This window comes from Diospyros lotus, chromosome 6, assembly GCF_014633365.1.
Source record: "Diospyros lotus cultivar Yz01 chromosome 6, ASM1463336v1, whole genome shotgun sequence".
NCBI classification, from domain to species: domain Eukaryota; kingdom Viridiplantae; phylum Streptophyta; class Magnoliopsida; order Ericales; family Ebenaceae; genus Diospyros; species Diospyros lotus.
In genome coordinates, this window is record NC_068343.1 from 19,933,084 (window position 1) to 20,005,172 (window position 72,089).

Consider the following 72,089-nt stretch of genomic DNA (forward strand, 5'->3'; position numbering starts at 1 on the left):
ATTAAGCATTCCAACAAGAGAGTTTATAAGAAGGCTGTGTGAATTTGATTGATTCAAATCTTCCACAACTCTCTGGTGATTTACTTTTGCAGTACAAATAAGAAGTGCAGTTCCTCCAATTTTGACCCTTTTGTTTGACACACTGATAACTCTTCCAGCAATTGATGCAATACATCCATAAGCACAAGCGATTGTGTTTCCTAGGACATCAGGCTGAGTTTGGCAAAGCCGTGATAATATTTCTATGGCTTTGTCCTGCAGCAAAGGTGACGCATCAGCAATACATGAGACTATTGGGGCTATGCTGTCTGGAAATTCTGCTAGAACTGCCCAAGCCGGTCTGATATGTCCACCAGCACCTTCTGACCTTGACATAAAGGCCAGTGCATCTAGTGCCTCTGACATGGCAGCAGATCCATTAGCAGCAGAATCTAGGAAAGTAACTAATGCCAGAATGGTTCCAGAACGATTCACACAATCAGTCAAGGCAGAATCAACTTGGCGAGAGTGAAGTAGTCGAGCAATTGCTGCTGCAGCATGTGTCTTACCAGCAACTGTGCCTTCACGCAACACCCTTGTAGCAGGTAGAATGATTTCTTCAGGAATAGCTTTTTCTGAAACTTCACTGTCCAAAAGAAGATTTGCCAAAGCACAAGTTGCTTGCTCTGCCACTTGGAGAACTGTGGAGTTAGCTAGCACCACCAATGAAGACAATGCATCTCTAGCAACAGCAGCCACATCCTTGTTCTCTTTGATTGAGAGAAATATTGCTGCAAGGCAACGTGAAGATTCTACTAAGATGTTGTCAGAGTCGATGGTTAAAAGTTTCATGGCAGACCAAAGAGTTTTGACAGCAATGCTACTTTCACGCAAGTCTTTTCTGAGATCAAAAATTCCAGCCAGAGCAGCTGCAGACTTGGCCTGAGTCTCTTCTTTGGTAGAGCTTAAAATTTTTATCATTGTCTCTATTGCATCATTTGCAGCACTTCCTTCGCGCAATAAATCAGTGATAGGGGCAACAGAAAGCATACTTCTCAAAGCATCCAGAATGTAAAATTTAGATTCAGGTAAGTCACTGGTTAGCAATGCAGTAAGTTGGCTAATAGTAGCTGTATCTGATTTGTGGATCAAGTGATTCAATGTCTTTGCAGCAATTTCTTTCCCATTTGAACTACCATTCTTCAGTAGCCACAATAAGGCAGGAACAGCATCAGCACTTTCAACACATGCACGTATATCCTCACTGTGATTGCAGAGATTCCCAAGGATTTTCGCTGAATCTTCCTTCGCTTTTGCAGAACCAGTCTCTAAAATTTGGACTAGTGGAGGTATGCCACCAGCGGCTGTGATGGCCCATTTACTTTCATCATTCTCATTAGATAAAAGACAAAGTAATGCAACAGCACATTCTTGTTGTTGTTCTGATGAAAGCCCAAGAAGAGAAATCAATAGCTGAATCCCCTCACGACCTTGAAGGGCACGCCATAGACTACCTTCATTATTGCAAAGCATTAGCAGAGATCTGATAAGCTCATCCTGAACTTCGTTGGCAGCCATTGTGATCAAACCAACAAGAAGGCGCTTTGCATCAGAATTTGCAAGTTTGTTTGAGAGTGTTGTATTCCCGTACAAACTGGCAAGGGCTTCTATGGTCCGTTCCTGCACAAGAAATGGTAACTGAGGCTTAAATTGCTTAACCAATGTCTGCTCAATATCCACAGGATCAGATGCTCTGGTAGTTTCAGCTTTGCTGTCATATATCATAAGTGCAGAAGCTAAAGCCCCTAAGGTGTCAGCTGTTTGTCCAGGTGAAGCACACGATTCAAGGCTTTGACCAAGGCTGGATATAACATATGACAAACCACCAGAAATATTTGCAAGAGCACACATTGCATTCTCTTGCAAAGCTTGGGCATACTCACCTTGCATGAATTCTTTTGAAGGAGCTATTGTCGCATTTATCAAAGAAGGTATACCATTAGAATTAGCTATTTCCCGCCTTGCTTCTTTGCACTGGGCAGAAAGAGATTTAAGGGCCCCTGCAGCTTCTGCTCTGACAGACGCCTCATTACCAGGCCCTAATAGCTTAAGGAGTTGCTTTGTAGCCTCCCCGGCCAAAACCTTGGAACAAACAGATGCATCCTCCATCATCACACATGCAAGAAGAAAGCATACATTAGCTTGGGTGCTTGACTGTCCAGTTGTAAGCAACTTAACAAGTATATCAACCCCTCCAGCTTGTATTGTTGCAGGCCAGAATCCCTCAGTGCTGGTGGATAGGTTTCTCAAAGCTCCTGTAAGTAAGCCATCAACTAAGTTTCCAGCCTTCAGCCCCTTTTCTAGTTGTTTCCAGAGCACAGGCACAACTCCTTCAGTTGAAAAAATTTTTGATCCAACATGATCCTTTGCTCCGCCTTGGGAAACAGCATAAATAGTCTTAGCAGCTGCAACTTGACCTTCAGCAGAGCTGGATCTAAGGAGACTAAGCAATGGTGGAATGCAGCCCCCAAGCAACACTTTGACTCTTAGTTCATTTTCCTTACATAAAGAGCCTAAAACAGTAGCAGCCTGCACCTTCACCCCATGAGATCCTGATCGAAGAAGAGACACAAGTACAGGAACTGCCTGAGAATGAGATCCAACAGCACTGAAAGCACTTTCACGTGTATCAATAAGCTCAAGCAACTGCTTCAAAGAATGCTCTTTTTCCTGTACGGGTGACGAGTTTTGCCGCAACTGCTCAATACATTGGGCAACACTTGCCAATGTCCCATCTGGATCTTCCATGCTACTACGCTCTCTGCAGGAAATTTTGGGTAATGTGTAAAGATACTTATGCTATGAATTTGACCTTTTCAGAGAATTGATTCTATGCAACAATATTCTCGTAAAAGTGCAGGGTAACCTAGACAAAAAATAAGGTGCAAGTAAAACCTACACAAGGCAGCAGCATGGTTTATTGATAACATATGAATTTACAGGAGAAAGAAATTATTGGACTAGTGACTCCATAATCAAGGAAACTTGAAGGTCAATGGTAAGCTTAATGGCAGCACAACAGGGAGCATGAGGAAATGGATAAAAATCTCTTAAGAGGGCAATAGTTCACATGACATCCCACTTCGAGGAAGCCACAAAAACAACAGAATAGGAAAAAGCCAATGTTAAACACAACTTATTCAGGTAAGGCTTTTAAGACTATATTGTAGTTACATATTCATATCTTTTCCTTTTCTGCAGTGAGGTTTCTTCTGAATAAGACATTCCAATACAGAAAAACTGGAAACTTTGCACTGAAGTAGGTGACACTACATCCAATTAGAGTCGTTCCTCAACATCTCACTCATTTTGTTTCTACTAGTTTTCTGCTTTGAAAGGGAAGAGGAGTTTAGAAATGTGCAAATATAAAGAAGAAAAATTCCAAGAGTTATCACTTTGTAAATCTGAAGCCAGGGTGATTCTGGGGAGTATGCGTATTCTTATGGTTGAATTTGGTATAAACAAGCCAAAAATGCACGTTTCCAAGATTTATCACTTTGTAAATCTGAAGCCAGGATGATTCTGGGGAGTATGCGTATTCTTATGGTTGAATTTGGTATAAAGGAGCCAAAAATGCATGTTTTTAGCCCAATTTTGAAAGAACACTCTTGAAACATATGGCCTATGATCTTAAGCATAGTCACAATCATAAAAAAGAGAATTGTGGTATAGGTTTCTTGAATAAAAATTCTTAATCAGCATTTGCCAATCTCTTAAGTCAGGAGCAGTTCACAACCAAAAAATTGAATTCTTGCTCAAGAACATCACAGCATGCTGCCAAGTTTCTAAAATGGAATAACATAAAAAAAGAAAAGAAAAAGAAAAAGAACTTATTGCAAATTTGGAACCAAAATGGCTCCTAATTCAGCCAATCAGCCAATGCCTTGCAAATTAAATATTGCACTAACCTTGAACCCATCTTTATAAGTGAATGTGGAGTTGGAGGTTCTGAATCTTGGGGCTTACCATCCCCATTTCTCTCCTGCAATTACCAATAGATAAATGGAGAAAACATTGGTCAAGCATACTTATAAATCAGAAAAAGGATCCCAACCACTAGAAGATTCAACTAGTCCAAATATGAATCCAAGAGGGGATCTAAATAGATCCACCACGGACTGAACTACTTGAAATTCAAGTCCCAGAGAAGGTGCACCAAACATTGTTCTAAGAAGAAAGAAACAGGCAGAAAACTACCAGATCATTAGTTGCAAGGCTGCTGCCATTGTTGGCGGAAAACCTCCAGGCCAGTGTTGCCGCCAGCTTTGCTGAGATTGAAGATCTTCAGATCCAGCTCAAGAACACAGTCAAAAAAGATAAGAAGTCTCCTGCAGAACACCAGCACAGGTAAACAATGTTAAATCTAGACCAAGAAACACCGATGAATCTACAATTCCAAAACTTGAATAAATTCAAGAGCAATTGAACTAAAAATCACTTTTAAACAGGAATGGTTAAGTTTATTTACTAGAAGAATATGAACCACCAAACAAAAGGATAAGCCAGAGATTAAACTCAAATTACAAATATGCCAAGAATCTTAATACCCTGTGAAGCACACTCACTGCAAAAAAGAACTATTTTGAACGAATCATCCATTAGAAATATGCCAAGAAAAAGTGATAAAGATCCCAGAGAGTGCCTTAATCAGCTATACACACAATCAAAGCCAAATCCAATTAGTTCCGAGGAGATCCAATTGAATTCCACAAGATTTGTACCTCAAAACACCAGATCGACACTCCTACATGACAAATGCCCAACTATGGCCGAGCTCAATCGAACAGAGAGACTAGAAAAGCACCAAATGCACAAAGAAATGGGAAATGGCAGCAAATTTGAGCCGCTGAAGAACAGAATCCCAAGGGAAAATGAGAGAAATGGAAATGCACGAATTGAACAACTATTTCGAAGAGATCTAACGCAACGAAGGAAGAAGCTTTCCAACCATCGGGTTGTAAGAAACAGCAGGCAGTAACGAAGAAGATTGCAATTGATGCGTGAGAGAGAGAGAGAGAAAACTGACCTTGAAGGGACTGTGGGTGGAGTAGACCGAAGATCTTCAATGCATAAATGGGGCTTTCGTAGCAACGAAGCGAAGAAGATGCAGAAGAATTAGAAGAAGAAAGCGGAGAGATAGATTTAGAGAGAGAGAGAGAGAGAGAGAAATGCGGGTGCGCGAGCAAGAGACGATGACGAAGAGAGTGAGCTATTATCTCCGTGGACCACCGACAGTTCAAGGCCTTGTTTGGCTTGGCTCGGCTCTCTCTCCCGATAAATACATCTCATTTGTTATTTTTGGTGCGGACTCTATCTATCGGTTATAGTCCTTCAAAAAGGCTAATTTAACGTAACCGCATTTGTAAATTTTTATAATTATATCAGAGTTAGATTGAGTTACAATTATATCAGAGTTAGATCGAGAATATTCGTAATCATTGCATCTTACAATCAATTTTATTTAAATTACCGTTATAATTTTAGGTTACGTATAAAATTCTCATAACCGTAATCTTATAACCGTAAACGATTTCATATTTATTCTTCTCGATTTTTAATCATATGACAAATATATTTACATTAATTTCAAAGCATAATTAAGATTTTAATTTTTTTTATTATTTTTAGGTCATTTTTAGTTTTAATTTTTTAAAATAATGAAACTATATTTATTTTTATATATTTTAAAAATAACAAAATTATAAATAAAACTCAAAATAATAAAAAATTATTTTGATTATTTTTATCACAAATACACAAAAAAAATTTAAAATGTAAAAAAATATTATAATAAAAAGAATACGTTTTTAGTAATTTTAAAATAGATATTTAAAATATAAAATTAAAAAAAAATTAAAACTAAAATAGGAAGAGAAAAACTCCTAAGTGTTACTTACTAAAAAGAAAATTCCACTGAGTTGATCACTTATATTGATTTCGAAGCACAACTAAAGGCTGTTGCGTGGCAATGAGTGGGAATGCGGGAGAGAAAAACAAAATAATCTCTTAAGAGGAGCTCATATCAGCGTAGCCGAGCCGATGTCAAGAAACCAACCAAGCTGACTTCAATACCTCTCTTTCTCTCTCTTAGTTGGCAGGAAGAAATAGATATTTACATTTATATATATATATATATATCTGTATTTTGTATATATTGGTGCGAGTCTCAAAAGAGACATTGAGAATGGCACAGCTCATAAGGGTGTGGTTGTAATTCAACAAATCCCTGGGCCCTGGCAAGCCATGTTCTTTCGTACCGAGGCAAGCTTAATTCTCAGACTATTTGTTCCAAACAGGCATTCTTGCAGGCTGTCACTTCTAACATTACACGACTTGTTAATTCATTATGAGTTTCGATGTTCATTTATTCATTCATTTATAAATTAATAATCATCCATACGTCTTGCTTGCAGCTGAACACCTCTTCTCAGTGGCAAATGACACCTTTGTCGCACACACATACAAGGCAAATCCAAAAAAATAGGTGAACGATCAGGTGGGGTGAACAAAAGAGCAAAGAGTTGGAAGGATGGGCTGAAAAGGATAGATCCATAGAGCAAGTGGGACTTCAGCCGTGCCAACCCCCTTTGGATCCACCCATGCACACATGAGATCAACCAAATGACCTAGAGAATTAATGTGCACTATTTTGGGGATAAATCATGTCAAAGGTCACAAATTTTGACGTTCTTTTTAATTTGGTCACTAAACTTTAATTTTTTGCAAAATGATAATAAAACTTTAAAATGTTTTACAATGTGGTCACTAAAGTGATTTTTTGATAATTTCTAATCGAAATTGTTGACGTGACAATGATGTGGCGATGATGTGGCCTTTGCCACATCAACAATTTTGGTGAAAAATTATTCAAAAATTACTTTATTGACCATATTACAAAATATTTTAAAGTTTTGTTATTACTTTATAAGGAATTGAAATTTAGTGACCAAATTAAAAAGGACGTTAAAGTTTTGTGACATTTAGTGTGATTTACCCACTATTTTGTGATTTTGTTAATTAATGTGTACCCCTCCCCCCCAAAATTTGCTTTATTCGAGGTAAATTGAGACGAAATAATTTATCTGATAAAGTGGATACGAGTAGGAGAAACATTATTTTTTACATTGAGGGTGTGTATAAGATTCTTCGATTTGCATATATTTTTTAATAATTTTTATTTTAGAACTCTTAAAAATCGGATTATATATGTATATAAGGAGTTTAAAAAACATATAATCACAAATATATGTTGGGTTTGTTTGTGATATTGATTTCATTATTATTAGTGTTTGATGCGAATGATTGAGACTCCATACCAGCCAGCTGCTACCATAACCTACAATTAGAGTAATAATATAGAAAGGTTAATCACGTCCATAATTGGTTGATTAATAATATGTTCTCTCCCTTAGCCTCCCTCTTTCTGGTTTCCTTAGAAAATGTGTATTGGAAGTTGGCTGGTCAGTGTTTGTTTGGGAATTGGGATTATAAGACGGTGGCCACGCTGTCCTTCCCTCCTGTCTGTCTGTCTGTCTATTGAAATATATAATAATAAAATAAAATGGGAACCTGCGCTTGCGCTTCCGCTTGGGCTTCTGTTCTGTTGGTTGGGAGGTCATATGATATGCCTTCGCTTTCTCTCTGTTGTTTAATGCACTAGAGTTTGAAATGATACTCCAACTTTGTACTATTTAAACTTAATATACACAACATTAATTTTGTTATTTTAATGCCTAAATTACGTTTGGTATTTTTTTTAAGTTTGATAAAAAAATATTTTTTTATTTAAAAATTAATAAATACCTTTTTAACTATTCAACTCTACCCATACTTTTTTTTTTAGTAACGTTCTATCACGAACGTACTCACCTATTGGTTCTAAAGTACGGTGAATGAATTAAATCAAAGAAGATGGTACCCCTTGATTTTGATGCCAGAGCAATACTTTGATCGTGACAAAACAGACTTCAAACGAGATTACTAGAATCACCAAGTTATGCCTTAGAGGCAACTCTACCTATACTTTTTTTCTTTACTATTCTTGTACAGAGGGTAAAAATTTTAATATAATAAAAAAATATTCCTACATTTTGTCTTCCTCTCTATCTCTTCTTCTCATCATATGGTAAATTATTCAGAATTTTTTATTTATTAGTTTCTTTCTATCTTTCTCTCTCTCTCCAATTTGACAATGGTTTACTTATTATTGAATTAGATAGAGAAACCACCCTTGATTTTATATTATCTAAGAATATTTTTATGATATGAATAGTGTAACATACTGTTCCTTCCCGTCCAAAGAATTGCCAAATGGGAGATTTTGGAACGTCAAAACTGATTTCGGTAATCGGAATAAGAGGCGACGACACTTTCAAAATACTCCGATAATGAAATAAGGGATTGAGTTGGCAAGGTATAGATAAGCTGAAAAGAATATACTTTGACTTGTGAGTAGACTCCTTTGTATAGAGGGAAAGAAGGCTTTAACGGTTGGGATTATACATGCGTTGGTCTCAATGAGCTCTGGATTTAATCACTATATAGCCTGTGTTGGTCCTGTGTTCGAATCTCGTTGCTGGATTTCGTGATTTAACCCCCTTGCAGAAATCTTGAGGCTGAGTTGCGAGGGTTCATAGGGTGAGAGATTTCACCTTTTGGTCCCAAGGTCCCAAAAAGGGGTTCCCTGACATGCTTTGGGTGTTGTAGAGGGATGAGATGGTATCTGGTGTCGGTGAGGCTCTCTGACGGAGATATGGTGCCGATAAAACTTTCATTTAATGATGCATTAAATGTCAATAGAACCTGTAATAGGCACGAAAGTGTTACAAATACAAAGGTGATGATGATCACTGCTGACAAGTATGAGACTGAAATTGGGTCGAGAGGCCAATGGAGGTCTCGGGTCTCTATTGGGCCGGGCCCGATTGGGCGAGTACAATCCACATACTTATCTCTGAGTTAAGATACCGTAACATAAGTAATTAAGAATCAATTATTTATTTTAAGATTTTCAATTATAGATTTCAAGTTTTTGGTTAGCAAGATAATACTACAAGAGATCCTGTATTTAATCTTGTCTTCTATTTACTTAATGCAATAACACACACAAGATAATATAAAAATGACCAAAAAAACTCCTATTACAAAATTTAAATATTTATTTATATTGCAAGGCAAAACAATTATTTTGTCCATTATTCTATCCTCTAAATAATATATCAAAACTCTCAAGGATTATATTATCCGGCATATAGGTGACTACTAAACTCATCTCCTTTATTATCCCGCGTCCATAAACATAAACCAAATACAATAATTTTTATCCACCATTTTATCTTATCCTGCCCCTTTAAATCAAACGAACCACTTAGAGATATAGATAAAGTAATGGATCAATACTAAAGTACTACGTGGATAAACAATATTTAAAGGTAATTTTTATTTTTTTATTAAAAGTTTATGTGATGTAAATTAAACATAAAAAAAATAAGTAGTTTTAATGTTAGACTTTTTTTTTTTTTTTTTATGGAAACAAACATGTTTAATGTACTCTTCTTTTCTTGGGTATATTTCTCTATTGGACGATAAAATGTATTATTTGACAAAGTATTAATATCAGGATGAGACAAAATTATTATATTATTCGTGTCGGGTAACATAACGTTTGCTCGACTTAAGCAAAATTAGAGGGAGGGCGCGCCCCCTCTCCCCCTCAACCCCTTCTATATGCTCGCATCGGGTAAATCTCGAAGTAGGAGAACATTGATATGGTTATAAGCAAATATATAATAAAAAATGCATTATTCTACAAGTACAAGTATTAAAAAGAGATAAGACTACGAGTAAGTATGTTGACTACAAGAATGTAATAAAATAGCGTTATTAGCGCATCATTTTAAATACTAGTTTTTGTACAAATTTTAAGAAATAAAAAATTATCATCCAATTTGTAAATGAACGCCCCAAATATCTGATATAGCTCCAATTTGGATATGAAGTACATAAAATGTAAATATGTAATAAAATAAGGAAGTACTATACAAAGAATAGAATAAAATAAGGTAATACTATACAAACAAAAAAATTTAAGTAAAGTAGATAATATATTAAATAAATTTGTACCTTTGGGAAGAAAGATTACAAAATAGCAATTCCTATAAAAATGAGTCAATTTGAAGTAGGGATGAAACAGATGAGCACTAGAATGAATTGATTTAGTGTGAAAATGAGTCAATCACTGATACAATTGGCCTTTCACCATCCAATTTGTTCCAATTCATTCATAAGCCATACAATTCAAGAAGTAGAGAGTCCAACCCATCAGAGACTAGAGATTCGTTAGCTGGCTTTTGTCACAATCTATCAAGCTCAACAACCAAAAGCCTATTTACCTTAGATATATGCAGCCTCGTTTTCACTTGTCATTGTTAGAAAGACAAAGGCTGATTCTAATTGATGGAGGACCTTCTCATCAACCCACTCATTATTATTTGGGCCATAAACAAAAATTATTGTTACTTACAAAAGAAGTCTTCCACAATATATATATATATATAATACTGTTTTTTTATATGTATTTATAAAAGAGAAAATATTATGCAGCAAGTATGTACATGTTATTTATATACGACTAACTAATAACCAATAATAAAGGATCCATGTATTTGTCAGTAATAATAAGAACTTAAGAGTCACCACCATTTGGATGTGTATTATTTAAATGCTAACTAGTTAATGAATTAAGGGGCCTTTTTATCGAGTGTTTGCTTCAGTTCTGGCTTCCATTTGGAGGCTTTCGAGAGTGGATGCAGAAGAAAGATTTAATTTCGAACTCCAATATCTAAAGTGGAACAGCAAAAGCAAAATTTAGGGGGCATTTCCAATTTGAAAACTAATAGAAAATTCAGTGATTTTGGGTTGAGAGCAGATTAGACAGGAGCAGCATCTCACATCCGAACATATGGACATTTACCAGAACGCACAGAATCAAACCATTTGCAATATATACAGAATTCACAGTTCAGGTGCATTATGTAGAGGATCCACAAGTCTGCAGGCAACAACAAACGGAGGCATCACCTCGAGGCCTGAACACATTATTTCAAGGCCAACAAGTAGAAAGTTGATTTGAACTGGCAATCTTCTAGTTCTTGCAGGCAGACACACCTAATATTCTCATTGCTAATTAATCCTAAGATATTTACTCACAGTAAGAAGATCGAGTCCAGTTGGGTTCAAGTTGAGGGTAATATCTCAAATAGGCCCTGTACAACAAAAGTGGAAATGAGGCTATATATGATCGATTTTCTTTTCGAAAGATGCTGAAAGGAAAAAATCTTGTATTACCTGTGGACTTTGGTTTTGCACTGGAAAAGACAGCAACCTTGGGACAGGTAGAAGTCACTAAACAGCTAAACTCCCTTCTCAAGAAAGCCCGTAAATATCTTACAGAAAGAATCACATATATGAATTTGCTCTTACATGAACACAAAGAAAGTCCCAGAAAAGGAAAAATTGCAACGAAATATTCATTACGGCCCATAAAAACTATTTAATCATGCAAGCCACAATCAGGGCCGCTCAAGCATATGGGGCCTAGGCGATCACTAATTTAGTTGTTCTTTAAAAAATAATAAAAATTATTAAAAATTTATTTTTCTTCCTTTTTGAGATACAAAATTAGGAATTAAATTTTTATATTCTAATTTAAAAAGTAAATCTTTTTTAATTAACAATATAGCCAAATTACTTAATTTTTTTGTGACATAGTTGAACATAAATAAGATTTTATTAATTTTAATTTTAAAAAACTTTTTTTGCTGAAACTACAATAACATGAATGGTTAATAATATTTTATAAACTATCCATACATTTGAAAAATAATTTACCTTTTTTTATGAAATTTAGTATCGCAAGTGGTGTTTTAATTTCTATAGTTATAATTTCTTTTAAAACTTTTAATTCTGAAAATAAATTTAAACCATCAATATTAGATAGCATGTCATGTTTTAGAATTTTTTTTAAAATTTAAACAATTTACCTTCAAATTATCATCATCAAATTTCAAATAGCATATCATGTTTTCTACATTATAAAGAAAACCAAAATTATCCTCATAAATTTTAAATTGTTCAAATTTATTTTGAAGAGAGAAAATAGCATGATCAACTAAATATGTTGTTCAATTTTATTTTGGATGGACTCATGTACTTAGATTTTAAGAGTTATGTTTATATACCTATAAATATCCCATTGTATTTGAGTTTGATTAATAAAGAAAAATTCTACAATTCCTCCTCCTAAACACTCATCTCTCTTAAAAAAAAGTCTCTTCCACCTAAATATCCCTCTCCTCTCTAACAAAGTGGTATCAGAGCAAGTTCTTTTGAGAGATGCCAAACAACAGTGGAGTTTATACATTTCAATTTCCTTGCCTCACCAAAGAAAATTATGGAACATGGCGTCTTCACATAAAAGTTGTGCTTGGCTCACAAGATGTATGGGAATCTGTAGAGAAAGGTTATATGCAACCTCAAAATGAAGTCGCTTTGTCTAAAAATGAGAAGGATGCTTTGGCAAAAACAAGGAAGAAGGATCAACATGCCCTCACCCTCATCCATCAATGTTTGGATGATTCAATGTTTGAGAAGATGGTTCATGCAACCACTGCAAAGTTCCTTTCAAAGAGTTGATAAAGTGAAAAAGGTGCCACTTCAATCATTGCGAGGTGATTTTGAAGCTTTCTGCATGAAGGAATATGAGTCAATTTCAGACTATTTTTCAAGGGTGAAGGGCATTGTAAATCAAATAAAGAGGTATGGAGATAAAATTGATGATGCTTGTGTGGTAGAAAAAATTCTTTGTTCCTTGATTCCAAAGTTTGATTTTGTGTTTTGTGTCAATGACGAGCCCAAAGATCTAGACTCCATGACACTTGAATAATTAGAGGGCTCTTTACAAGCCCATGAAGACAAGATCAAGAGGAGGCAAGATGAACCTTGGAGCAAGCTCTTAAAGCGAAGGTTTCTTTAAAATATGATAATGGAGAAAATAAGCAAAGATGACAAGGATGAGAACGTGGTCGAGAAGGAAAAGGTAGAGGCGATCATAACAACTTCAACAATGATGAAAGGAACAATCATCCATATAGAGGTCGAGGAAGAGGTAACAATCCTAGACCAAATGGGATGAGGTATGATAAGTCTAATGTTGAGTGTTACAGCTATCACAAATTTGGGCATTATTCTTGGGAATGTTATTGTGCAGCTAATCATGTTGAGGAGCAAGTCAATGTTGTTGTTGACAAGCAAGAAGCCAAAGAGCCCGCTTTGTTACTGGCACTCAAATATGATGAGAGAAATGAAGAAAGTTCATGGTTCTTGGATAATGGAGTCGGTGATCACATGTGTGGAGATAAAGGAAAATTTGTGAAGCTTGATGAAAAAGAGTAAGGCAATGTTTCTCTCGAAAATTCTTCAAGGATTTAAATTTGTGGGAAATGTTGTACTATTCTAATTTCTTCAATAAATGGAAGTCATATACTTATTACTAATGTATACTATGTGCCTAAATTGAAAAGCAATATTTTGAGTTTGGGGCAACTCCTTGAAAAGGGGTATGAAATTCACATGAAAGATTGTTGTCTTTAGGTTAAAGATCGACATGCTAATTTGATTGCTAAGGTGTTTATGTTGAAAAAAAGAATGTTTTTGTTGAATGGGTGAGAGAGGGCTTCGGTTGAGTTCGGCCAAGAAGTGTTGGGGTTTTCTGGGCTTATGGTTTGGGGCTTCACTGTGGCTTGTGGTTCTTATTCATTGGCGTTACCAAAAGTGATGAATTGTTCTTTCATATCTGAGCTTTGAACGCATTTATACAGGGAGTTTTTACTTCATGTTCATATTCTTGTTGGTATTATCAGTACTTTGTGTATTGTTCTTACCTTCAATTAAATCTGATTCGATGTTATTACACTAACCCATTTGTTTTGTAGAGATTTTTCGCAACAAAGTCTTTTATGCTTATAGTTTGAAAAATCTCAAGAATGCGAACTGGAGAATCTTCGTACACAGGCGCAGGTATAATTTCGGCTAACTATATTCATTTGTTCATTTTTGTAATATATACTTGTTTATTCTGCTGGTTAAATGAACAAGAGGGCGTGTTGATTGTGCATAATGGCCGAGTCTATAATATATTGCGTGGGAAATACTTGGATTCTTGTATGCTCTTGGTATAGATTCATATGTTTTGCTCTAATGTATGCGTTATTTTTATTTTAGATCTTGTTAGTTGCGAAGCTGCTGAAAGCAGTTAGAAGCATTGTCAAGTCTGCATTTGCAGAATGATGTAATCAGAATTGCAAAACTGTTATGCTAATTTTGAAACACTTGAATGCCGGGAGCGAGTGCAAAATCTATTCCCACCCCATGTTTTCATGCATGAATGCATCCATCTTCCTCATGCTGAAAGTTTCTTCTTAATGTATTGAGTAGTTTGCAGTTAGCCTGCAGATGGTAAGTGGCTTTTCGTGCTTCTTCTTAATATGCGAAACTTAGTAAAAGAAGGGAGTTTTTTTCTTGCTCTGATGGACCTTTGCCTCTTTGTTAAATTAATTAGGTTCTCTTATTCTGAACATAAATCTATTAGATTGGAAGGGAATGGACCCTCTTTGCTGCTTTGGATTTGAAAGGTGTGAAGGTTACTCTCGAGGGAGTGTTGTGTGGTTAGGAGTTGCTTATCGGATTAATCAGTTGCCAATGTTAAGCTACTGAACTCCACCCGACAACTAAGAATTCATTAATTAGCCAATAAAATGTGTCACTTTCCCAGCATGATGCTATCTGTGTATTAAATTCAGTTGATTTTTAGGAAGTCGGCAAAATGAGGAAAGAGGCTTGATGGAAAAGGAAAACAAGCTCCTACTCCTAGGAAGACAACTGCAACCATTGTAGCTACCACCTCTTCTGAGCACATTTTGTCTCTAGTTCTGTCGACATATGCAGCTGAACAGGCCAAAAACGGAATAAGCTAATCAATCCCTTTTCAGCATCATCTTCTTCTTCACACCTTCCTATCAACTCAATCGCCAATACTATGCCACCACATCCACCAATTGCTCCACCAAGCCATGCATATCAGTTGCCAGAAATTCACAATCCCAAGCCAAACTCCTGCTGCTTCAGCCCCTTACCATAGGCTTTCGACACTCTCAGGCCAACAATATCTTCAACCACCAGGAGGAGTGGTGAATCCACATGCTTATAGAGGCGTGAAGCTTCCCCTGTCAAGACTAACCCCTTTTCCGGTGGGTCCACCACCTCCACCCCCATCCCATATGCTTAGAGCTTTATTGCCTTTCACTCAACAACTACTGCAAAGGACTCAATAGCAGCCAGTTACCATGCCCTGGCAGCCATCAACTATTCAAGAGCATCCGGTGCCATTAGCTCAACCACCACTGGCACCTCCAAGTTACTACCCCGTTGGCCCTACGCAGCCTGCCGGAATGGTTTACTATCAACGGCCTTGCCAATGAGGGCAATCCAACATGCATATTTTTTAGGGAGGAATTCATATTTGATCTAATTCAAATGTATAAAATCGTTTATGTACTTTTTATAGAAAAAAAACGTTTTTAACTATTCAAACAAACTAATTACACCTTATAGCTACTTTTATGCAAGATATCAAAAATACCCTTAATGAGATTTTAAAATAGAAAACCCACATTGTCCTTAGTTTCTTTTACCAAAATACCATTATCTCTTTCATATCATTTTTCTTCTCTCTCCTCTTTCAACATTCACGTTAGTCTCTTTCTCTCCATTATCAAACTATCAAAACTCAGTAATTCTTCATATATTCAATCTTTTTGCTTGTTGAGTCATTCAATCTTCTTCATCAATCGCAGCGACCTTACTGAAGTCCCATTCAACAAGTTTTTTTTCTCTCCAACAAACAATTTCACTCAATCTCAAGATATCAATTTGATTTGTATTTGTTTTATTTTTTAAAATAACTTTTGTGTTCACATTGCTTATTAAGGCCGTGTAAAATTATTGTAATTGTGAACAGAACATATTTTGATAGATATCATTCTAAATCTGTACTAATTTGGGTGATAAAAAAAATTTTCGGAACTGCACATCGTTATCGGGTTTTGTGGGCCACAAAGTCCCCCATCGGGCCTTGTGGTTCACGAAGCCCGATCGGGTTTTGTCCTATCGGGCTTTGTGGCCCACAAAGTCCCCCATCGGGCTTTCTAGCCCACAAAGCCCAAAAATAAATTTTTTCAATTTTTCTTGACTTTTTTTTATAAATTAATGTGTTCCATTAATACAAAAATGATGTCTTTTTACGTTTATTGGGTTAATTGAATGTATATATCACAACAAACATTATTATCTTTCACTTTGTGTGAGAATGTCCATCCATTATCAACACAACTAATACATGATCAATTGTTCTAACTAATATTGGACAAAACAAATATAATACTATGATAATAAACTTACGCAAGAATAAAAGTGTAATTTCTTAACAATAATTTATATTTTGAGACTATTATTGGACAACTTAAAAAAATCCCATTCTAAAAACAAAAAAAAAAAAAAAAATCTGGCTTTATGGCCTACAAAGTCTCCCATCGGGCTTTGTGACCCATAAAGTCCCCTATCGGGCCTTGTGGTTCACGAAGCCCGATCGGTCTTTGTCCCATCGGGTTTTGTGGCCCACAAAGTCCCCCATCGGGTTTGTGGCCCACAAAGCCCGAAATTAATTTTTTTTAATTTTCTTGATTTTTTCTTTAAATTAGTGTGTTTCATTAACACTAAAATGATGTCTTTTTACGTTTATTGGGTTAATTGAATGTATATATCCCAACAAACATCATTATCTTTCACTTTGTATGAAAATGTCGATCCATTATCAACACAACTAATACATGATCAATTGTTCTAACTAATATTGGACAAAACAAATATAATGCTATGATAATAAACTTACTCAAAAATAAAAGTGTAATTTCTTAACAATAATTTATATTTTAAGACTATTATTGGACAACTTAAAAAAATCCCATTGCAAAAAAAAAAAAAAAAAATGGGCTTTATGGCCTACAAAGTCTCACATCGGGCTTTGCGACCCACAAAGTCCCCTATTGGGCCTTGTGGTTCACAAAGCTCGATCGGGCTTTGTCCCATCGGATTTTGTGGCCCACAAAGTCCCCCATCGGGCTTTGTAGCCCACAAAGCCCGAAATGAATTTTTTTTTTAACTTTCTTGATTTTTTTTCTTCAAATTAATATGTTCCATTAGCACTAAAATGATGTCTTTTTACGTTTATTAGGTTAATTGAATATATATATCCCAACAAACATCATTATCTTTCACTTTGTATGAAAATGTCCATCCATTATCAACACAACTAATACATGATCAATTGTTCTAACTAATATTGGACAAAACAAATATAATGCTATGATAATAAACTTATTCAAGAATAAAAGTGTAATTTCTTAACAATAATTTATTTTTTGAGACTACTAGTGGGCAACTTAAAAAAATCTCATTGCAAAAAAAAAAAAAAAAAAAAAAATCAAGCTTTACGGCCAACAAAGTTTCCCATCGGGCTTTGTGACCCACAAAGTCCCCCATCGGGCCTTGTGGTCCACGAAACCTGATCGGGCTTTGTCTCATCGGGCTTTGTGGCCCACAAAGCCCGAAATTATTTTTTTTTAATTTTCTTGATTTTTTCTTCAAATTAGTGTGTTCCATTAGCACTAAAATGATGTCTTTTTACGTTTATTGGGTTAATTGAATGTATATATCCCAACAAACATCATTATCTTTCACTTTGTGTGAGAATATCCATTCATTATCAACACAACTAATACATGATCAATTGTTCTAACTAATATTGGACAAAACAAATATAATGCTATGATAATAAACTTACTCAAGAATAAAAGTGTAATTTCTTAACAATAATTTATTTTTTGAGACTACTAGTGGGCAACTTAAAAAAATCCCATTGCAAAAAAAAAAAAAAAAATCAAGCTTTACGGCCAACAAAGTTTCCCATCGGGCTTTGTGACCCACAAAGTCCCCCATCGGGCCTTGTGGTCCACGAAGCCCGATCGGGCTTTGTCCCATCGGGCTTTGTGGCCCACAAAGCCCGAAATTAATTTTTTTTAATTTTCTTGATTTTTTCTTCAAATTAGTGTGTTCGATTAGCACTAAAATGATGTCTTTTTACGTTTATTGGGTTAATTGAATGTATATATCCCAACAAACATCATTATTTTTAACTTTGTGTGAGAATGTCCATTTATTATCAACACAACTAATACATGATCAATTGTTCTAACTAATATTGGACAAAACAAATAAAATACTATGATAATAAACTTACTCAAGAATAAAAGTGTAATTTCTTAACAATAATTTATTTTTTGAGACTACTAGTGGGCAATTTAAAAAAATTCCATTGAAAAAAAAAAAAAAATCAAGCTTTACGGCCAACAAAGTTTCCCATCGGGCTTTGTGACCCACAAAGTCCCCCATTGGGCCTTGTGGTCCACGAAGCCCGATCGGTCTTTGTCCCATCGGGCTTTGTAGCCCACAAAGCCCGAAATTAATTTTTTTTAATTTTCTTGATTTTTTCTTCAAATTAGTGTGTTCGATTAGCACTAAAATGATGTTTTTTTACGTTTATTGGGTTAATTGAATGTATATATCCCAACAAACATCATTATCTTTCACTTTGTGTGAGAATGTCCATTCATTATCAACACAACTAATACATGATCAATTGTTCTAACTAATATTGGACAAAACAAATATAATACTATGATAATAAACTTACTCAAGAATAAAAGTGTAATTTCTTAACAATAATTTATTTTTTGAGACTACTAGTGGGCAACTTAAAACAATCCCATTGAAAAAAAAAAAATCAAGCTTTACGGCCAACAAAGTTTCCCATCGGGCTTTGTGACCCACAAAGTCCCCCATCGGGCCTTGTGGTCCGCGAAGCCCGATCAGGCTTTGTCCCATCGAGCTTTGTGGCCCACAAAGCCCGACATTAATTATTTTTAATTTTCTTAATTTTTTTTTCAAATTAGTGTGTTACATTAGCACTAAAATAATGTCTTTTTACGTTTATTGGGTTAATTGAATGTATATATCCCAACAAACATCATTATCTTTTACTTTGTGTGAGAATGTCCATTCATTATCAACACAACTAATACATGATCAATTGTTCTAACTAATATTAGACAAAACAAATATAATACTATGATAATAAACTTACTCAAGAATAAAAGTGTAATTTCTTAACAATAATTTATATTTTAAGACTATTATTGGACAACTTAAAAAGATCCAATTGTAAAAAAAAAAAAAAAAGGCTTTATGGCCTACAAAGTCTCCCATCGGGCCTTGTGGTTCACGAAGCCCGATCGGGCTTTGTCCCATTGGGTTTTGTGGCCCATAAAGCCCGAAATGAATTTTTTTTTTTTAATTTTCTTGATTTTTTCTTCAAATTAGTGTGTTCCATTAGCACTAAAATGATGTATTTTTACGTTTATTTGGTTAATTGAATGTATATATTCTAACAAACATCATTATCTTTCACTTTGTATGAGAATGTCCTTTCATTATCAACACAACTAATACATGATCAATTGTTCTAACTAATATTGGACAAAACAAATATAATGCTATGATAATAAACTTATTCAAGAATAAAAGTGTAATTTCTTAACAATAATTTATTTTTTGAGACTACTAGTGGGCAACTTAAAAAAATCTCATTGCAAAAAAAAAAAAAAAAAAAAAAAAAAAATCAAGCTTTACGGCCAACAAAGTTTCCCATCGGGCTTTGTGACCCATAAAGTCCCCCATCGGGCCTTGTGGTCCACAAAGCCCGATCGGGCTTTGTGGCCCACAAAGTCTTCCATCGGGTTTTGTGGTTCACAAAGCCCGAAATTAATTTTTTTTAATTTTCTTGATTTTTTTTTTCAAATTAGTGTGTTCCATTAGCACTAAAATGACGCTTTTTTACGTTTATTGGGTTAATTGAATGTATATATTCCAACAAACATCATTATTTTTTACTTTGTGTGAGAATGTCCATCCATTATCAACACAACTAATACATGATCAATTGTTCTAACTAATATTGGACAAAACAAATATAATACTATGATAATAAACTTACTCAAGAATAAAAGTGTAATTTCTTAACAATAATTTATATTTTAAGACTATTATTGGACAACTTAAAAAAATCCCATTGTAAAAACAAAAAAAAATAATAATAATCTGGCTTTATGGCCTACAAAGTCTCCCATCGGGCTTTGTGACTCACAAAATCCCCCATCGGACCTTGTGGTTCACGAAGCCCGATCGGGCTTTGTCCCATCGGGTTTTGTGGCCCACAAAGTCCCCCATCGGGCTTTGTGGCCCACAAAGCCCGAAATTAATTTTTTTTAATTTTCTTAATTTTTTCTTCAAATTAGTATTTTCCATTAGTACTAAAATTATGTCTTTTTACGTTTATTGGGTTAATTGAATATATATATTCCAACAAATATCATTATCTTTCACTTTGTGTGAGAATGTCCATTCATTATCAACACAACTAATACATGATCAATTGTTCTAACTAATATTGGACAAAACAAATATAATGCTATGATAATAAACTTACTCAAGAATAAAAGTATAATTTCTTAACAATAAATTATTTTTTTAGACTACTAGTGGACAACTTAAAAAAATCCCATTGCAAAAAAAAAAAAATAAAAAAATCAAGTTTTGCGGCCAACAAAGTTTCCCATCGGGCTTTGTGACCCACAAAGTCCCCCATCGGGCCTTGTGGTCCACGAAGCCCGATCGGGCTTTGTCCCATCGGGCTTTGTGGCCCACAAAGCTCGAAATTAATTTTTTTTAATTTTTTTGATTTTTTTTTTCAAATTAGTATGTTCCATTAGCACTAAAATAATGTTTTTTTATGTTTATTGGGTTAATTGAATGTATATATCATAACAAACATCATTATCTTTCACTTTGTGTGAGAATGTCCATCAACTATCAACACAACCAATACATGATCAATTGTTCTAGATAATATTGGACAAAGCAAAGATAATGCTATGGTAATAAATTTACTCAAGAACAAAAGTGTAATTTCTTAACAATAATTTATTTTTTGAGACTATTATTGGGCAACTTTGAAAATATCTCATTGCAAAAAAAAAAAAAAAAAATCGGGCTTTGTGGCCCACAAAGTTTGTTATCGGTTTTTGTGGGCCACAAAGGCCAAAAATGAAATTTTTTAAATTTTTTTGATTTTTTTCAAATTAGTGTGTTCCATTAGCACTAAAAATTTAAAAAATAATAATTATTAAAAAATGTATTTAGTAGTAAATTATTTTTTTAGGGGGAACCGAACATGTGTTCGAGATCCAACCAGTTATTAAAATATTAAAAAAATAATAATTAAAAAATAATAGTAATTATTAGAAAATAATAATAATTTAATAGTTGAAAATATATTATTATAATTATGATTTGCAATTATTATTACAATTTAAAAATTAAATAATAATCATTGAATAACAATTTTTCAATTATATATTTAATAATACATATATATTTAAATTTTTTTAATTATTATTATTTAATTAATTTTATTTATATGTAATAATACATATATATTTAATAATTAAAAAGGGTGGAGGTTTATCGGGTCTGTTGTGGGGGTTAAATAGAAATTTAACTTTTTTATTTTTTTTTTGTATTGAGGGTAGTTTGGGAATTCATTATCTTTGACTTTATTCTTAATTTTTAATAAAAGTGGATTGTTGAAAAGTCAAAGGTTATGGTTCAAAGCAGTAAAGTGGCTATTTTTTGTAACTATTTGTTTGGAGGGGCTAAAAACGTTTTTTTGTAAAAAAGGGGATAAAAACAAATTTTGTATTTATGGGGGGGTTATTTTTTACAATTTCCACTATTTTTTATATGTCGTTGTACATAATTGTTATAGGCTTTGTTGTAGGTGTAGTTTTCTTTATAGAATTACATGTGCAGATAAGATGTACAATTTTGATAACTGAATCGGACTTCATCCGATAATGAAGTCCGATCGGACTTCATAAATCGGATTTCATCATCAATCATTGAGTTTCATCAATCATGAAGTCCGACCGGACTTCATCCAGAGATGGTAGCGATAAATTAAGTGAGGACATTTTTATATTTTAGCATCTTTGATCATTTTCTCGATAATCCAATTGTTTGTATAAGTAACATTTTCCTTCTCTATAAGTCTCCCTATTCCTTATTTCCCTAAATATATTTTTGTATGTATTGATGATTTTATTGAATGGGAATTGAGTCTGACCAAAATTTAAAAGAATAACCTCTACTATGAAATAAAACCTAGAAAAATTATTGGAAATAAACATTTATATTTTTTTTTCGTACCTAATATGCTTTTAGATATATATATATATATATATTTAATGTTTTGGAAATATTCAAATATTAGTGTATGATTTATGGGATTTATGAAGGACGGGATGGTAATAGGTGTTCCATAATAATATTTTACTGGTAGTGGTGCATCATATAAGTAGTCAAAACATTTTTTAGTGAACTTATTTTAGTTTACAGATGACTATACAAACATTTGATGAAATAGAAAATTTTGGCATTTAGGCATGATGGAAAACACTCCAAAATAAATATTTAGTATTGACTGTTGTGGCGCTTAATCTAAGTACTCCACTAGTATTTCATAATTGCACTGAAATTTTGGTTTATAGCAGCTAACTGAGTTTTAGGTGATAAACTATAGTGCATCAGAGTTCCTTAACTATTATATCTGTCTGGATTTATTTAGTAGCAAATTAGGGTCATCAATTTACTAAAAATAACATAAAAGAGTTAAAAACAACAAATAAATCATCATTTTTTTTAAAATGTTATTAAAAATTAGGAGACATTTCACCAAAGGTTGAGCATTGATCCTCATAAACGTTACCACCAGTGAAACACGTTGGGTTAAAAAACGCAACCCAACACAATTTGAATTTTAATCAAAATAGCACTATTTTTTGAATTTAAAAAAATAATTCAAAATAGTTTCTTTAGAAAAATTTATCAAACTAGCATTGGTGTGCCACACCACCCACCGCACAAGAAAAGTGGCTTGTTTTGAAATGTCTAACCAATAATGCCCACTGCCCAGTATAAAATAGTTAGATCAACCAGTTATTCTGTATCAACACTTTGAAAAAGTTGTCCATGTATTGGCATTTAGAGCGAGTAAAGATTAGCTTGTTAACCCATTTGCCCTATTAACAATAATTGATCAAACTAAATGTTCTTTATTTAAAGAAAACATTCCAATAATCATCTCTTGAATCTCATAAAACAGAAAGTCTCTTATATTTGAGAAGTCCTTTAACCAAGCAGAGGAAATAACACCCCAAACCGCCATTATTTTTATAAGGCTTTAAGCCAGAGAGGAAAATATAGGCGTTTGAATTTTCACACTTGTCTTGTTACATATATTTCTAAAAGGAAAAAGATACATGTATACGAGAAACTTGATATGCAATCTAAAATTTCAACATTTCATTGCTTTCCTCAGAATGAAGTCTTTGACAAACAACGGCAGATGGTACATTATCGCCATTATGGTGGAGTAATTGCCGTAAGAGAACCAAGAGGGTGGGTTCTTTTTCAGCAGGGCTGCTACTGTTTTTTTTGCAAACTCTTCTGCAGGGGTTGATTTCAAGCCCTGCGAGAAGTAGGCTCTGGCTCGGATTGCCTCTTCAAATTGCTTGTACAACTTCCATTCAGGCATGTGATTGTAGCTGGCTATAGCAGAATTTCCAATATTCGACCTAACAGCCCCGGGGACAACATTGATAACATCGATCCCCAAAGGCCTCAGTTCTAATCTACATACAGTGATGGAAGCAAAAAGATTAAAAACCAACTGACAAGACATGGTAGAAGAAAATGCAATGTAGAAAGCAGATGTCAAAATCCCACAAAATCACATTGCCTGCCCCTGTTTGACTAAACTCAATGGCATACTATGTACCTGAATTTACATTGCATATATCAGGGTGGCATCCAGGCTTTATCAAGCTAAGTATGCACATATTCCAAAAATTCAGGTTTACGAAAGAAAGTTAACCAGTTTGCACAATAGAAAGAAATCCTTTCTTGATTCTGGGTTGTTGACAATTTTTTTATTTTTTTTCCAGTGACGTGATAAAAGAAGACTACAAGTGACATGAACATGTATATTTTTTAGGATGGGAGTGGAGGCGAAAGGATCTGAAATGGCAGGATATGGGAAATTCTAGAAACTATTTAACGGCCAAATAGAAGCAGACGATTAAAATGGCATGCACAACTATAATCAACAAACCTCAATGTATCAGTTAGTGCATGTAGTGCGGCTTTAGATGCAGTGTAAACACCTGACCATGGTCCAGGACCCAACGCAGTAACACTTCCCACATTTACAATCTTTCCCTTTTTCCTGGAGGCCATGTGAGGAACTACAGCTTGTATCATCCTAATGGAACCTATATGTAAACAGAAAATTGTGGTGAAATATTAGGATAGGAACCTTGTAAGTATTCAAAAACGCATGCCACAGCCTATGCAATCATTTTCAGGTTAGAAGGCATCATGTAACTCACTTATATATCAGTCAAAGGATGAACATTGCATCAGAGATATGAAGAATGATCTCTTGGAGCTGCAGGAAGCATTATGGAAGACACTATGCCTCTTTCTGTGTGCGCCTAATCAAGTTGACAGCAAATCACATAATTGACATCCAATCTCTCATAGTATCATTTTAATGTTTGACAAAGAGAGATATTAAAGAAGGTCAACTGCAAGACACTTGACTTTGATTTATTAGTCAATATAATATTTTTTTTATTTCTGTTCAAATATTTATCAGCGGTGAAATCATTAGTAGCATCAATTTTCTTGCAATTTTTGAGGGGGGCCGTCAAGGGTGGATATGCATGAGGTCTAAGGTACATTTGTTCTGGTTTGGAATATGAATTTAAGAAGGAAAAATCAGAAACTTATGTCCAACATAAGGAATCATGAGTAGGAAGAGTTTTCCAGTAAAAGATGAGCCAAAAGGATGGGCCAACAACCGTAGAGCAAGAACCAAGAGCTGGGCTGTCAATATAAAATGGGCTATCTTATTGTTTTAGGGCCATTTGAGGGTCAATGATTGATTTTTCTTTTTCCTAAACAAAAATTTTCTGTTGCAAACTAGAATAAAGGAAATAAAATTTAGATACAAAAAATTGGGTCAATCTAATGCAGTCACGGAGCTTTACAAGATGACCAATATTGACAAACCTGGATGCGATTGTCTAGAAAATTGCAGGACGGTCAGCTTCAAAAAATCACCATAAATAATCTACAACTCTAAGAAAATCTGAATTTTATATAGATGGAATTCCTAGGAGTATCTAGTTTCCAACCTCACAAATGATGGTTAATTGGAGTTTTTTTTAAGAGATACAGCCATTTTTATGAGACTTGTTCTGCAGTATGCAGGGGAATGAGAATTGTTCTCAGTAAATTTTCACCAAGCAAATTTTGGAATTTTTGCACCAAAAATTTATAGTACATATCCATCCAAGGGAGCCAAATGTAGACATGAAATGGAGGTCAGTTTGGTATTTGGAACTATGTGATAAAAATTTCCAAAGTTGACCCTTGTGCTTGTGAACATGGTTAATGATATGTTTTAAGGGGAAAATCATAGAGATTAAGTATTAAACCAACTTTTGAGCCCATTTTGGACAAGGGACAAGCTAGCATAACTGGACACATGAGGCTAGTTAAGACAAGACTAGACCTAATGGAATTCAAAATGGTAGTGGGAGTAGGAGAGAAAAAATGCCAAGACTTGACTAGGCTTTGTGACGGAACCCCATCATTTATTTTTAACTGAAGAAAATGTCAACTTTTTTCCATTTATAGAGCGCAGTGTATGACAAGTTTTAATGGCAAAATAGAATGACCTATGTGAAAAAATGGAATGACCAATGCATAGAGGGATTTGAGATTTTGGAATTGACATAAAGGTGAAATTAATGCTTTGAAATGAGCAATAAGGCAAAAGGAAAGGGAGAGGTCATGAGGTCACCGGCCATATGCTCTCTCATCAGGCTCTCTATAAATCGTTTGTCTTCTCACATTAAGGAACTTTGGCCAAGTGAAAGAGTGAAAGAAGTAGAGAGAAAAGGAGGGGAAAAAGACTTTGGTGGACCTGGAAGAAGTGTTGCATAAGGCATCCCTTTAGTGGAAGCTTAAAACCTTTTGGGTAAAGGAAAGTTTACCTTTCATGTGTGAATTTCTTGTTCTTGTTGGTTCAGGTGGCATAATGACATGTTCTACAGTATGTTTTTACATAGCAAGCATAACACATGAAAGTACTTGGTTGCAGCATGGTTTGTCCGTAAGGTTGTGTACGGTTATGTAGCTTCTCTTGATGCCTGAAATATTGCACAGGTTTCATACATTGAACAAGCCTAAGTAGAGGACTTATGGCTATCATTTAGCTGAGGGGTTATGAAGCCAAATAAGGGGTCAAGAAGTGTCCAAAGCATAGGCCGTAAAATATTGAGGACCTTGTGTCATATAGAGGCCATATCATGATGATCCTCTCTCTCTCTCTCTCTCTCTCTTGTTTTCTTTTCCTTGCTAAGTCACCTGATGATCCTTTCATTGATTCTTATTGGACCTCCTTAATACAAACTAGACATCATTACCCAAACCTACATTGCATTACCTTTACCAGTAAATTCAGTGCACAAGGAAAAAATTAATGCTATTTGCTGATTATTTTACCAGGGATGGAGAGGTTTGAAGGTTCTTAGTCCATTGGAAAGATCATCCTGATTATGATTCTACTTGGATCACTAGAGCCAAATTACAACAGCTACCCTGATTTGCCGAAGTTAAAAGAGCTGGCAGGATACAGACATGATTAGCAGTGTGCTCTTCCTCCCATAGGCAAGTCGGCCTTGATGATAGTGCACGACATCCAGTGGCACAGGTATAAAGTAGATGGCCACAACAGAAGGCCACCTGGCCACTTTCTCTATAGTTGAGTGATTGAGCAGTGAGGATCAACAAACCTTGATGATGAGTATTTCTCCCCCCGCCGGGGGGGGGGGGCGGGATGGTAGGATATTGCTAATTTTGATTTATCATATTTATTTGATTTTAGAGTCATTTTGTTTTGGTTTTAGATGCTTAGACTTTACCTCTTAGTTAGTTTTATCTTTATTTTTGGTGAGATGATAGTTACATAAATTATGTTTTAGTTAGGATTTGATTTTAGCCTATAAATACAGTTGTGATTTTCTCTCCTTGCTTTCTGTCTTGGTTCTTACTTCCTCTTCAATTTCTTCTTTTTCTTGTTCTTCTTCAGTCTTTCTCACTTTTGGGATGTTCTGTATGTGAGAGAGAGAGAGAGATAGACAGACAGACATAGAAGTTTTAGGAGGAGAAGATTTCAACAATTGTACTCTAATTCAATAAAACTTGACTTCCGATTACAAAACTAAAGCGTATTTATAGGTTGGGGTTGAAATTTACAATTATCCAAACAAATAACAGGAAAATACACTCCAAGGTATAATTGTCTTTAAAAAGAATCAAAATCTGAAAATTTGGATTCTTAGAAATACGGGCTTCTTCTTTAGGTACTAGAATTAAGAGAGATAAAACTAAAACTCAGAAGTATAAAGAACAATATATTCAAGCAACAAGTTCAGCATGTGATCTATTTTCTGTTGGTGAGTGTATACATGCGTTCGACACACTCGATAATTTTTTTATGCTTCAATAAAGCTCTTGAGACATTCAAAAATGCAGGTTAGAAGAAGATATTCATAAAGATACCCATTAATAGATGGAAGTCTTGGTTAAAAAGCTTGGGGTGATTATATTTTTAAGTTTTTAATATAACTATATTAACTTTTTTATTTAACTTATTATTATTATTATTATTTTTAAATTGGTTGTGAACAAGTACATCTTGACTTTGAATACTTATGTGTTACTTGGGGTTACAACACACCAATCCATCATAAACCAATGTCATGTTTAAGATTTTCCCCTAAATTTTTCTCCAGTCTTAATCTTTTTTGCTACAAACTTATTTTTTTCCACACAAAAACGTCCCATGTATCTTATCTTTAATGGGCACTTTGCAACTTTATTATGACAACCTTATCTAACTTTAGTGATGCGCTGTATTTGCCCAAATGTAGCAACAAATGAGCCAGGATTGTTGCATCAGTACTCAGATGTAGTGTTAAATCTGCAAGGGGTCTCACATTTTCACAGATCAATGCAACAGAATGATTAGATCATGGAACATCAGACTTTGACAGGACAACCTACAGAAGTAGTGGACATAATGATCAGGAGAAAAAATAATACTGCATGCCTTTAAGAGACGAGATGGTTTGGATGGAAGGATAAAATATTGACAAAGTTTAGATGTAAACTTGGTACCCATGGAAGGATTGTACAAGGGAGCAGGGATTATTATTGACAAGGTAGTTAAAATCGGGATTTTAAGTAGGATCGAAAAAGGGTTCATAAAATCGGATCGTAAAATCAAATCGTAAAATCGTAAGATTTTAGAGACAATTAAAAATACCCTTTAATTTTTATAAATATATGTTTATAATAACATAATTTTATAAAAAATAAATTAATATCATTTAATAACTTGATTATTCCTTATTATAACTCAAAAGATGATACTTCAAAAATATAACTCAAAACTAACATGTTGGTATAGGCAATTTAGAGGCAAAATATAGCTTAAAATTCTTTAGAGGATGATTCCAATATTCTCTATTAGATTTAAGTTGCAATTTATACTTGAAGCGTAAAATCGTTTGGGGTCTTTGAAGCATAAAATCGTAAAATTGTACACCTAAAATCGGGATTTTATAGGATTTTACCCCAAATAAGATTTTACATCGGATTTGAATCATTTAGGGGTCTCCGAAACGTAAAATCAGGATTTTAACAACAATGATTATTGATCACACTTTAAAGGATAAGATAGTGGATAAGAAGACAACAAAAGATATGATTGTTGAAACTGAAATTGTTCTAGGTGAAGAGACTATGAATATTGTCACTACATATGCATTAAAAGTTAGGTTAGGGGAAGAGATATAGACAAAGTTTTGAGAGAATTTCAAAGGGCTAGTGCAAGGAATACTTAAAGGAGACAAGATCATTGTAGGAGGTGACTTAAATCATCATGTGGGTAGAGAAGTGAAAGGATATAAAAATGGAGGTTATGGATTTGGAGAAAGAAATAATGAGGGCAAAAGTTATTTTTGATTTTGCCACAACATATGAGTTTGTCACAGCTAACACTAGCTTCAAGAAATAGAATGAACACTTAGCCACATATAAAAATGGCTTATCAACTGTTCAAACAGATTTTCTTATGAGACAAGGGGTTTGTGTATATTGCAATTGTAAAGTTATATTGGGGGTATGAAGCCCATGAATCAGATGGTGGGATTTAAAAGGTGGGAAACACATTACTTTCAACGAAAAAGTATGTGGTAAAAGAGATTTGACTGTAGAAGGCTACTGATATGAAATACTGCAAAAATAGTTCTAGGAGAGTCAATGAGAAGCTCCAAACCAAAAAAGAGTCCTGGTGATGGAACAAAGAGATACACAAAAAAAATAAAAATAAGAATCAAGAGAGTTTGCTACAATACTATAGAAACGTGTTGTAAGAAAAACAATTGGAAGAGGTTTATTTTGACAAAAAAAAAAAAGCAAAGAAAGTAATTAACGAAGCGAAGTCAAAATCTTATAAACATTTATATCAGCTACTTGACATGAAAGATGAATACATTTACATATACACACACACTAGACACACTAGTTACAACAAGAGAGCGAGAGAGATGTATAAAGATAACATTCAAAAGGTATTAGTAAACAGAGGGCAATCAAGGAGATGGAAAGAGTAATTCTCGAAGTTATTTAATGAAGGTGAAGAAACAAGTGTTATATTGGGGCATCTTAGTAATTTTGAAGAAGATAGGAATTATATGTTCTATAGATTTATAATGTATTTGATTAAATAAAATAAAGAAAGCATTGAGAAAGATGAAGAATAGCAAAGCAATTAGACCAGGTGATATCCCAAAGAATGGAAATATATGGGAGAAGAGGGCATTTTGTTGTAAACAGAATTGGTTGATGCGTTATAAATCAAAAAGAATGTTGACCGAGTGGAGAAGAGCACTTTACTGCCAATTGATAAGGATAAAGTAGATATTCAAAGTTATGAAAATTTAAAGGGATCAAGCTAAGGGCCGCAGTATGAAACTCTGAGAGAGGTGAATCAAAAAGGTTGAGAAGAGAGACTTAAGGGTTCTAAAACCCAATTTAGTTTACGCCAAGCAGGTTAACAATGTAAGTTTCTAGTTACTAAGAAGCCTGATGGAGAGGTCCAGAGATAAACAAAATATTTGCATTGGTATTATAGACTTGAAAAAGGCCTATGACAAAGTCCCTAGAGAAGTATTGTGGACGGTGTTGGAAAAGAAATGAGTTTGAATTGCTTATATTCAGATTATTAAGAACATGTATCATCTAGCAGAAATGTGTATTAGAACAAGTGGAGGACGTATTGAGGTTTTTCAATTACAATTGTTGGATTACATCAAAGATCGGTATTCAGCCCTTACCTCTTTGCTCTTATGATGGATGAACTCGCAAAGCACATCCACGAAGAAGTGCCTTAGTATATGTTATTTGCTGACACCACTATTCGTGAATAATAAACTTTTAATCAGGGAGAAACACCTTCGAATTCAAAGATTTTAAATTAAGTTGTTAAAAACTATGTAGAACGCAAGTTCTGCAAAAATAAAAGTGTGAATGATGTAATAATCAGGCTTTGAGATAGAAATTACCACCCAAAAAGATCAATTCTGATTTCTCAAAAGGGGGGGGGGGGGGGGGGGGGGGGGGGGGGAAGGGGGGAGAGCGAGAGAGAGAAGGAAATACCATAAAGGATGTTATTCATAGAATCAAGACAGAAGGTTAAACTAAAATAAGATGAATCAAGAGGCACCGCCAAAGTAACATAATTTAGCTAAACCAGGCAAAGACAAGACGTCGAACAGTAGCAGGGCAAATTCACAAACAGCACAAAACGCGGACAGTGTGGCGAAGAACTCACCGTAAACATTGGTATTGAAAGTCTGTTGAAAAGCAGAGAGAGGGACCTCGGCAAGAGGGCCTATGCATTGGACTCCAGCATTGTTGACGACGATGTCGATGCGGCCGAACCTCTGGAGGACAGTGGACAGAACATGTTGCACGCTCTCATCGGATGACACGTCGAGCTCTTGGAGGAAGAACCTGGGATCGAGGTCCAGGTCCGCCATGGACGAAAGCGAGCGGCTCGTCGCCACCACAAGGCAGTTCTCGGCGGCGAAAGCGCGTGCCAGAGCGTGGCCGATGCCACCTGTGGTGCAGCCCGTGATGAGCACTACCTGTTTGTCGCAAGTATCCATGGATATGGGAAACTGGCATATTGAGAGCTTATAAGAAGTCGATTGCAACGAAAAAGACGGAAATGCTATTTAAATATTTAAATTAAATATTTTTTATTAATATTTTATATATGTATACTAGTATACTATATAATATATAATATATATTATTGAGATTTTGGTTGGTATATATGCTTTTAAAAGCAACTTTTTACCTAAATAAACCAAACACTCTCAACACTTTTTATAAGCAGACTTAAAAAATATTAATAAAAATCAGCCTATAGGCCTCACCATATAAGTCATACCTTGGCTAAGCTTTAAGATTGCAGATTTAAAGATATTAATCAATTTTTTATTTCTAATAATTGTGTTTCGATAATTAAATCACTACCCAACTATAAAATTATGAGACTAATAGTTAATTATTGCATGATCAATAGTATGAGTTATGATAGAATTTAAGTTTAACCTTATAAATGTTTTTTAATAATTCATTTGGTGTTGCTTAAAGTGGAGCTTAAGCTTAAATCTATGAAGGCTTTTGGTATGCAAAGCATTTGATACAATAATACAAAAAGTTTCTTATTAATGAGTTCTTAGCTTTAATCTTGGACATTTAGCAAATTTCAACATTAGAATTTGAATAAAAAACTCATACCAAATAAATTATATATTTCATGCTTTTTAACTATTGCATTTGATATTATTCTTTATTATAAAACATAAGATGTGTGGTAAATATATTTTAATTTTAAAAATGTGTACTTTTTATATTTTTTTTTGACATGTCATATACTTTTACTCATTATGATAACTATATTCGTATTCTCAACCATTTTATTATTCAACTTAGTTTAGGGCCTAAAAATGAAGACAGGGCATGGAGAATAGACAAACCCTTGCATGTACAAATTATTTGTGTTTATATATCATTATTTATTTGCTTGCCTTTTCATTTAGTACTTTCTTTCTTTGGTTTCCCAAAATTCTTTTCCCTAATTTGTGACTATCAATGAGCAATATATTTTATATGAAAATTGTATGACTTCTTAATATTATTTTTTGTTACATTATTCTATGTATGTCTATATTATTGTTCTCTTCTCATTGGCTCTAAAGATTTTGATTAATTGTTGAGATGTTGACAAACTTCATAAATGCTAGACGTTGATTTATGGCTCTTGGGATGGTGTTAGATATTGTTATAATTATGTTATGAATAGATATTTAATAACACAACCTACCCATGTTGTAACGTACGTTTTGAATAGATATGTAATTTGACATCACAACTTAACCATGTTGTCAAAATTAATATATAATGAAAAAGGAGTGCGATTTTGTGCACCTCCTTCAATAGAGGTGAATGTCACTCCGTCAATTTTATGGTGGTTTCGTCTCTCTTTTCTTCTCTTCCATCTCCTCTCTTCTTTCTCTTCTCTCTCCCATTTCCTTTTCTTTTCCAACAAACCTTTTGTCGCCTTACTATCGTTGTAACGACCGATTGAGTGAGTTATAGATGTTAATTATATTTTTATATAGTATGTTACATACGGACCTAATTTGATGAATGCCGAAGAGAATTTAGGGGGGGGGGGGGGGTTGTTTAAAGTCCAATAGAAGTGGTGAGTTTAAAATAATTCTATGGGTTTAATATGACTTGGGATTTTAAATGGGCTTGAGTCACGTATAAATATGGGTTTTATGTAATGAGATATATGTGTATGTGTGTATATCTATATAATAAGGGAGAATGGTTTTTGAAAATGTGTAAAATGTATCAGAGATACATTTCATTTGTATGGCTAAGATTAATGGCAAATGTATTGTATGGTTGAGATGAAAGGGAGAAAAGTTTTTGAATGTGTAATTTTGTGTGATTGATGGAAGTGAAAAGATAGAGATAGCTCTGCAGGAGATTTCCCTATCTCCCACTCTCTCACTTACTCACTCACTCTCTCTCTCTCTCTCTCTCAGACCCACCCACCCACACAGTCTCATTTTTCCTTTTGTCCCACTCCCTCACTCACTGCCTCTCTCTTTTCTTCTTTTTTTCTCTCTTTCACAGACCCACCCACCCACACCGTCACCAGCCCCCCTTGTCACCCTACCGGCCATTGTCGCCCCTCCTTCCACTGCACCCCTTCTCGCATGTTGTCGCCATTCACTGCACTCTCTCTCAGCTGTCGTCACCCTTCTCTCCACCGTTCAATGCTGTGTTTCCTTTGATTTCTTCACTTAACGGTACTTTGTTTCTTCATTCTCTTTTCTCTATGAGTACTAGCGTTTAATATATAAATTCGATGATGTTTGTCAATTTGGGGATATATGTAAATATATGTAGTTTTTTGTTTCTAAATCTCTTTTACCTTAATTCTTCTATGTTGTTTGTGGATTTTATCATTTGTGCATATATATATATGTATCTATATGTGTTTGCGTGTTTCTAAATCGTATTGAGTTTTTGGTTTCTTTGTTTATATGTAAAATAATTTAACATAAAAAATTAATTAAATATTAAATGTTAATTAATATCTCTGTTAAAAATAGTTAATTTTTAATATTTAGAGTATTAGTAATAATACTCTAAATATTAAATGTTATTACAAAAATATTATTTCTTAAGAATTTTTAGAGTTAACAAGTGTCGCAAAATATTCAAATTACTGTATAAAGATATCAATTTTAATAGTAGATAAATTATCATTTATATATAATTAGTTTACCTGATTTTTGGTACCGAGACTAACATAATATATCGAGGAATCAAGTCTTGCCCTTACAAGTTGAGGAAATTTTGAGCAGGCCCAAGGTTGAGGACTGCCATCCACTCGATTTTAGATATAATAATTAACTCCAATCATGGGTGTAAAATTACCTAAATGATATTAGAGATGAAAATTAAATTTATAACATTTAAAAACTTACAAATAATATTTTAAAAATTTTCAACTACTAAGATATCATAAACAACAAGATTTTTTTTTAGTACAATTCCGTTAATTAATTGCAACCTACATTTCTTGACTTTTGACCTTTTGATAAACTCTTTAAATTTTAAAATTTGATCGATTAATCCTTAAAATTATCCATCACACCTTACCGTGTTAAGAAAATTAAAAATAAATTTAAAATTAAAAATTAAAATATAAAGAGAACGCAATCTTTTAACTTCTTAAATTTTGGGCTTTTGACTCTTAACACTTCTTAAATTTTATTTTTTGTCAAACTAATCTCAAGCCATTCTTGGAAAAGCCATGATATTCCATGTTTAAAAAAGAAAGTCAATTAAACTAAATTAAGTAGATATTAAGAACAATTTGAACTCATTTTAGTTTATAATTAAAGTCTTTTCTATGGATGGGGTGTTATTTAAAGAAAGAAAATTTCAAATGTAAGTTAAAAATTTAATATTTAAGGAGTGTACGTTTAATTTATATTCATGAAAAATAAAAATGATATCATAATTAATTTGAGAAAGTTAAAAGATTGATTTGTTTATTTATAAAATATTAAGAATAATGGTGTATTGTAATTAGATAAATTAAACAATAATACATATTATAATATGTAAGTAATTAATAAATTGATGATGCACTGTGATTAGATGGTTGATTTTCAGATATTTTTTAGGCAAGGCAACCTCCAGTAAGCTTCGCAGTGATTGAACGGCAATCTCTTCCAAGAACAAAAAGGCTGGCCCCACCTCACAATAATTCACGTAAATTATTTGAAATTATTTGGAATTGGGATTGGGATTTGCACTTTCTTTTTTCCATTCTCTTCTTAACTTTGTGGCTATCTTCACAGCGATTGGAATCAGATCAAACTGGAAGCAAGTTTTTGTAAGTTTGTTTTAGTTTTATTTATTTTCTTAAATATTGTGAAACATATGCTCATCATTAAATTATTATGATTGATTGATGATGAGCTATAGCTTGGGTTTCATATAATAGTAAAAATTTAAAATTTTTTGACCAATCAAACTCTTTGGCGATTATGAAACTCAAAAAGATAGATCTAACTTGCATATATATATATATATATATAATTTATTATGAATATAAATTAAAGAATGAAAAATTAACATTTGGTTATTCAACACGTTAAAAGTTGAATATTTATTCTACGAGGCGTCATCTACTTTCTATAAGTGGTCAACTTTCTATAAGTGGTGTCTTAAAATTGGTTAAGATAGTCAATAGTTGGTTTGGCAACTGTCGACCATTGGGTAGAGCCAATCAACAAATAGAAATGATCTATCAACCGACAAAATTAGCTTTGCAGTTAGAGACTGCAACTCTAACGTCCAAACCAACTGATCTATTTCTATCCATTATATTCAACCTAGTTATTAATGAATGTCCTATAAATAGAATTAAAATAGGCATGAATCAATACGAATAAGCTATTGTATCCAATTTTCTCTAAGTGTTGAGTGTTGGGATAAAGAGAAAAGATTGAGAACTGTGACTGTTGGGATTGCTCAGGGAAAAGCTTATACTTTGTTATGTTCTTGTGAGATATTGTTTCTCCTTACATTTCTTTGTGAAATGATGTTGAACCTTAATGGGATATAATCCAGATGATTGTCCTTGGGTGGTGTTGTACTTCAATTTGTTGTTATTTTGCATTGCATGATGATGTTGGGCCATAGGTTACATTCATTGGGGGTCATGTTTTGTATGTGTTGGAAGCCTGAACATTAGCATGACACAATTGGCCTATAAGTACTGACTTGTGTATGATAGGTGAGCATATGCATGTAGATCATTTGCATGCATGAATTACTATGTGGACGTAGCATGGTCTGATGCTTGGCTTATGGGGGCATTGACATCACGTTAATGCTGCAAAAGCCATTGCATTCTTTATGTATTGCATTGCATGGTGGTAATGGTGCTAAAAATTGGCTTGTGATTGTGATGCGTAAAGTATAAACATGGCAAAGATAGGTCCACAAAGCAATATTATGATTAAAATGTTAATGCCAACAACCAAGCTTCACTCCCCAGAATACACATGGCAGAGATAGGTCCACAAAGCAAACCGTCCCCCAGAGTAGATTGTCCATGCTGACTCCACCTCATCGAGCCATTAGCAACCTCGGCGGCAGAGCTTACCACTTAGCCCAGATCATATAACGTGAACAGCTTGCGGAAATACTATAGCTAAGTAACTGCTTTCTTGTATCATTCAATTAAAAATACGCTTTATTTAATCAAGACACTTGTTTCCACTTATTATGTCCTCACATGGCAGACCTCGAACTCCCTTAGTATAGCCCTGGCTTCACATCACCCCAGTCTCAACCTACCTTGTATCAAATAGGCACAAAACATAAACAAACATTGGATCACCTCAATCTCGCTCGAAGGACTCAATACAAGGTACCCAAGAATTCCTTATTTTATCACTCAATAGTTTATCCCAATGTTAACAGACTAGGAGCTACCTTGGCCTCGCCAAAGCCACTCCCTAGGTCGGACAAACCCAGCAACCTCATCTCACCTAGCACTTAGGCTGACGAGGATAAATATCCAAACGCGACACTGAAAAAATCAACGAAAGCCACAAGGTACTCAAAAATCCCTCATTTTTACTACTCATAATTCATTTAATGCGAGTATTAGCAACACAAGACCTCGATCTAGACTCGGTCCTTCTTTAAACCATGCTCGGGACCCAAACCGACATGGTCAGTCCGCCCCGTGCGTACCTCGGGCACAACCCCTTCATTGTTCTAGGGCCTTGAGCCTGCCTCAGCCCTATCGAGCCACACCTTGTATCAGACAAGCGCATAGGACCTTGAGCCAGACTCAGTCCTCCTTTAAATCGTGCTTGGGAATCAGGGTAAGTAAGCTTCGATTTTTTGTAAGGATCAACCCTGAAGTGGTTTCGAAACGAAACAAAGGTCCGGTGAGGGCATAGGGGTAAAATTGTCCTTATCGAGTAAGTCTTGAATAATTAATTTTGGATTTCTGGTATCGTAATGCAAATTAATTTGATGTTCGAGGGTATAATTGCAAATAGAGGATTGCCCAAGTGAAATAGAGATAGAATTTGAGATTTAAAAGTATAATTTCTCTATTAATATAGTGTAACATATATACTTATATATATGTGTATGCGCGTAGCAGTGTGTGTGCGTGGAGGCCATGCCTCTGCAAAATCTCATGGTCGTACCTCTGCAAATTTTTTACAGGTAGGTGCATAAGGTGATGGTTGGGGAGGCATACAATGATGGCCAAGGTAGTGAGGAGAGGGGTGCTAAGGCTATAAATTGGGAAGGGAGATGAGAAGGAAAAGTAGCAGCAAGCAATGGCAGAGAGTTGAGCGAGAGAGTGGACGAGAGCTTTGAAGGATCGAGGGAGAGCTTGGCAGCAAGGGAGGCATCGTTCGGCCGGTGGTTAACGGCTGGAGGCAGCCAGAATAGGCCGTCATAGCTCGCTGCAGCCATGGCCGCAAGCTTTCAGTGGCATGGCAGTGTGGCAGCGGGTTGGACGACAAGCAGGGGCGACTGTGGGGGTGCGACGATGGTCCGGCAAGGCCAGTGGAGGTCGGTGGTGGGGCGCGGTGAGAAGCAATGGCAAAGGTGGCCAGCGACAGTCACGTGTAAAGGGTGGCTAGTGGCTGTTTGTGTGCTGGAAGAGGAGCAGGGGAGGAAGAAGAAGGAGAAAAAGAAAGGAGAAAGAAGAAAAAAAAAAAGAAAGGAAAGGAAAAATAAAGAAAGAAAAAGAAGAAAAATAGGATAAATTATAAAAAAATCTTCAAAAATTATAGGAATTAATTTGGGACTTGAGGAGTATGCCCGGAGCAAGGAAATTTATTGAGCACATGTTTCGAGGTCAAGGCACGAATACCAAGGAAGCTTGAGAGGCTAAGTTAAGGTGAGTAAAATTTTTTAAAAAATTTTAAAAAATTAGAAAAGTTATTTTATGAAATGTTATAAAGAAATATTTGAGAAATATTTACTTTTGATTTATTGAGGAAAAATAGAAAGAAATAGAGGAAAGTTATGAGAAAATTAGGAAAATTAGAATATTGATATTCTTAAATAAATATGATGGCCAGGGTATGTTGAGGTTCCAAACTGAGTACGTCAGAAGTATGGCACGCTAATCAAGACATTCTAAGATTCATTTGAGGTAAGTGGTTCGACCCAAAATTGATTTTATATAAATGGTTTTATCATGTTGTCATGCCTTGATGTGAATATGTCATGTATATTGCATTTACATGCTATGATGAAATGTGCATATGTACACGATGATATTATTGGTCATGCATTGCACAGGATTTGGGATTATGGATTGGCACCGCTACTCTATCAAGGGTGCACTCATACACCTCAACCTGGTTAGGAGACTATAAAAATGGGGAGCAACAATTGGGTGCCGTTAACTCAAACTAAAAAATTGATGACATTTTGCATTTTGCATTCATGCATGAAATATGATTTTATATCCTTAGATAATTCATCATCTAACCTGGGTTTTGCCCTTAGAATATTCAAACGTTCTAGATGGAGAACGTAATAGAAATGAGAATGAATGAGGCACGAAATGACACTTAGTAAAGTGCATGATGAATTGATTGTATATTATGTAGGCCATGTATTTAAGTTCTGCTATTTTGAATTGTGAACGTTTTGAGGAATGATGATATATTACCTTATTATTGGTTAATGTTAAAGTTAAGGTTCAATTATAGCTTCTGCATTTCATATTTATGATTATTCTTTTTCGAGATAAATGAATGAAAATTTTGGGATAGATATGAGAAATGATATGATTTAGTAGTAGTTTTGAATATAAAAAATTTATTATCCTAGAATTGTTCTAAATTATAACACGCCTAAAAAGTGGGGTATTATAACATGTATACTTCACTAGGGTCATATGAGGTCATGACATTTAACTCTTCTTGTTCTTTTAATTTTTCCTTTTGTTTGCCTTTCTCAACATAACAATCTTTAATGTAGTGTCCAAAATTTTCACAATCGAAACACTTACCCTTACCCTTACCTTTGGCCTTGGATTTAGACCTACTTCTACCTTTCTTCTTATCACCTCCCTCATGTCCTCTTAATTGAGATCTACCTCTCATCATATGGACCTCTCCATGCCTTTTCTCTCTTTTTAGCTCCATTTCTTTGCTCCTAAGGGAATCTATGACGATTTCAGGTGTCAAGGTATCCCTACCATACTTAATGGTATTTTTAACTTCCTTATATGCATCTGGAATTACATTTAAAAGAATTATGGCTTTGTATTCTTCGGTCACCTTTTCACCGCAATTTATTATATCTTGTACTAGCTTATTGAAGATATCTAGGTTGTTATCTAGATCCCTATAGGAGTCTATTTTAAAACTAAAGAAGCTTTCAAGCAAGAAAAGTTTGTCGGGTGTGGATTTTTTTACATAGAGTTTTTCTAATTTTTCCCATAACTCTTTTGTAAAATCAAGTTTCCTTACTTTCCTTAAAACAAAATCAGAAATGTGTAAAATAATAGAGGTATAAGCCAATTCATCAACCTCAATTTTTTGTTCAACTGTATATGATTCAGGGTATTTACCATCTAAGGCTTTAGAGACTTTTTGTTGGACCAAAATTCCTTTCATTTTTTGTTGCCAAATTGAGAAATTCCCCTTCCCATTGAAAACCCCTAATTCAAAGTGATGTGCAGACATGTTCACACATAAATATGCTTAACACACACAAATAGAATAATCTGATAGAATTTTAGGGTTTCAATTGCAACCTAACAGATAAGATCAACTAAGGCAGATTTCAACACACAAAACAATATCACTGATTTTCTAAGCAAGACTTAACAATACCAAAACAAGTTATGCTAGCATAAGAAAATCACAGATAATCCTAGTTCTACCAACAAGCAATGGTTACCACTACAAGGTAACCCCTACACATAATGGCCACCCCCACATGATGACCTGCTAGTTACTAGAAATGGAAATCACAGAATCTGGAATTTAAACCATAGAGGTTACCAGGACAAATCTCAGGACTGAGATCTGTGAATGATGAAGGATTGGATCTAGAGCAGAAGAAGGGCACCATCGGCCTCCACGCACTATCGCCTGCAAGTCCACGTGCAGCTCGGGAAGATGACCCGCGACTTGCCGGATCCAGATCTGGGGTCCTTTCGACCCAACTCACAACATGCAAAGAGTAATTGAACCAAGATCAGATCTGATATGGAAACCACTTATCATGAAATCGGATCTAAAAAAAATGTTGGGGCTTTTCAAATCTGGTTTGAAACAAGCACTACCTAGGAGCCATGCAAGGCTTTGATACCAATTGTTAACGGAAGATAACTGCAAAACAGAGGGTTAGTGCAAACCAGATTCGATAACTAGATTAAACCAAAAAATAAGAACACGAAGAACAGTAAGTAAAACTTCCTGTTGAATCGTTCAAGGCTCAGATCTGGTATGTTTGTTCACCACTTTGGTAATGCCAACGAATAGAGGCCATAAAGCCGCAAAGAAGCCCCCAAACTGACAGCCTAGAAAACCTCTAACACCTCTCAATCGAAACAGAACGAAGGCCTCTCTACCCAATCGATCAAAGCCACACAAAGTAGGTCACCACAAAGGTAGATTAGTCACAAAGATGGTGGGTTAAAAGCACAAAGCCAAGAGAGAAACCTTTCCCGTAAAAGAGTCCTAAGTCTGAAATATGTATAGCTTGAGATCGGCATCGAAGGATTGCCCCTCACACATAAGGAAATGCGACCGCGAGAATGGAAGGATAGATCAACTCACAAAAGACAAGAAGTCCCAGTCATAATTGGTCGAACATGGAAGGTGAGAGAAAGCAATCAGCCAAGGAAAGAAACATGAGAGGGTAGGGTTTCGGCTACAAAAGGAGAGACACACAAGAAAGGGCCAAAATGCCCTTTTATATGAGGGCTTTAGGGCTAAGGACAATGGGCTTCTCCTACTTGAGCAAATGGGCTGAGGCCCATTTCTCCTCTAAAGTGGGATTAGGGCTTGTGGCTCGACTTTTAAAATGGGCTTCCTAAAAGTGGTGATAGACACAGGTCTTCAATCTTGTGTCGAAGCCTATGAAGAAAAATACTCACCCAAAAAATCGTCATAGTCTTAGGCCTTATTAGGAAACATAAACCAACAAATTTACACCTTGATTCCTAATAAGGATGGCACACACAGGCAACAAGAAACATGCAACAAACACATAATATATATATATATATATTTTTTTTTTACTTGTCCAATAAACTAGTCAAAATTTGATAATTGGTCAATCTTTTATTTTACTAACAAACAGTCAAATTTTAATTAGTTGGTGAGGTAAAAAAAAGAAAAAGAGTTGTAAAATTAAAAGAAATTTTTATCATTTCTCAAATATTAAATGTGTATTTATCAATTTATGAAATTTTTAAAAAAATTAAATATAATTTACCCTAAAAGTTGTTAGGATAAAATTTCAAATTTGGAGTAAATTTGAAGAACAACCAATTCTTTTAGTGAAAAATAATTTTTCTTTTACACAAACAATTTTGTTTAATTTTTTTAAAGCCACCTTCTCATGGAAATATGATGTTTTTCTGTTATTATATATTATAAAATTTTTGTTAGTATGTGAAATTATTTTCTTAAAATTATTTATGTAATAATTATTTTAAAAATTTAATATTTGCTCAAGTTATTTACAAAATATTATTGCTGAACGGCGATGGGTGAAGCATGAGGTGGCCGATGAGTGAAACAACACTGACTGAAGCAATCGGAAGAGGAGGCGACAACAAAGTATAGTGGGTGGAGAAGCAAAAGCGTTGATGGTGGCAGCATCAAAGGAAGCGGCCAACGGTGATGGAGGTTGTGGCTGCGTCGATGATGATCGACGACCAGAAAGGGAGGGCAACAGTCTCGGGTAAGAAGGAAGAAAGAAAGAGGGGAGGAGGAGATGGGGATTTGGGGTTTTGACACGTGAAGCATTTTTATTGGTTTTTTTTTTTTTTGTACAGTCAACACTCTTGTGATTGTTTGTCATGTCATTAACACATTAATGCCACATCATCAAAATGGCAATAACTCCGATGAGAACATGTTGGAAAGTCTTAAATATGATCACATTACAAAATATTTCAAAATTTTGTGATCACTTTATAAACAATTGAAATTTAGTGACCAAATTACAAAAGATATTAAAGTTTTGTGACTTTTGGTGTGAATTATCCATACTATGATAGTTCATATATTAATAGTTAATTAAGAAAGATATATAATAAATTTTATTTTTTATATTTTTTAACTAAATATATAATATTAATCAAACATTTTCATGTAAACTATAACATCATTATTATTTATCTTTATTAAAATTAAATAATAATATATATTTTTTAATATATCAATTGGTCCCATGTGTCGTGGAGCACCCTTTGCCGGCACTTTTCCTTTTTCTTTTTTCTATGCATGAAGTGGTCTCATGTGTAGTGGAGAACACTATCTCTTTCTCTTTTCTTCTTTGTACATAAATGATCAAGTCTTAAAAGAGCATTATTTTTTAATCTAAAGCATTTGTATTAATTTCACTACAAGAAAAACGGGTTTTAACGACAGAAAAATCAATCGTTGAAAATTAATTTTTGGTCGTTAAAAAGTTGTAACGGGAATTTTTCTGTCGTCGGTCGTCGTTATTGCCTCTGAGGATAAAAGTCTTTAACGACGGAATGATAAACCCATCGTTATTGTATTAACGACCGTATGATTTCCGTCGTTAAAAATAATTATTAACTACCAAATTATAACCCAATAACGATAATATTTTTCGTCGTTAATAGTCTAAACAATTAGTGACAATATAATTCATGTCGTTAAAAATAACTTTTTAGTTATTAAAACACAAACCAATAACGATAATATTTCATTTTGTTAATAATGTGAACAATTAGCGACGGTATGATTCCTATCGTTAAAAAAAATATTTTTTTATTTATTTTTATTTTTTTAATAGTATGAAAACAATTGCTAGTCATCAATGACAAAAACATCATGTTTTGATATAAACCACCAAACCTATATATCATTATCTATATCAAATTGGAATAAAACTCATAAAATTAAACATGTCATTCCAATAACACCAAAGTAATCATTATCTATTAGCATTTACACACCAAAAGTAGTATATATATATATGTGTTAATTGCCAACAAATTACACCAAAAAATATGTTCAACTAAAAATAACCCTTTGACAATTGTATATACTATTCAAAAATGTACACCAAAAAAGATATTGAACTAAAAGTAATACTTTAACAATCATATATACAATTCAAAAATGTGTAACAAAACACTATATATAGTCATAAAACTGTTCATGTACTCCAAGACAACAGTTGTTTCCTCTAGAGTCTTGTTGTCTCATTGACCTACAAAAAAAAAAAAAAAAAAAAACACGAAATTAGAGTCAAAGAAGTGTTCAAATGGTAGGTAGGACGGTAAGCCACTTCTCTTTTGCGCCACAACTATTGCACTTAAGAAGCCCAGTTACATATGCAATCACTTGAACAAAGTAGATATTAGAATTTCATATCTTTGGGTTAGATGTAACTACGAAAAATGCCCTGGTATATCATATTACATTTCGACAGAAATGAAAGGGGACAGATTGTAAGGGATCACTTTGATACCACTTGTTAGGGAATAAATCAAACACAAACAAATTTTGTAACATGCACATAATCAAAATCAGATGCGCAAAGATTTAACATGACTAGGCAATGTGCCTACATCCTGGGTAAAAGAGCACAAATTCACCATGCGAATAATAGGTTACAAAAGAGTAAAACTATCTCACTCAACCCCAATTTACCCAAACTCAAAATCTCATTAAGATTCTACAATACTCACCACTTAATGTCTCCCACCCCCATCCGAGAATAAGATAGATCAGAATTGGACATAAAAATCCTCTTTGTTTTACTTTTGTTGGATCATCTAAATTTTAAATTGAAGGCAACCTCAACACGGATAATTAGATATATTTCCAATAAAAAGGTGAAGGTGCACCTCACTTTAGTTATTTTGTACAGTTTCTCATAATTCTTTCCACTTTCCTCATTCTCCTCTGAAAAAATGTTCTATTATCATCTACCATGATTTCCACTTTATGATCTTACTAATGAAAATAGCAAGGAGAAAGAGAAGAAGAATCAGATAGAGAAAAAGGTGTAGAAAATCCCTGAGAAGAACGGGAGAAGCACATCTGAATACTTTGTATAATCAATATTAATAAAATGTAAAAAAATTCTGATTATACTCCTATTTATTCAAGAAAATTGATAATCCTAATAGGAGTTAGAAAAATAAAACTCTGCTAGGGAATATTCCTATCCTAAATTGACTTGGCTTCTAGCTTCCTAATCTTATTTTTTTCTCCTAAAATGGGTTCAAATTCATGGTTCCTTATTACTACAATATCAAAATCTTAACTATCTGTGTTATTTTGAAACATATCCATTACACTGTTCAAGTCTTAACTTAGTTCATACCCCCTAGTTTTTTCTTTTCTTTCCTTTTTAGAGAGAGAGAGAGAGAGACAGAGAGAGAGAGATAGCGCACCTGGTGAGGATTGCAGTCTATGATAGATTGTTCTTTGAATTTTTGCTTACAAGAGAAGTTACGGTTCCCCTGTATACGCATGGTGCCATAGTGATCACAGTACAGTTTTCCTAATATTAGATTGTATATGGAAGTCGTTACCTGAAAAGAGAAACTCAAACTTCATACTAGGTGAGAAAAATGAAAATATAATGATCCAGAGCCAAATTTGCATGTTCTTTTGGGCCATACCTTACTCCATTGGAAAACTTCTCCATTATCAAATTCCAAGGTCAACACACCAAGAGGATCAAGCTGATTTGAGCAACCCCAAAACTTGCTTTTAAGATTGTTATCTCCCCAGAATTTCCATCCTGTACCCTCACAATGGCATGCTACAATCATTGGATGGTGACTAACCTGAAAAAAGTAAAAGCATCTTTAGAATAGCATTCCCATTGGGAAGAAGCTCTAATGCATTTTCATGTTAAATACATATAATAACTCAATATGAAGATGTCATCTTTTAATAATAAGAAATTAAATGCAAAACTTGTATGGTGTTAACCATTATAGGTACATAAACAATTTTTGTTATGAAGTTATCAAAAGCTTCTTTAGTTATGGCTAGAAACCCCATTATTTTCTTTCTTCTGTTGTTCTTACTATTTGTCTTCACCACTATTGTTCAATACCCTATTTACCACCAATTTTTACATTTCAAGAGCACTTTTCCACCTAATCCTATGCTATTGTGCACTTCTCATCATCCTACAGGTTCTGATTTCTGAGCAAGTAAGAAAGAAATTAAAGTTCTAATTCATAACATCTCCTTCAGCATTATCTTATTCTAGTTGTCTGGCAGTCTCAATTTAAAGCAGTCACACCTATTTTGTCTGGCAGCTCCTTTTTCATTTTTCTTTTTGATCGGGACTTTTGATCCTTTATTAGAAGAACATGTTGGCCTTGGAGTTGACAAACCCCTTACCTTTCCTCTAAGTAAAGTACCTGGAGGTATGAAGACATGTTTACCAGTCTTTGAGCCTTCCTTGCCTTTTGTCTCTTTCATATTACTACAAAGCACAACCAAAATAAATTAGTAACATATAACAAAATAAACATGCATGCACAATAAAAACTAAGTATGCACAATATATGCATGCACATATAAAAGTAAATGCAAAAAGAGTTCAAATTCAATACTTAGTTTCTTTCCTTTCTTTTCTTTGAATAAATAGTTGTGTTAACTACCATTGGGTCCATGTCTATCCTTGTCCAATGCACATTATCACCTATATCCATTGAGTTGGAAGCTTGAAATTCAGGTGGGATTGATGCATTTTGAGGACTGATTTCAAATGTTTGATTTGCATCATCAATGTCATCATCCTTTTGAAATGGCAAATTATATAAATCACGAGGCTGTGTTTTTGTAACTACATGCCATCCTTTGATGTAGTTGTCATCCATATAAAATACTTGGGATGCTTGATTGGCTAATACAAAGTGATCATTACCTTTCAAAAATTGGCATGGGTTAATGGATACGAATCCATATTTATCGACCTTGATGCCGTTATTTGTATCATGAACATCAAACCATTTGCATCGAAATAGTACTACTCTATTGTTATCAAGATATTGTAATTTGTAACTCAATTACTTCGGTCAAAATGCCATAGTAGTCTATTTCATCCTTCCCATTTCCCACATCACCAAGTACAACTACTCTACTATTTTGTGCCGTTAATTTTTTATCATAGTCTTCCACATGAAACCTATACCCGTTGACAATGACAACATGCTCTCATCTATGTTGCTCCGATCTTGACTATGTAATCTTTTGCAACCTACAAATCAATTATTTTAAGTGAATTCACATATAATAAAATAAAGCATAAAAAGAATCACAATACACTTACCCTAAACTTGAACCATTTAGTAAAATTTATATTTCACTTTTGCTTGGATAGTTGTAAGGCTATGACTGATTGAATTCTAGAATACTCTCTATAGATATAAAATAGTTATTATTGAGTATAACAAAATTAAAAGAAAGTGACATTAAGATTAAAGTGTATTGTTTGGGACAGCTAGTTGAACACAAATCTAAACACACTAGTTGAAGACACGCTCGCTGCTGCCTCCTAATGTCAAAAGACAATGCTACCCCTCGCTCCCTTTCTTTCTTTCTTTCTCTGTTTCCCTAACGCTGTGCTTGTTTGGGAGGAGGAAAGGGATGGCACAAAGATATATAATTTAAACTACAATGGGAAAATATTTTTAAAAGAAATAAAATAATAAAAATATTTTAAAATATTTTTCAATCTCTTTATTTACATTATTAAGTGAAAGAGTTTCCTTTTCCTTATGTCTTGTCTTTTCTCTGTTACTTAATATAATTAGAAGTTGTATTATTTATTTATGCATGTGTGTAGGCAGTAAGTAAACAACCAACATCAACAAGACCTCAGTTCAAGATTATGTTCCTTTCTCAAGAAGTCTCAGATAATCATTGAAAGACATGCAACTAAATTAGATGCAAAATTTCTGCTCCAATATTCAAAACCTATAATTAACTATTAATATTAATTTCAAGCTTCATTAATTATTGCTAGATGTCTGTCATTGCTGTCCACCTTATGGATATGGATGAGAGAAATATCAAAAGCCTGGCAGTTCCATAAACTAATTGCCATACATATATAATTAACTATTAATTCAGACTTATCTCCATTGAGATTCAAAAATTACATACATTTTAAGGTAATTTTTATTAATGAAGATGTGGGTCGTTGAAAAAGTGAGATTCAATTAAACACTATGAAACTACAACATAATTTAATATATTTGCATGCTAAGGTTTTAAATATATATTAATTAGTCCCCTAAGTTTAAACGTTGATATCACTTTTGATGGATACCCTAGGATGCAATTAATTAAATCTCTAGTTTAACATGATCAACGAGGAGAAGAAAGCAACTTTGGTGTATAGATTTAATTAGGATAACTATATATATATATATATGTCCCAGTTATGTTCTATTCTCCATTAGTAGAAGACTGGAAAAAGCATCAAACAGAGATTGAATGAAGACAAAAGACATGAACATTGCAGAAGGCCATCACCGCCCCCCCCCCCCCCCCCCCCACCATTGCAGTTGGCCGCCATATTTATATACATAGACACACACACACATCCCAGTGACCCTGTATTCCCCCTTACTGCACTTTCTACTTTGTTTATTCATTCATTTGTTGAAAAACATACTGAACTTCAATTAAATGCCACAACCCACAAACGCCCTTCAGCTTTAGTGGGGATGATGCGGAGAGATGGGGTGATGTTCTAGGAGGTGGATGGCCGCAACCAAAGTTTGTTGTGTATGTATGTATATATATGCAGAATAGAAACTAAGTGACATACCGAGTTGATGTAGTGATAGAGCTGGAGGCGATGGATGAGAGACGGCGGCGAGGAGGCGGTGATGGAGCTAGAGGTGGCGGCGGCGTTGAGGCGTTAGATGAGAGATGGTCAGATTCAGCAAGGAGGTTTGGGAATTAGGGGATTTGGGAGGGATTTGGGAATTAGGGCATTTGGGAATTGAGGGGAAAGAGGCGGGGACACCCGCCTTTAGTTTTATTATTTTTTATTTTTTTTAAATATTTATTTGTTAATTAATAAAAAATAAAATAATTTATGAAATTAATATTAATAATTATTTAATTGATAAAAATAAAATAATTTAATATTATAATAATTGATAAAATAATTTAAATTACTACATCAAATTCATATTTATTTAAAAATATAATTATATTATAAATAAATCTAATAATTATAATAAATTAATTTGATAAATTGTACTCTTTTTAATATGTTCATATTTTTTTAATATATTATATTATCAATAAATAACTAATGCTCAATTATCATAGTTTAATAAATATATTTGTGCATTTATAAAAAAATATAATTATATTAAGAATTGCTTATATAAGTGTTAGTTAAACTTTAATAATTTTTTTATTATTATTTTATGGTTCGAATTAAAAATTTTAGTCATTAATAGCGGAAAAATGATATATTAACGACGACTTATTTTACCTGTCGTTAAAAGTTATCTTATAATGACGGAATTTATATTTAGTCGTTAATAGTATTACATTAATGATCAAAATTAATGTGGCTAATTTTTGATCGTTAATGCTTATTTTTGTTATAGTGTTTGATAAGGTGCCTTAAACTTGAAAATTATGTATAATAAATATATTTTATTTAAAAAATAAAATATATTTATTAATTTTTATCTTATATCTTTAAAATACAATATAGAAAACTTATTTCTTTTTTCTTTTCTATAATCTCGTCTTCAATCTAATCTATAGGCCCCGGGCTTTCTCCTCACCCCCGTGCGATTTTGTTCACCCCCTTTTAAGGGGGGTGACCATCACCCTCATTGTTTTGAGGGTAAAAAATAACAGAACGGCAGTGAAATATTATTTTTCATGCAACTGTTCCGTTATTTTTAACCCTTAAAACATTGAGGGTGATGGTCACCCCGTTAAAGGGGTGAACAAAATCGCAGTGCTCCCTCTCTCTCTCTTTATATATATATATAGAGAGAGAGAGAGAGAGAGAGATGGATGTATTGAAAAATATATATGATTTTTTTAGAAAAAGAAATGAAAAACATATATGATTTTGAAGTGATCATATATATATAATAATTTATTTACGTATATTTAAAATTTTAAAATTATAATAAATAAAAAAAATCAACAGAGATAAAACAACTTAATTACATGTTTAATTATGGATTAGAATTGATGATGATCGCTCCAACTTAATTACTAATCTGTCAAAAAAATTATAATCTAACAAAAGGTTTCATCCTTTCCAATGCGGCAAACAACAATGTTATTTTAATTCGATCCACGAAGCTTCGCAGAGAGTGGTTGAAAGGCAACTTCCATGGATCTTTGCAGTGGTTGAAAGGAAATTAAAAGCTGGCCCCACCTCACAATAATTCAACACCATGACGCCATTTGAAATTGCTTGGAATTGGGATTGGGATTGGGATTTGCCCCTTCCATTTATCATCATTTTGTGGCTATCTTCAAAGACTCAGCCACTGCAATCAGATCAAACTATTGGAAGCAAGTTTCGAAAGTTTGTTTTAGTTTTATTTATTTTCTTAAATATTGCGATACATATGCTGATCATTAAATTATATATTATGATTGATTGATGATGCGTTATAATAATCCTACCAAATTAGAGTATAACTAATTAACGCAGTGTCTTGTGTTGTTCTTCTTTCTGCTGAACTGTGTTTTGAACTTCATTTTATATGTATATATGTTTGGTTTTGTATTCATCGTCTTCATTTTATTCATGTTTAGGGTTGTCCATGGCTGCTTCATCGTCATCTCTAATCCCACCACCACCACAGCATAAAATTCAAAATATTGACAATTAGTGTAAGCTAAAATATATCATATTAGATTTGTTTATTTATAAAATATATATTAAGAATATATAATGGTGTATTGTAAGTAGATAAGTTAAACAATAACGCATGCTATAATATGTAAGTAATTAATCATGACTTGATGATGCACTGTGATTGGATGGTTGATTTTCAAATATTTTAGTTTTAAATTAAGACGCAAGGCAAGGCAACCTCCGGTGAGCTTCGCAGTGATTGAACGGCAATCTCTTCAAGGACAAAAATTGAGGTAAACACCATTATATGATTTGAAATTATTTGGAATTGGGATTGGAATTTGCACTTACCCTTTATCATTCTCTTCATCACTTTGTGGCTATCTTCAACGACTCAGCGACTGCGATCAGATCAAACTATATATTGGAAGCAAGTTTTGCAAGTTTGTTTTAGTTTTATTTATTTTCTTAAATATTTTGGAACATATGCTGATTATTAAATTATTATGATTGATTGATGATGCGTTATCATAATCCTACCAAATTAGAGTATAACTAATTACCGCAGTGTTTTGTTGTTCTTCTTCTTGCTGAATTGTGTTTTGAACTTCATTTTATGTGTATGTATATATTCATGTTTAGGCTTGTCCATGGCTGCTTCATCCTCATCTCCCATCCCACCACCACAGCGGAAATATAACTTCTTCTTGAATTTTTGCGGCCTTGATACCCGCGAGTCCATTATTAGTCATCTACGAGTTGATTTGGAGCGAAACGGTTTTCACACATTTAGAGATGACGAAAACTTGGATGGAGGACAAAGTATTGGGCCAGGACTATTGGAAGCAATTGCGAATTCATCAATGTCTCTTGTTGTGTTCTCAAAAAACTACCTTGCATCGACATGGTGCCTACTCGAACTAGAGAAGATTATGGAGTGTAGAAAGAACTCACAGCATTTTGTTTTGCCCATCTTTTATAAGATAAAGCCATCTGAAATACGATACTTAAAAAGGGAGTAGTGCAGAAATCTTGGCCAAATGCAAAGAAGAAGTTCCCAAGATGGAGAATTGGAGAGCAATTGTGACTGAAGTTGCCAATTTGAGTGGTATAGTCTCCAATAACTATAGGTATACTTTTTTTTTGATAATCACTTAATTTTGATTATTGAAATGTTTGTAGAACTATAGTGTTATTCTTTTTTTTTTTTTTTAATTCGATCCTTTTGGACTAATTAATAGGGATGAAGCAAGCTTGGTTAAGAATATTGTTAAACAGGTTCAAAGACAATTAAATTTGTACATAGATTTAAATGTTGCAACCCATCCAGTTGGAATAGAGCCTCGTTTACAAAAGCTACTCAAGGAGTTGTACTTGGAGTCATCTGATGATGTTCGCATTATTGCAATATGGGGAGTCGGTGGTCTAGGTAAGACAACAATTGCCAAAACTGCGTATAATCATATTTGTAGCAGGTTTGAAGGTTGCAGCTTTGTCGCCAATGTTAGAGAAACATGGGAGAAATCAAATGGGGATTTGCTTGATTTGCAAAATTAAATTCGATCTGATATCTTGAATGAGAATTATAAAATGAGAAACTCTCACGAGGGGGTTCAATTCTTAAAACACATAGCTTTCCAAAGAAAAGTGCGTCTAGTTCTTGATGATGTAAATCATGTGAAATAGTTAAATGCACTAGCCATCGATCCACAATTTCTTTATCGTGGGAGTAGAATTATTGTGACTACTAGAGATATTTCTTCCTTGAACTCGCTTCAATCAATTCTTATCATATATGAGCTTGAGCATTTCAATATGGATGAATCTCTTCAACTCTTTAGTTTGCATGCCTTCAACGAACATTATCCTCTAGAGGACTTTATGGAGCTTTCAAATACAGTGGTGGATTATGCTGGGGGTATTCCATTAGTTCTTGAAGTTTGGGGTTCTTTTTTGAATGGTAAAAACAATGGTGAGTGGAGAGATGCAACTAGAAAATTGAAAAAGATTCCTCATGGTGAAGTTCAAAAAATAGTAAGGATAAGTTTTGATTCATTAGATGAAAAAGAGAAAAAATTGTTCCTAGATATAGCATGCTTCTTTGTTGGTGAGAGTAAAAATTTTGCCATTCAAGTATTGGAAGCCTGTGAGTTTTTCCCAGTAATTGGATTTCGACGCTTGGAGGATCTTTGTCTCCTAAAATATGATCCAGGACATGTGATTGTAATGCATGATATTCTCAAGCAAATGGGTAAGGAGATAATTCAACAAGAAAGTGATGATCCAGGAAAACGCAGTAGATTATGGGATTCCAAAGATGCCCTTAAAGTCCTGAAAAATTGTGAGGTGAGATCCACACTGGTTAACTTCTCATTAACATTTGATGTTTTCTTTTTTATTTTTTGCTCAACAAGAAAAATAGAGAAAACAAGAAGATGGCAAACAAAAAAAATTAGGACAAAAATGTACCAAAATTTTGTTGTTGTTAATACAGCTTTTGATGTGTAATTGTTGCATGAATGTCAAAATGCATATGTATATCCACATTCTCAATCCTATTTTTTCCACCAATGTAATTAATTTTTTCCTTTGATATGTGATGGGTGGTAGGGAACTGAAACAGTTGAGGGCCTTATCCTGTTACCCAATGGAAAAGATATTAAAGTGAAAGCAAAAGTATTTCAAAAGATGAAAAGACTGAGGGTGCTTCATCTCGATCATGTTCTACCTAGTCCTGGCAACAAGCTTTTGTTCAGAAATTTTGGCTACAAGCATTTGTCCAGAAATTTAGTATGGCTACGTTGGCATCACTTTGATCTCAGCGTTTTGCCATCACAATTATACTTGGGGAATTTGGTTGCTCTTGACCTAAGTTACAGCAACATAAAACGAGTTTGGAGGGGAACTATGGTGAAATCTTTATTTCTTATATATTTCTCTTTTTCAAACACTGATATAAATCACTTGGATGCACATTTACCATGTGTATACCATATCATATGAGAACTAATCTTTTATTGTTGTTTTCAACAGGTTTTAGGTAAATTGAAATTTCTTAACCTCAGTTATTGTCATAACTTAACCACAACTCCTAATTTTTTTGGGCTCCCCAATCTTGAGGAATTGATTCTTGACGATTGCGTAAGATTACAAGAGGTGGATAAGTCTATTGGACATCTCCACAAATTAATTATTCTATGCCTCGATAATTGCCAGAGCCTTAGGAAACTTCCGTCGGAGATGGCCAACTTAAAATCTCTTGAAAGATTATCAATCTCTTTGTCCTCCTGGGACCAGCGTCGAACATTGACAAAAAGGAGTGCAGGTTTTATTGGGTTGCCACCAAACTTTGTACAGGGCTTCAGTTGCTTGAAGACATTGAACATGGAACGCTGCTCTATTCAATTACCTAATGAAATTGGGAATATGATCTCATTAACCTTTTTAACTATTTGTGAATGTAAATTTGATTACCTGCCAGAGAGTATATGCAGCCTTACAAAATTGGAGATTTTATTTATTATAGATTGCCGGATGTCAAATCTGCCAAGTGAACTTGGGAGGTTGAACCGATTGCGTCATTTGAATCTTCAGGGAAATAACTTTTGTAGCCTGCCAGAGAGCATCGGTGACCTTACGAAGTTAAGGAATCTCAATTTGTGTCGTTGTGAAAGACTCCAATCACTCCCAAAGCTTTCAGGTGGTCCGTGTTTGATCGTCGCCATTAACAGTTGCCCATCATTGAGAAGAATATCACTCGAATCAATCACGAACAGTAGAATCATATCTTGTTACATGTGTCCTAAATTGGACATGAATTGTTTTGTCCATGAAATCGGAACAAGTTTTTTCAACTACAAGGTACTAACGCTCTTTCTTTTATATCTACTACTATATATATAGTAGAAACAAAACAAAATGATTCATTATTTTTCTATGTTATTAAACAATGATTATGATACTAATTTGAGCTAATTATTTTGCAATTTATACACTTTAGCGGTGAGGAATCAAAATTTGGAATGTACTATTTTGAAATGTACTAACACGACATGATTTATGCTTATATATTCAGGTTGTATGTTCAGTTAGAATTCATTATTTAGAGTGCATGTTTCCTATTCGGTTGCAGCATGAGACCACAAATTCATATTATGCTCTCAAGGTGCCACCTCTTGGAGTCGGAAATAAGCATTTTATTCGATGCACTTTTTATGTTGTCTACAGGATTGAGATCTGGCACCATTCCTGGTCAATGAAATACACACTCCGCAACAAAACCAAAGACATTTCTATTGATATCGACTGTTCATCTATGGTGTTTGGGCCTACTAGCACAGAGATTAGAGATCATATCATTTTTGAGTATAGGTCTTTTCACGTGGACAAGTTGGAATTGAAAGAAGGTGATGAAATAGAAATTTCTTGGACACCTGACAATAATGTGGTTTTGAAGAGATGGGGAGTTCATGTCAGTTATGACACAACTGATGATCATCATTAGTAGTAAGTCCCTCTCTAACACAAGATTGTAGATTGATTGAATCAAGAAATTGATGAATTCTATTTTTTGTAGCATACATATATATATATATGTATAACCATTTAGCCATGTCTTTTAAGTTCATGTCAGTTGTGACCATGTTCTTTTATATAGTTATCTTACTCGAACACCAAATTTTTATATAGAAAAATATAGTCTCGAGATGAATTTAAAAATTATCATATTTGAGGCATGGAAGTGCCCAGACCAAATATGCAGGACACTAATCATCGGTCCAAAGATATTAAAAAAAAAAACTATGAATTCCAAGATTGGTCCTGTCCTGGGCAAAAATCCTTCCTTAGCTCTAAACTGAGCCTAACATCGCTTTGGGCCCAAAATTTCGACCGTAAACATTCAGAAGGAAAGTACCTATCCCCTTTGGGTCATGGCATAAGACAATGAATGGCGACCACCAGTAGTCCTTCGCAAGGGTTTGAAGAATTATTGTATGTAAATTGCTGCCACTTCTTCTGCCATTTAAGTTATTTTTCTCAAAATTTTTTGTAGTTTGAAAGATTTTAGATGTTTTTCAATGTTTTATTTTTTTGATATTTCTTTCTTTCGTTATCAATAACGGCATTGATAATGAAATATATCCAACCCAACCCAATCGAGCTGGGGTATAAAAGGGCATGTGGAAGGGCATTGTTGGCCATTGTTCATGGAAGATTTTGACGGTTATAACTAATCAATGTAATCGCCTTGCTCTTATGGCCCACAAATCCAAAAAAACCAAAACGATTCTATTGTTTGATCTTAATAGACCTAGAAATTAATTTTTTTTAAAAAAGATTTCCCATTTTTGGAAAGACATCGCTAGCCACTGTCCATGGAAGATTTTAACAATAAAAATTGTCCATCACGATTGCCATGGTCTTATGATCCACATAACCACAAAAACCAAAATGATCTAACGATTAGATCTCAATGGATTTGAAAAAATGTTATCCGTTCTAGAATGGCATCGCTAGCTACCGCCCATGGCAATTTTGATGACCAAAATTGACCATTAGGATCGCATTGGTCTTGTGACACACATAACCAAAACGATTCAATGGTTGGATTTCAATATATCTAAAAATTAATTTTTTTTAAAAAAAAGTTTACTTTTTTTTGGAAGGATATTGTTGGCCACTGTCTATGGCTGATTCCAACAATCAGAACTGACTATCGGAATCACCTTGGTCTTATGACCTACATATAGAAAAACCAAAACAATCCAATGATTGGATCTCACTAGATTTAAAAATGATTTTTTTAGAAAAAATACTACCCATTTTTGGTTTTTGGAAAAGATTACCCATTTTTAGAAGGGCATTGCTAGCCATTGTTCATGGCAGATTCTGACAATTGAAAGTGACCATCGCAATTACATTGGTCTTATGATCCACATAACCAAAAATAAAACGATCTAATGATTGGATCTCAATAGATTTGGAAATTATTTTTTTGAAAAAATGTTACCCATTTTGGAATGGCATTGTTGACTACCATCCATGGTAGATTTTGATGATCAAAATTGGCCACTGGGATCGCCTTGGTCTTGCGACACACATAGCCAAAAATCAAAACGATCTAATTGTTGAATTTCAATAGATTTAAAAATTAATTTTTTGTAAAAAGAATATTTATTTTTGGAAAGGCATTGCTGGCCATCGTATTCCAACAATTGGAATTGACCATTGCAATCACTTTGATCTTATGACCAACATATAGAAAAATCAAAACAATCCAATGATTGTGTAATATTCTGAAAATTTAGAAATAAATAATAATTATAAATATCAGTATTGAGGTCATTATTGGGTATTTAAAAATTTAAGGAAAAATAATAGGTTAAGTTGTTTTGCAAATTAAGGTAATTAATTATTTTATTTGGGGATATTTTTGGAAATAATGAAGGAATTAATTAGGTGAAATTTTAGGAATATTCAGGGTATAAGTCTATTAAGAGGAAAATTGGAGTCCGGGGTGTGAATTTCAGAAATTTCGGGGATGCTGGTGCAAATCTCCAAAGTTGGCTGGGAGTCACCTTAAAATTAAATGGAAGCGTTTAATAGTTGAAGGCAACGTGTGGCGTAGGTGGTTGCGTGCGCGAGGGATCAGGGGGGGTGATGCAGGTTCAAGCCTGCAGGTGCGTGCACGAGGGAGGATTTTGGCCGGAATTTTTCAGCCATTCCTTGCCCAAAACGGCGTCTTTTTGGGCAAGGTGGTGGGCAGCCAGCAGCTGCCACGCGGCGCGCGCTGAGCTGTCCACTTTTTGGATTTTTAAAGCCCGATTTCAGTAGCAATCGAGAATCATTTCGAGCAGCAAACAACAAGGAAAATTAAAGAGAAGAAGAAGACGCGCTCTGGTGGGAAATTTGGAGGAAAAATTGAAGATTAAATTTGGTTTGATCACGGTTTAATTAGTTAGGTGAGTAGAGAAATATGTATTAATCATTTTGTACGGTTGGAATTTAATTTTGGATCCGATTTTGTTAATTTTGGGGGTTTATGGTAATTTGCAGCGTGTATTAATTTGGTGGCGTGTGGGCGTGAAAACACTGGAAACAGCTAAATAGAGGCAAGCTCCCTTCTACCTTGTGAACTCTTTCCATTTTATGATTCCCACGCCTTTTCTTAATTAGTTTCAATTTTGCGTATTAATTATACAAATCGAGGATTTTATTAGCGTGAATTAATTTAAATTAAATATGAGACTTATTAGGGTTTTATTTGTTGTGTGCCTACGGGGTATTTTGTACCGCCCTCATTCCTTTCAGAATGATGTTGAACCCGACTTGGGGACTAGATTCTTAGAGGTATGAGTTTATGTATGGATTTCTCGGGTGTGAGTCAGTTAGGGCTATCGAGCAGTGGGGCAGGGGTCGGCTATTTGGTGACGTTGGAGTAGACTATTATACGACCCTGAAGTCGATCGTCGGGCGGACACCCTTAGTCACTGATCGTTAATCGGTGCCGGACACTACTGACTAACTCTGCCATTAATGTGATTTACTGCATAATTCGATATATTGTATTACCGTTCATGGTTTGATATGCACATGGGTACAAGATGCATGTTGGGATATTCATTTATTGAGTATGCTTGGACACAAACATTCTTGCATGGTTAGATTGCATCTGGCACGAGCATATGCATCGCGTGTAGTTTATTATGTGGGCGGAGCATGGCCTGATGCCTGGATATATGGGCTCTAGTGTATCACGTTGATGCTCACTACGCCATTGCATTTTTATGTGCATTGCATGGTTACCGACAGTTCACTGGTCTCAGACGGGAGGACCGTTCCGAGGGAGCCTTCGGCTCGGCTATTCTACAGCTCGGGTGTCGAGAGGACCGACGTAAGCACGCGGGTGACGGGAGCACCGACTCGGGACAACACGCACAAGTTTGTTGGAGATATATGTTGCCTTTCAGGGTAGCGACAGGTTGGTATGAGATTTGGGTGCTGTGTGTCTTGTGTGAGCCCTAAAGACTGATACGTGCTTTTATTTACGCTTTTATACTGTGTTGGGAATCTCATGGCTTGTGTGTGTTTGGGGGTTGGTGTTCTGGGGAGAGTTTACTGGATATGTTCAGCCTCCAGCTTTCTTTTCTTTATGCTTGTTGAGTCTCTCGACTCACTTTGCTTTCCATCATTCCAGGTAGTGGTAGCGTGGGTTAAAGGCAAGGGAGTCAGCTTCTAGCGGCAGAGTCGGTATGGTGTACAAGCAGTTCTGTCAGTCCCTGTCATTTTCCCGTCAACTCTCATTTACTCTAATGTTTGAAAGGGATTTACTCTATTATTTTTGGATTGTGCCAGGTCATTCCTCGTGTCTCATGTATGTTGGCATAGGTGTCTGTATGTATTTGTTTATCTATGTTACCGCTATACTAGCAGAGTATCCGTAGTGCATGCATGTGTATAGTTTAGCTTCCGCTATTTTAATTCTTATGTATGTATGCCAAGGTAGTTTTTGTCTTATGTTTCATTTTTTCTCCTTCCATAGGCGCTCCCATTCGGGTAGTCCAGATGGTTGGGATATCCGGGTGAGCGTGCTTACAGATTGGATCTCACTAGATCTAAAAAATAATTTTTTAGAAAAAATGCAACTCATTTTTGGTTTTTGTAAAAGATTACTAGTTTTTGGAAGGGCATCACTAGCCACTGTCTAGGGTATATTTTGACAATCAAAACTGACCATCGCGATTGCCTTGGTCTTATGATCCACATAACCAAAAATCAAAACGGTTGTATCTCAATAGATTTGAAAATTAATTTTTTGAAAAAATGTTACCAGTTTTGGAATGGCATTGCCACTACCATCCATGGCAGATTTTGATGATCAAAATTGACTATTCGAATCACTTTGGTCTTATGACCAACATATAGAAAAACCAAAGAATCTAATGATTGAATCTTACTAGATCTAAAAATTAATTTTTTTAAGAAAAAGCTACTTGTTTTTGGAAGGGTATTGCCAGCCATCATCTATGGTAGATTCAGACAATTGAGACCGACCATAGAAATCGCCTTGGTTTTGTGATCCATATACTCAAAAATCAAAACGATTCAACAATTACATCTCACTAGATCTAAAAATTTAAATTAGAGAATGTTAAGTGTTTACCTTAAATCGGAGAAACTACGATCACTAGCCTTTAATAAGGCAGTCAATTGGTGGGATGAGAGGGAATGGATTGCTAGACAGGAGGAAGAGAAGGCGAGTTGATGGCTGACGGTTGCTAGTTGAAAAAGAAGAGAGATAGAGACACAGGCAAGAAAGAGATAGTAATAAGCAATTGTTAGGCTTTGGTGGGAGTTTGGCTTGCTCCCACGACTCGAGTGGGTCGAGTATCGGGTTTGACCGACCTACCATCCTATAGTTTCAACAGTAGAACCAACTAAAAAGATTTTTTCTCTTGACATATATATTTTTAGTCCTCATTGGGTCAGTTCGACCAGATACTCGATCTATCCTTGTCAAGGTATAAAAAGGCATGTGGGAGCGGGCCAAACTCCCGACCCTAGCAGTTGCTTGGTGCTTTCTCCTTCTTGCCTACATCTTTTTCTGTTCTTCTTCTTTGGCCAACAGTCATCAGTTGTTGGCTCGCCATCTCCTTCTCCTATTTGACAATTCTTTCTCTCTCTTCTGACCAAATTGTCGTCCCATACATCAGCGACTAGAATTTCTCCAATTTAAGGTAAGCATGTGTTTGGATAATAATCATAAATAAAAATTTCAAAATTCAATTATTCTAAATATATATACATATAATGTATAATATATATGCACAAGTAAATATATATATACATTTTAATATATGCATATATAAATATATATACACACATATATAATATGTACATATATGTATGCATGACACACACAGATATATAGATATATATAATATATACAATAGCAAAATTAGTTAAACAAGTTTTATTTGTGGATAAAATTAGAGGAATAATGTCTTATGTACGTGTAAAAAAACTTAAAAAAATTAAATAAAAGTTTAGTGGATGAAGTTTAATAATAATAATTATTATTTAGAAATTATAAATTCAAATTGAGAAGGAATTTTATAATTAGGAACAATTAATTTAATAAACTTTCTCTTTTATAATGTCAATGAATCACACCATCTTCACAAATTTTTTTATTTCTAATTCATTACTCTTATTAGCTTATGACACGAATTAAAATCCACACTCCATTCTCCATTTATTGTTGGAGAAGCTTAAGATTGTGCACTACTATATATGTATTTTATTTTAGTTAGTAATGTTGTGACCGTTTTCTTTTATTAACACTCCATTTAGTCAGTAATATTTCTTCATTTTATATAGTGACCTTATTATAAACACTTTTTGTAATATACAAGTTATGGGTGCTTTAAGTACCATAGAATTTTTTATTACTTTTTAGGGCAATGATTAAGGAACATTAAATATATATATATATATATTATATATCATTTAGAACATTGAATTAGTTGACATTTAAACAAGAATATGTATTACAATAAAATCAACCAATAACGAATGTTTAAACCTAAAAACTAAATATAATAAATTTATATCATAAAAAAGTATATATTCTATATATACTCTTTAACCATTGCTTTGAAAGATAAAACAAGTGTGGGAGGGAACTAAGGTGAAACCATTATTATTATTATTATTATTATTATATTTCAACTTATATCCCGCTGCAACTAATTTTTCTATTTTTGCTACCTTCAACACATTTTGAGTAAACTAAAATTTATTTTTCTCAATCATTTTGAGTAAACTTATCCGGAGTTCTCAATCTTAAGGAATGGCTATCCTCTGTCTTTGAGATAAAGGATTTAGGGGAAGCGGGTTATATTCTCAAAGTTAAGATTTCAAGGGATCGCTTATGGAAGCTTTTGAGTTTGTCTCAAGAGAATTACCTTCATAAGATCCTTGAACTGTTTAATATAGATAACTCAAAGCCTGTTGATACTCCAGTTGATAAGGATTGTATCTTGAGTACTAGTCAGTGCCCTAAAACAAAGGAAGAAAGGAAACTAATGGAAAAGAAACCATACGCCAGTGCTATTGGGAGTCTCATGTACCTAATGAAGTATACTCGTCTTGATATATGCTTCGCCATTAGGCTAGTAAGCAGATACCAAAGTAATCCAGGTGAGAAACACTAGAAAGTTGTCAAGAGAATCATGAGATATTTACGTGGTACTTATGATTATGTCCTGGTTTTCCAAGGTGGAGATATGAAAGTACATGGTTACGTCGATGCTGATTTTGGTGGAGATATTGATGATAGTGTCTCTACATTAGCATATGTTTTCACTCTTGGTGGAGGCTCTATTTCTTGGCAAAGCAAGAAGCAAGATTGCGTTGCTCAGTCGATCATGGAAGTAGAATATGTGGCTAGCTTAAAAGCTGGAAGACATGCATCCTGACTTACTGCTTTCCTTCGAGAGCTAGGGGTAACAACTTAGACTGATGAACATGTCAAAATTCGTATCGACAACACGACTGCGATGCAATTTGGATATGACCCCAAATTCCATGATAGAGGAAAGCACATAAGAATAAGATATTACTACATTAGAGGATTAAACAAGGACGAGGAAGTGATCTTGAGTTATATTCCTAGCGCTAAAATATTGGCTAACCCATTGACAAAGCCACTTAGCAAGAATGTATTTGAATCCCATGTGAGGCATATGTGATTACGTAGAATTTGAATTCTACATTTAATCACTGTTTACGACATTCATATTGATTTATTCTGATGGATATTTATTATCTTATTTGATGGATATTTGTCATCTTCTTTCTATTTTCATTATTGTTGGTCCCTTAAGGTATGACCACTCATGAGGGGGGTGAATTGAGTGTTTAAATTTTTTTTCCATTTTAATAAATATTATTGATTAATTATTTTCTATAAGAAATATATAAATTATTTTTTTAAATTAAATTCTTGTTATTTAATTTTAAATAAATTAAGATTTTATAACTATGTATATGTAAGTTTGAGATTAATAAATTTCAAGCCACAAGATATAGCAAGAATATATAAATGAGGCACAAGACAATTTATAATGGTTCAGTGTCTCCACACACACCTACTCCACTCTCCTAAGGTCTCAACCACCATTGGGGTTCCACTAATCTCATCAAGATTTTCACACTAGCTCACTTTAGAAACTAGATACACTCCTAGATTACAATAGATTTTAGGAAAACCACCAGTACTAAGGTTTTCTCCCTACCTTACATTGGAAACTATATTTACCTAGATTTTAACGATTATAGGAAACATATACAATCAACAATAGTAATTTAAATGTTATAAATAATTTATCCACATTTGGACTCAAATAAGCAATTAAGAATAAATTATACAAGACAATAATATTTAAATAAATAAATAAATGGTGACCTCAATTTGAATGGAGAAGATCGGATTCAGCTTTACGATCTCTTTTTCTCCTCTTGCTTTGTGACTCTTCCGTAGATGAACAATAAATCTTTGAGAGCCTTGGAATGTTTGGAAATTAGCTTGAGAGCTTTTGGAAGATTTGGATGTGCAATATGTGCAATGGATATTTAAAAAATGAGTTTGGGAGGTATTTATAAGCATTTTAGCCACTAAAGAAAGGGTTAATATAAAGTTTGAAATTCAAAAAATGTTTATACTTTCTCAAACAATAAGAAAACATGTCTTACTTTTAATTCAACATAAATTTATTTTTTACATGAGAAATTAAGATTTGAAAATTCAAATATAAACTTTTGACACATAAATGATTAAGACAATAAAACATGTCTAAAAGTAATCTCTTTTAATTCAAAATAAATTTATTTTTTGCATGAGTAAGAGAAAACATATCTAAAACCAATTCTCTTTAATTCAAAATAAATTTACTTTTTGTATGAAAAAGAGAAAACATGTTTAAAAGTAATTATCCTTTAATTCAAAATAAATATACTTTTTTGCATAAGTAATAAAACCATTTATCAATAATAAAAATTCAAACATAAACTTTTGAGACATAAATGATCAAAAGAAGGAAATATGTCTAAAGACAATCCACTTTTAATTCAAAATAAATTTACTCTTTGTACCCATTTTTAATTCAAAATAAATTTATTTTTTTTATATGAGAAAGAAATACATTTATATCATAAAAATATTTTTGTTAATAATCAAAAGTTAATTAATATGAACAAGTTGACTTAACAATTATATAACATTATGTTGTTGATATGGAAAACATTGAAATAATTGCACATGTTCGTGAATGTCACCAGGCTTGGATCAGTTCTCTCATGTGGACGATCGCTCTGACACTTGTGTGGTGTGTAGGATGAGACAACTTACTTTTGGACTTATGTGGTCAGTGTAAGTGTCTTGATACATGAGAGGTATTCAAGATCGTTATTGTTACCTTAGTACGACTAAGATGAGGCTTATTTAAAGAAGTCGAATATGGATATATTCTGAATTCTATATTAAGCCTGAGAATAGTAGGATGTGGGCACTCATGAGTTGAGTGACTCGGGCTAGTACCTATGTGGTGAGTAGGCTGACATTTGTACAGTGTTTTTAAGTATGACATCCCTCATTAGTGGGAGCTCCACAGTATCATGCACGTCATACAACATGCGTTTGTTCGACCACTATAAGGAAGTGACAAGATTGTTCTCTCTCTGTCATTACATGGGACCTTATTCACATATGCCTTCTGATCTAAAATTGTTTCATGAAGTTGAGGTTCAATTACACTACTTTAGCATGTCACCCAATTGGCCAGCAAGAAAGCAGCTAGGCAGGCCATGACTGGGAAAGTGGTTGAATCAAGAGATGGATTTATTCGAATTTTGGAAAAGATAATTTATACCACATCATGTAAGTTTTGCATCTCATAGTTCGGAAGATCATCTGTGTGATGGTCATGAGTGCAAGAACTTCGATTAATGATCAAATGCTGTTAAGAGTTACTCTCGAGAGATTGGAAGCATTTGATAGATGTGTTATTTATTATCTAAGACATAGATGACATTGTCCTAGTTTATTTCTTTTTGCAGTAGTACTATGTTGGCATTGGTGATTGTTTGATATAGTACTCTTATCATTGTCGTCAAGGTCGCATCCTTTGACTTCTTGTATAAGGAGATGAGTTGAACATTATCCTATGTATCCGAGTGGGAGATTGTTGGAATTGCGGTTACATTGGGATAAGTTTCCTAACAATAAGATAAATGTTTAAAATTTGAATTTGTTTCAAATTTACTCGTATTTGAATTTTAACAATATAATGAGATAACTGATTAGAATTTGAATTAGATTCAAATTCCTAAAGAGATATGCCTATCCATATCTATGTGAAACCTAAAAATAGGCATAGAACCCAATGAAAATATACAACAATCAGAATCAATTTCTGATCATTCATATATTGTCTTCGACATCACCATTCGAGCATCGGGCGGACAAGGGGTGGATGTATAAGAAAGGTTTTATAGTTTTATTTCATGGAGATCGTTAGACAAATCAATTTTCATTATTCCGGTGCGATCCAGGTATTTTACATACCGTTTGTAATTTGTTTTAGAAGTTCTACAATTAAAAGTTAAAATGTTTTGATAGGGAACTAATAAAGAAGAGGTAATTAATTTACCCAACATTTTGTGAAATTTTTCCATAATGTAATTCAATGTTATGTTGTCTATACTTATAAAATCATAAGTATTTCTTTAAAAAAATTAATAATATTTTTTAATAAACTATCAATTACATTTTCAAAACTTATAAGCATTTGTGTTATGTGTAAAAAGTGTTTATAGTTTTAAAAAATAAATGCTTGTTACTATATAAAAATGTTTTTTATTTTGAAAAAAAAAGTAATTGACAATTTGATAAAGCAGTATTGTGAATTATTTAAAAAAGTATTTATAATTTTAGGAATATCAAAACAAAATATACAAAATTGTAAGAACACCCTTAAGGTTTGACAAAATTGTGAGAATCATCATTAATGTTTGAGAAACAACAATTACTACCTCATTGTTAAACAAAAAATACTAGAAGACCATTTTACTCTTTATCATCACTTTTCATCTTTCTATACTAGAGATTGTCAACAATAACTACCCCGGTTGTTAAACGGGAAAATACTAGAAGACCATTTTGCTCATTATCATCATCTATCATCTTTCATCTTTCTATACTAGAGATTGTTGGCAACCATTAAAAGAAAGAATAAGATGATGATGATGATAAATCCAAGCCGACCTAGGTTTATCAATATGAACCCAAATTTATAGTAGAAAAGAAAGAGATGATAATAAAGATGATGAATCCAATTGATGAACCCAGGCCAAATATAGGTTCAACATTATCTTAGTTTATAATAAATTATGTTTCAAATTAATAATTAATGCAAGTCATAAAATATAACAAGAATAAATAATATAAGGCACACCACAATTTATAGTGGTTCAATGTTTTCATACACACTTAATCCACCCTCCTAAAATTTATCCATCATTGGAGTTCCACTAAATCAAAATTACTAAGGTTTCCACACTAGCTTATCTTGAAAACTAGATACACACCTAGATTATAACGGGTTTTAGGCAATCACTACACCAAGGTTTTCTCCTTAACTTACCTTAGAAACTAAATACATTTAGATTTTAATGTTTCTAGGAAACCTATATAATTCTTTAAATGTGTTACAAATAATTTGTTCACACTTGAACACAAATAAACAATTAAGCACAAAAATATACAAAGCAATAATATTTAAATAAAATAAATAAATTAGTGACCTTGGAGAAATTCGGAGTAAACTCAAAATATTTTTCTCCTCTTGCCTTGTAGCTCTTCGGTTGATGTGTAATAATATTTCGTGAGCCTCAGATTGCTTGGATGAAAGCTTGAGAGTGTTTGGGATCTTTCGAGTGCTTTGGATTTACAATAGAATCACTTGGTATTTCAAAAATGAGATTAGGGCAGGGGTATTTATAGGCATTTTGGGCATTTTTTCAATGGTAAAAAATCTGACTGTTATAAACTAGAAAGTTTAGAAGTATAATTTAAAATTAATATGTACACACATGTGACCAAGAAAGCTTATAGATTAGTTGGCAAGGGAAGATTTGGACTTGCTGGAGGTCTTGGGTTCAAATTAGGGCATGCACCTAATTGTTAAATTCATTTTTTTGAGATACATATATTATAAAAATATTTTATAAAATAATCTAAAATATATTTAAAAATATTTTTAATAGAAAATAATATTTTTGATAATGCATATGCTATAAAAAATATTTAATAAATTAATATTAAAAATATTTTTAGAAAATAATATTTTTGATAATACATATGCTATGAAAAAATTTAATAAATAGAAAAATAATATTCTTGGTAATACATATTGTGACATCCCAGAATTTTGAAGATAAATAATAATTATTAATTTTGATATTTGAGATTATTATGGAATATCCGGAGATTTAAGAAAAAAAATAATGTTGTTATGAGGAAATGGGTAATGAAGAGTGTTTATGGAATTTTTAGAAGTTTTGGGGTGTCAGTGTAATTAATAACTGTGGTGAAAGTGTAGATTTTTGGAAAATTTGGGGGTTGAGGTGTGATTTCCAAAAAAGTGGCTGAGGCCCCCTTAAATTTAATGAGAGGCATCTACAGATTGAAGGTCAGTACAGCGTGGGCGATCGTGCGCGAAGACAGCCAGGAGGGGGAAGCGGGTTCGATTTCTAGTGTGTGTGAAGGGGGAAAATGCTGATTGAAGGAAGCCCAAAACAGCATCGTTTTGGCCTTTTGTAATTAAACTATTGACAGTTTTTCCTTATCTATCGACAGATTTGTTTGCACAAAGCATATAACGGCTAGTTTTTCAAATATTAACGACTTTAAATGGCTAGTTATTGGTTGAAACTTGTAGGATGCCTATAAATACAAATCAATGATGATCTTAAAGAGGCTAATGAATGGGAATGAAGTGAAACGAGTTTGCAAAATTTATTCATCTTTTTAATTGTGCTTGAACTTTATTTTTCTCTCAAAAAGGCTTTATGTATCATATTGTAAAGCTAGTTTCAAGTCTTTGTATCTTATTTTGAGAGATATTGTAATTAAGAGTGTATATTCTTAAAACCTCTCTATTAAACATTTTCTTGTATTTTATAGCTTGTGTAACTAGATGGCTTACTTGTTTAAGTAGGAGGTTGTATTTTATCTAGCTTTATTAGAAGTCTTACTTGGTTAAATAAGAGGATTGTAATTTATTAACTTGGTACTAGATGACCTATCTGGTGTGATAGGAGAGTTATAGTGATTTGCTTGAAAATCCTTAGTGAAGAGATAAGGTAGTGGATTAAACTTGATTTAAATCGAATTACTATAAATCTTTTGTGTACTTTTCTTGCTTATGTTATTTGGTTTGTTTATCATTGCTAGTATTTTAATATCCTCACTTACATTGAAATTTTATTTTCGATCAAAAAGATTTTAAATTTCAAACAAAATTTTAAATTATCCAATTCACCTTGTTCTTGGGTGTGTTCTTGGGTGTGTGTGATAATATTTCAAATCTAACAAAAAGGAATGTTGGCGTCATTCCCACTGCCACCGTCACCACCGATCAAGAGAGAATGTGAAATAAAAGGGAGACTTTGAGAAAAAGAATAAAAATAAAAAATAAGAAAAAAAGTCTATTAACCACAAAAGAATTCTAGTTATTTTTTAATGTTTAATGGTTGGAAAAATTATAATATAGTATTAAATCTCATGAGTAATCACTATATTTTCTCAAATATTAAGAGTTTTTAATTATCCTAAATCTTAGAAATATAGTATGTAATTTTTTGTATTTTTATTTGTATTTTTTTAATTACAAATTAATATGTTAACGAGTCCATGCCATTTTGTTAAATTTTAAAAATATTAAGTATACTTTATCTTTTTAGCACACTGTTGCCTAGCATCAGCCACTCCATCAAGAGCAAATAACAAAAACAAAAGAAATGAAATGAGCATCTCAACAACATATGAGATTTAATTATCCTATATCGCGATGGATGACTGATTAGGTTTTGTATAAGGCAATGGCATAAACATGTCTTTTAATTTTGTACTTGGAGTCATTTGACCTCAACTGTAGGATGGAGTTATCATGTTTTTTAACTTTTAATCTTAAAATAATCACACTTTAGTTGGCAATAAGGTGTGTGTGAGTTACACGCGACGCCATAAGCAAATCCGTCGGGAAGGCCGCCATCCATAATGCCGGCGAGACTGCCATAAGCAAATTTGTTAGTGAGGCCAGAGGTGGGTCACTGGTGAGGGATGCGAGAGGCGGGTTGACGGCGACAGAGGCACATGGTTGGTTCAGTGATGCTAATCTTGACATAGCACAGTCGTAATGGTGGTTGGTTGATCTATCGATGCAATGGAGATCGGTGGTCGATCTCCTAGTCTTCTTCCTCATCCTTATTTGTGCGAGGGAGGTTTGTTGATCGATGCGATGAAAGTTGATGTTCGGTCCTCATCTTCCTCATCCTTCTAATCGATGGGTCGTCAGTAGCAGTATTTAATAGGGGATGGAATGGTCAGTGGGTCGTCAGTGACAATAATTGTAGCCATTGAAGCCCATAGTTGACCCATCACACTCCTCTACCGAGTGCGACTTCACGTGCAATGTTAACATGAAAAAGAGGTGCATAATTAGTTTGAATTTGCAAGTTGAGATACTTGATTGTTCCAAAATTAAGAGTTGAAGGACATAATAGGTCCACTCTAAAGTTGAGAGGACCAAATGACATTAAAAGTAAAGTTAGAGGGCATATTTATGCCTTTTGTTCAACCATGATCGGTATTGATGGCTCTACTCTCTCATTCCCTCCTCCATAATGGCGAAGGTGGCCGACGATACCATTAGATATTTTTATTTATCCATATTTTCAATTTATATATAAATATAATTTTTGTATAAATGTTTTTTAATTTAAGCATTTATTTAAAATATAAAGGGAGAAGGCAGAGATAAACAAAAGATACTTTAAAATTTTGATGATCTCAATATAAAAAATATAAATTAAGGAGATTTTTGTTGTTTTTAATAAATTTTTAATTTTTTTTTTGTTTTTGTATTACTATATGAACATATATATAATCGTTAATAGATTTGATTTAAGTAAATTGAGTAAATTGAATTTTTGCATACAATCATTGGAATTTTCTAAAAATAGAAGGAAATAAAATAATAAATACATATACATGTGTGTGTGTAAGTTTTTGCATGATGTCTTATAAACTAAATTGGGCCAGCCATTTTTGAAGGATCATACAATCATTATCATTCTCATTCTCAAACTATATGTCTAGGTTGGTACAATTCCCACTTGATAATTATACAAGATTAACAATTCCCTTTATTTTATTTTGACAAAATTACCTTGATCTAATAATGCTATCAACTCAGAGAAAAGGGCAGTGGGCACCCTTGATATTGAACTAAGCCTGTGGGAAGGGCGTGTTTGTCTGTGTGGAAAGAAAGGTTGTGTGAAATCACATTTTGAAAAGAAGAAAGCAGTTTTGTCTTTCAGCAAAACATTCAGCTGATTCCCCAGTCCACTTTTCAAACGAGCCGACCACGGATTCCATCACCTGTACCATTGACTTATCATGCATCACAAACAAGCCATTAAGTCAAATTTGAGTTTGACTGTAAACAGTACAATCCAAACATTCATGGTTGATTGGTACAACTTACACTAATTAAAGTTAAGTTCTCTTTATTATTTTTAAGTCATTTTTAGTTTTTAAAATAATGAAAACGCATTCTCTTTACTGTTTTTAAAAATGTATTTTTGAAAAAAAAAAATTATAAAGAAAATTCAAAACAACAAAAAGTTATTTTGAGTGTTTTCATCCAAAACAAACTCTAAACTCAAAACACGTTTATTTATTTATATTTTATTATTATAATGGTAAAAATATTACAAAATTTATTAACTTTAAAATGTATATATATTTTTAATAATATATTAACATTAAATATTTATAATTTACTGAATAATCAAATTTATTGAATAAAATATCATTAAAAAAATATTTTCAAAATTTCAAAAAGAACACTTTTTTTAATTTTTTGTTTTGAAAAATAATTTTTCAAAATAACAAAGAGAACGCGTTTTCAATTTTCTAAAATAAATTACCAAAATAAAAAATTAAAAATGAATTCAAAATTCAAAACTGAAAATTGAAAAGTAAAGAAAACGTAACCTAAACAACTGTAAACCACATTACTTGGCATGCTTATTTATGAGTGTCTTGTGTGTCACGTTAGGGGAAACATTTTGAAAAAAAAATTAAGTAAATCGAGTTTGCGGGTGAATTCATATATATAATCGTTAATAGATTTGATTTTGTTATTTAATTTTTTTTAATTTAGTTAGATAATTTATTAAATAAAAAATTAAAAAAAATGAAATGATGTTATATTTTTTCACAACTAAAAAGAATTATTTTCTTATGGTCAAAGTCAATCAAGTGGTCTCAGCCGTGGAGCGCACTTTTCCTTTCTGTTTTTTCCTCTCTACATAGATGGTCAAGTCTTCAAACCACATTATGTTTTAACTAAAGCATTTTTATTGGCTTGATGAGGTGTATTGAATCACTTGATTTGACATTTAATTTGTTGGCTGCCACATGCCAAATATCATAAAGCAACTTATGCAATGGTGATAATCATCCACAACATTGCGATCATCTAATAAGAAGACTGGGGTGGGATTTTTATCTTCATCTTTAAACTTGTCCATGGCAGCTAAATGCACAGTACGAGCATGCTCATCCTCGTACCCCTCCCCACCACACCACAAATATGGCGTCTTCTTGAGTTTTAGTGGAGTTGACACTCGTAAAAAATTTACTAGTCAGTTGTTAGTAGCTTTGGAACGAAATGATTTTCAAACATTTAGAGACAACAAAAGGCTAGAGAGAGGAGAAGATATCGGGTTGGGATTACTTGAAGTAGTTGAGGATTCAAGGATCTCTCTTGTTGTATTCTCAAAAAGCTATCTTACATCAAGGTGGTGTCTTAATGAACTCGAGAAAATTATGGAATGCAAGAAGAAATTGCAGCACATTGTTCTGTCTATTTTCTACAAGGTTGAGCCATTAGACCTATGGGTGCAGAAGGGAAACATTGCAAGAGCATTGGCTAGCCACAAAGAAATAGATTTCAAGATTCAGATTTGAACAGTTGCTTTAACTGAGGCTTCACACTTGGCTGGTTGGGTTA

At 33.7% G+C, this 72,089-nt stretch overlaps 3 protein-coding genes and 1 long non-coding RNA gene across 10 annotated transcripts in view; 2 read left to right on the plus strand and 2 right to left on the minus strand.

Annotated features, from left to right (window-relative positions):
- LOC127803467 (protein CELLULOSE SYNTHASE INTERACTIVE 1) overlaps nucleotides 1-5,233 on the minus strand; it is a 12,062-nt gene extending 6,829 nt beyond the window's left edge. Inside the window, exons 1-4 of one of the 2 annotated variants that reach the window (XM_052339704.1) lie at nucleotides 5,066-5,233; nucleotides 4,237-4,367; nucleotides 3,948-4,021; nucleotides 1-2,800 (exon numbers count right to left, since the gene is read on the minus strand). The exon at nucleotides 1-2,800 is cut by the window's left edge and continues 234 nt beyond it. In XM_052339704.1, coding sequence (XP_052195664.1) covers nucleotides 1-2,800; nucleotides 3,948-3,958 — 2,811 coding nt within the window. In that variant the 5' untranslated portion in view covers nucleotides 3,959-4,021; nucleotides 4,237-4,367; nucleotides 5,066-5,233. Of the gene's footprint in view, nucleotides 2,801-3,947; nucleotides 4,022-4,236; nucleotides 4,368-4,760; nucleotides 5,007-5,065 lie in introns of those variants that run through there. The other variant, XM_052339705.1, reaches the window with a different exon arrangement.
- Nucleotides 5,234-23,532: 18,299 nt separating this feature from the next.
- On the minus strand, nucleotides 23,533-31,716 carry LOC127804810 (short-chain dehydrogenase ptmH-like). Its single transcript, XM_052341835.1, has 3 exons — nucleotides 31,355-31,716; nucleotides 24,497-24,656; nucleotides 23,533-24,017 (listed from the first exon to the last, which is right to left on the minus strand). The coding sequence occupies exons 1-3, from the start codon at nucleotides 31,689-31,691 to the stop codon at nucleotides 23,681-23,683; spliced, it is 834 nt and encodes a 277-aa protein (XP_052197795.1). The 5' UTR covers nucleotides 31,692-31,716; the 3' UTR covers nucleotides 23,533-23,680.
- Nucleotides 31,717-50,336: 18,620 nt separating this feature from the next.
- Nucleotides 50,337-55,343, plus strand: LOC127804734 (disease resistance protein RPV1-like). Of its 6 annotated transcripts, none has more exons than XM_052341695.1 (5): nucleotides 50,337-51,857; nucleotides 51,969-53,073; nucleotides 53,338-53,637; nucleotides 53,761-54,588; nucleotides 54,803-55,343. In XM_052341695.1, exons 2-5 carry the CDS (start codon nucleotides 52,543-52,545, stop codon nucleotides 55,229-55,231), a joined length of 2,088 nt encoding a protein of 695 aa, XP_052197655.1. In that variant the 5' UTR covers nucleotides 50,337-51,857; nucleotides 51,969-52,542; the 3' UTR covers nucleotides 55,232-55,343. The 6 variants fall into 6 exon arrangements, with proteins under 6 accessions (XP_052197655.1, XP_052197656.1, XP_052197657.1 ...); XM_052341696.1 differs by having other exon boundaries at nucleotides 50,337-51,170; nucleotides 51,370-53,073; XM_052341697.1 differs by having other exon boundaries at nucleotides 50,337-51,020; nucleotides 51,370-53,073.
- A 16,230-nt stretch (nucleotides 55,344-71,573) lies between these two features.
- The window catches only part of LOC127804793 (uncharacterized), a 1,723-nt gene continuing 1,207 nt past the window's right edge, over nucleotides 71,574-72,089 (plus strand). Inside the window, exon 1 of the long non-coding RNA XR_008023739.1 lies at nucleotides 71,574-72,089. This exon is cut by the window's right edge and continues 19 nt beyond it. This is a non-coding gene — a long non-coding RNA (uncharacterized LOC127804793).

What these genes read in the sequence shown, in the direction of transcription:
- LOC127804734 (XM_052341694.1), top strand. Translation starts at nt 52,543, where the DNA reads ATGGATGAATCTCTTCAACTCTTTAGTTTGCATGCCTTCAACGAACAT. An exon ending in AAGTCCTGAAAAATTGTGAG is followed by an intron (nt 53,074 to 53,337) that starts GTGAGATCCACA and finishes GATGGGTGGTAG; the next exon opens with GGAACTGAAACAGTTGAGGG. An exon ending in GAGTTTGGAGGGGAACTATG is followed by an intron (nt 53,638 to 53,760) that starts GTGAAATCTTTA and finishes TGTTTTCAACAG; the next exon opens with GTTTTAGGTAAATTGAAATT.
- LOC127804810 (XM_052341835.1), bottom strand. Translation starts at nt 31,691, where the DNA reads ATGGATACTTGCGACAAACAGGTAGTGCTCATCACGGGCTGCACCACA. An exon ending in TTTCAATACCAATGTTTACG is followed by an intron (nt 24,657 to 31,354) that starts GTGAGTTCTTCG and finishes GTTTACATATAG; the next exon opens with GTTCCATTAGGATGATACAA. An exon ending in GCACTAACTGATACATTGAG is followed by an intron (nt 24,018 to 24,496) that starts GTTTGTTGATTA and finishes CACTGTATGTAG; the next exon opens with ATTAGAACTGAGGCCTTTGG.